This window comes from Tachypleus tridentatus, chromosome 8, assembly GCF_004210375.1.
Source record: "Tachypleus tridentatus isolate NWPU-2018 chromosome 8, ASM421037v1, whole genome shotgun sequence".
In the NCBI taxonomy this organism is placed as follows: domain Eukaryota; kingdom Metazoa; phylum Arthropoda; class Merostomata; order Xiphosura; family Limulidae; genus Tachypleus; species Tachypleus tridentatus.
The window spans coordinates 5,810,396-5,882,484 of record NC_134832.1 but is presented as its reverse complement, the minus strand read 5'-3'; the positions used below and the strand labels follow the sequence as shown (position 1 = coordinate 5,882,484).

Here is a 72,089-nt window from a genome sequence, read left to right as displayed (position 1 = left end):
AAACGCAAAAGGCAAAATATGAGACAAATTGTTAACAAGTTTATTCCGGATAGTTCTGTATGACATGTGTGAAACTTTGCACATTCACTACTGAACATCCAAAGTCTGCAAAGGCGAAGAACACGCTCACCAGGTGAAGTTTAACGTCACTCAACGTCAATAACGAGTATGCACCCCGTGAGCATCAATAACTGCTTGGCATCTCCTGCCCATGGAAGCGATGAGATGACGAATCACATCCTGTGGAATGGCTGTCCACTCAGCCTGCAAAGCTGCTGCAAGCTGAGGTAGAGTCTGCGGTTGAGGTTGTCGCAGACGTCGGTCCAACTCGTCCCAAAGGTGTTCGATGGGGTTTAAATCTGGTGATCTGGAGGGTCAGGGAAGAACGTTGATGTTGTGGTTTCTCAAGAAGACAGTGGTGAGTTGGGCTGTGTGAGGACGGGCGTTGTCATGTTGAAAAACGTCGTTGACGTTCACCATGATGGGTTGCACAGGGGGGCCTAAGAATCTCGTAGACGGTTGCGTACGGTCTGATCGGAAATCCTACGCAGCCCTGGTATGGTTGAGGCAGTAGACGTCGCAGTGGTGGTCCTATCTCGAAGGTGACGTAACCGGATGTTGCGATCTTGTGCGGGCGTGGTCACACGAGGTCTGCCAGATCGTGGACGGTCACGAGTTGATCCATGTTGTTGGTGACGATTCCATTGCCTTGTGATGGTGCTTGGGTGGACATTCACAGCTCTGGCAACATCTGATCGAGATTCGCCTGCTTCTAAGCGACCAATGACGTTGTTGCGTTGTGTTTCAGTCAGTCTTGGCGTAACTGTATTGCGTGTCGGTGGCTTAACACTGAGCTATGGAAACCGAGAACCCGTCACTTTTATAGGGATTTTGCACATGTTGCACTTGCAGATCTCTCAAACAAATTTATTGAACACGCATGCGTTTTGGCGAAAAATCCGATGTTTTCCTCCGTTTTCAAAGTGCACAACTTTTATTGTCATTTTGGTCTGACAATCAGTGCTTTAACGCGTGTAACATCACATACTCTGAGCTTGTAACGTTATTACATATATTTCTCTTTAAAATAACAAAAATATTGAAAATAGTGAAACTCCATTAAGAAGGACTGTGTCCATTTCGTTAGAGGGGGAGACAGTTAATCTTGTTGAGAATAGTGAGCTTGATTTAAATATGGGGGGAGGCAGATATGAAGTGGCTTAAGACAAAAGTTACTGAAATTTTGTCAAGACTTGATGACTTTCACTTAATTAAAGTAAAGGTCGAAGAATTAGTGACTTCCTTTCAATATTATTCAGAGAAGGTAGAAACTATGAGTGAGGATATCACAACTTTGAGAGCTGAAGTTAAGGAGTGTAAACAGGAAAATAAAACATTAAAGCATGAAAATGAAGAATTGTGGAAGGAGATGGCAAGTTTTCGGAGGAAGATGTGTGAAGCGGAACAATATTCTTATAACTATAATGTTTTGATTGGAGGTATTCCAGAGAAGCCTGATGAGAATTTGCAAGAAGTTGTTGAGAAGATTACAACTACTTTTGGGGTTGACTGTGCTCCTACAGATATTGACATTGTTCATCGTATAGGAAAGAAAACAACTGAAAATAAGAGTCCGAGACAGATTGTTGTTAAGTTTTGTCGTAAGCAAATTAAATTTGATCTGCTTAAACTTAAGAAAACTAAATTTCGCTCTCTTAATACTAATGATATTAAGGTCTGTAATGAATCTTATCCAGTTTATGTTAACGAACATCTCTCCCCATATTATCGTGATATTTTCATGCAAGCAAAACGAAAACAGAAAGATCTTGGCTATAAATTTCTTTGGGTATCGAATGGTAATATTCTTATTAGGAAATCAGAAACTACTCAGCCCATTGTTTTACGTTGCTTGATTGATCTTAATAATTTATAAATACTGCAATGGCTGATGATTTTGATGATATTGTTGGTGTTACACCAACTTTGTATTCTCTTTCTGATTTACCAAATGTTTTTCTGTTGGTCATTTAAATTTAATACATGTTAATATTCGAAGTCTTACTCAAAATTTTGACCAATTTCTTGTTTTTTTACAATCAAGCATTGTTAAATTTCATATAATAGCTTTTCTGAAACTTGGTTTGTTGAGGATGGATTTGTTTCCTTTTCGATTCCAGGTTACTCCTTTTATTCTTCATCTTCTGGTCTAAATAAGGCTAGTGGAGTGGCAGTTTTGTTAAATTTGAGATACTGACTATGATAAAAGAAGTGCAGTACATTAAGTCTGATGCTTTAATTTTATTTTGTATGATTCAAAATAAGAAATTTAATCTCTTTGTTGTTTATCGATCTCCTAGATTGCCTGTATTGAAATTTATTGATGAGCTTTCATTAGAATTGAATTTATACAAATATGATATTAATATACTTGTTGGTGATTTTAATATAGATGTTTTGGCATTTGATGATGTTTGTTATAAAATGCATATTTTAAGTTTTTGTCTGAGAACAATCTTCGTATTATTATTTCTTCTCCTACACGGATAACCAATGTTACTAATTCTTGTATTGATCATTTTTTAATTAGTGGAAATACTATTAAAATTGTTATTCTTATATTGTTGAGAGTTTTTTGACCGATCATTTTCCAATTGTTTTATGTATAGACATTTTATCGGATCTAGAACATGTCTCAAATGTTCAAAAGATTAAGTTTAATGAATTGAGTTCTTGTTTGAATTTTTCAGATTGGTCCTGTGTTATGAATTGTTCTGATGTTAATGTTGCTTATGATAATTTTGCTGAAGTGTTAACTGATTGTATTCAAAGTTGTACTACTACTGTTTCTGTGTCACGAAAGTTTAGAAAAATTAAGCCATGGATTACCAGTGAATTGGTTTTGTTAATGATTAAAAGAGATAAGTTAAAAAGAAAGTACATCAATTTCCTGATGATATTTATCTAAAGATTAGATTTAAGTGTTTAAGGAATTATGTTGTTAGCTTGACCCGTAAGACTAAATGGACTTATTATCATAACCTGTTTAAGAATGCTAAAACTATTAAACAGAATTGGAATATTGTTAACTCTATTATTGATGTTAAAAAAAAAAAAAGAAATTTTGTAATTTTGGTACTACTGATTTATCTGATTTGAATTATTTTTTTGTTAATGTTGCTAAATCTACTTGCTCCAATCCTAAATTTTGTTCTCAGGGCATGCCTCCTGCTCCTTCTTCTTCTTGTTACCTATATCCTGTTACTGTATCTGAAACTATGAATAATATTTTCTCCTTATCAAATTCAGCTTCTAATGGTGTAGATGGTGTTTCGGTTAAGATTTTGAAAGCTAATGCTAATCTTTTTTGCACCAATTTTGACTTTTTTAATTAATTTATCTTTTACTCAAGGGAAGTTTCCTAATGCTTTAAAGTTATCATTGGTCATTCCTATTTATAAATCTGGTAATATTTCTGATTTTACGAATTATAGACCTATTTCCTTATTAATACATTTCTCTAAACTATTTGAAAAATCTATGAAGATTAGAATTTTATCATTTCTTGATAGACATTCAGTTTTGTCTCCTTCTCAATTTGGCTTTCGGCCTGGGCTTGGAACGGAGGTTGCTGTTGCTAAACTTGTGGGAAGTATTACAGAAGCTTTAGATTCTGATCTTCATCAATTGCTGTTTTTCTTGACTTAGCCAAAGCTTTTGATTCTGTTAATCATAAAATATTGTTAAATAAATTATCTTATTATGGTTTTAGAGGCATTGTTTTGATTGGTTTTTTTCTTACTTTCACAATAGAAAGCAATCAGTTTGTATCCATAATAATTATAGTGATTGGCTTACAATTAATGTTGGAGTACCACAAGGTTCTGTTCTGGGTCCTTTATTATTTCTCATTTATATAAATGATATTCTTTACCAACAGTTTTTGGAGATATCCAAGCCTATGCCGATGATATTGCTGTTGTTTATAGTAAGCCAAATCTAATTAATGAAGCCATTATTTCTAGTGATCTTATTAAAATTAAAATTGGCTTTTCTGTAATGACTTATCCTTAAATATATCTAAATCTTTTCTTCTTCAGTTTAACCTTTATGGTGTCATTCCAGCTTTTCCTTCTATTTTTTATCATTCTAGTGATTGTTATACTTACCCTAATTGTAAGTGTCCCAAATTGACTCAAGTTTCCTCTGTTAAATATTTAGGAATTATTTTAGATCGAAAATTAAATTGGCAATTTCATATTAATTCTTTAGTTAATAAATTAAAATATAGTTCTATGCTAATTTTTGAACTTAGTCATTGTGCTCCTTATCATATTTTGTTAAGTGTATATTATGCTCTCTTTCAATCTTTCTTACAATATTGTATTTCAATTTGGGGTGGCACATATAAGACTTTTTAATTCCTATTCACAAGTTGCAAAAAAGTGTTTTCTCTCTTATTTTTACTCATAGGCTTGATACTGATTTCAGTAAATTTAACTCCCTCTTTCATATGATAAACTTTATTTATATTTTTAGCTTTATCTACATTGCATGTTTCTTTTAATAGGCCTTTTAAAGTCACTTCATATTTTACACGACTTCAATCTTTTTCCAATTAATGTACCCACACCACGTAAAACAGTTACACTTCATCAATATCTTTATTTGGCACCTCGTATTCATAATTTTATTCCTTATAGTATAAGATCTTCTATTAATCGTGTTAATCAAAAGAAATACTTAAAACAATGGATCTTAAATACTGATGATAATATTCTGGGAACTTTATATTGATTTTGTAAGTTTTGATTTTACATTATTATGTGTTTAACCATCACAGGACGAGTTAACTCTTTGTTGATGGTTTTATATTGATATTTGATTTTTTGTGTCTAATTTATTGCTTAATAAATTTATTATTATTATTATTATTATTGCGTTTCTTGTTTTGAAGAGTATATTAAAAAATGTTCATAGTGTGTGGTATTTGTTTGAGCTATCACTGTTATGCCTACCGCGGATATTGAAATTTTACCTTTAGCTTTATAAAACCCCTCAGACTTACTTTTGAGCCAACGACGGTCAGATGGGCTTGTGTAGTGTCACTAGTTTTCCACTCTTATTTCGAATAAACAATAATACATTTAAGTAATACCTTACATTATCAGATTCGTTAAAAGTCGCTCTCTACCACAAGGAAGTTCCTACGCTATTGAAAGCATCTACCGACGGCTCTTTAGGTACTTTTGTCTCACTGAATAGTGTGATTTGAGTGACACCTTTATAATACCCCCATTGCTCTAACATTCCCATCATAATTAACACTGCTGTTTATGTATAATATTTAGGTAAATAAACTGGTTCTCATCTTCTTTAAACTTTCTACATGTGTTAATTATCATACTTCATAACGTTACTATTTCCTTTCACCATTTTGTTTATTCTTTAGGGTTCCATTTGTGTATCTCTCGCCTTCTTACTATTAATATTCTCACCTGATATTTCACTCATTTATCTTATAACTCACTATATCCATACACGCTCGTGATCTTCATTTATACGTGTCTTTCTTTCACGTGTTGTTATTAACGTTCTATCACCCCTACCCAACAAAAACCTAATATGTGAAAGTTCTTGAGTTTCAGCTAGCTGTATTTTCACATGATTGTCTAGTTATATGTACATTAATCATCCACAGAAGAAAAGCACCAGCAATAACTTTTAATGTTTATGGTGGTAAAAAGAGAAATATTACGTGTTTGTGTGAATCATAAACTGAATAATATCGAATAAGTTCAAGCCAACACTTGTGCTTCGTATGACGAAAAGGTATAATAATATAATATAATAATATATTAATAATATTTTGAATATTCTTGGTCAGTTTCAGTTACCGGTAATTTTTACATCTTATACTAAATATTTCTGGTCAGTTCCTAGTGTTTCACTTATACAGATTACCTGATAATTTTAAGGAAGATAGGACAAATATACATAAATATTTAAAATTAAGGTGTGTTTTTTATTTAGAAAGAAGTCATGTTATAAAGCAGAATTTGATCTTTGCATTAACTTGAATGGGTTAATAACAAACAAATTATCAAAAAAATTGATATATTATTTAACACTAACTGTTTTAAACTGATAAAAAACTCATTTTATTTTCTTAAAAGAAAGTATTTTTGGTTTCTTAAACTTACAAAATGACTTTATAATTTAAGTAGCCTGCTGACGTTTTATATTTGAGTTAGAAGTGAACATATTTATTCTGAAAATATTAAGATGTGACTAATAAATATTTCTAACGGCTAGTTACAGTTTCACAAGGATATGCCAGAACTGGACATATAATTTCAGCTTAAGACTAAATTATGTTTAGAAAATATTTTTGATGAAAATTATTTTAGCTTGCAGAAAACATTGATGGAAATTAGTCAATTTTAAGATGAATATTTTTCTGTTTTATGTCTGATCTACCAGACCCAGCATGTTTTATGTCTGATCGACCAGACCCAGCATGTAAAGGTGGTTACAGCTCGACTTGCAATCTGAGGGTCGCGAGCTCGAATCTCCGTCACACCAAACATATCTGCCCTTTCAGCTGTGTGGGCGTTATAAAGTTATGGGAAATCTCACTATTTTTTGGTAAAAGAGTAGCTCAAGAGTTTGTGGTGGGTGGTGATGACTAGCTGCCTTGCCTATAGTTCCTACAAGCTTAAATTAGGGACGGCAAGTACAGATAGCCCTCATGTAACTACGCACGAAACTGATCGAATATTGAGATTTGTCCTTCGTTGTTATATTGCGCCTAGTGCCTATAAATCTAAATGCATAGTGCATTTTTATGGCAACGGGTTACGAACCTGGAACACTTATATTCATATTGTTGCCACACTATCAGTAAACTATGGAACACGAATGTGTAATGTAAGTCAAATCACTTTCGAAACACAACTATTAGCACTGAGTAATTGATATAAATCAGTACCATTTTCCAAATGCAAGATTGTTTTGTTTTTTGAATTTCGCACAAAGCTATTCGAGGACTATCTGTACTAGCCGTCCCTAATTTAGCAGTGTAAGGCTAGAGGGAAGGAAGCTAGTCATCACCACCCACCGCCAACTCATGGGCTACTCTTTTACCAACGAATAGTGGGATTGACCGTCACATTATAACGCCCCCACGGCTGAAATGGCGAGCATGTTTGGTGCGACGGGGATGCGAACCCGCGACCCTCGGATAACGAGTCGCACGCCTTAATGCGCTTGGCCATGCCGGGCCAGTTCAAATGCAAGAACCTATGCTAGCTCAGTCAGTTTCAAACACAGTGATCAAATCAAAACCTGTGGTTAGTTAAGAAATATAGCAAAATAAAATAGACTAGTTTCAGAGTGTTTTCTTCAACATTAAACCCGTTTCAAAAATCTATCGTGATTATGACATCTGTCACGTGGTAACGCTTATTGATTCATTTTTCTCTTTTTTGATATTTGAAACTATTTTTATTTCAAAGCCTTAAAATGGAATAAAAATGGTGTTTTTCTGCAAGTAAACCTATCAAACTTTGTAAGAGTGAAGTCCAAACATTTTCAAACTCTTGGTAAAGTATGAAAACAATTGATAACATCTAACAAAAAAATTGATGGTTTACATTGTAGTATGAACTGTGGTTATTTTCAAAACTGCTGCAAAAAATATAGTCGAAAAACAGTGGCATACGTGTAAATAAAACAAATTTCTGTTTTATTTTGTCATTTACGTTGTGATTCTGATCGTAAATTTTCTATTCCAACGAACATCAAATATCGCAAAGAAAAATGATCACAACTAAATGAAATAATAATTTAATTATCTTTAGATCTAATAGAATTATAGACACAAAGTTTCGCGTTGTTTCAGACATTTGCTTGATACGTAGCTTCATCTCAGTCCATGTTTATTATTATGAAATTGTTTATTAAATCATAATCAAGCTGCTACATGACTAAACAACTAAAACCAGCAGTGATTTGCTTTTATAGAATAAAGAATGGTTCTTTCGTCTACATCTAACAATGCCTCCCAGCCCACGGACGTAATCCATCGGCTGGTACTCCCAAGACAGTTATTATTAATTGGAACTGTTTATTAGACCAGATTAACAGATAATTAACAGATTAATGTTAATATTAAATAATAATTACGTTACACTGTGGGCTTGTAGCGGTTCGGAATATCCAAGGTTCGCGCTACACAGTCTACACCTTTAGTTGTATACGAGTTATAAGAGGGACATTCAATATCGTTATTATTCGGTTAAAAATAAAATGAAGATATTGTAGCAGCTACTGATTGGCTGTCTGGTCATTATTCCAAAATTAGGAACTGTTGTTAAGAGCTCTTGAACATTTATCCCACGTGTGCATAAATTGCCGATCAGGTTGAAAATACCAGTGCTTTCAAACTAGAGTCTTAAGACTTTGCTGTACATTTTCTTCATAGAGTAGTATAAAAGATTTTAGCTTTTTCTTTAACATTAAATGTCTGTATATATTTCCTGTGTTCGCCTAGAGGAATTAAATTCCTGATTTTAGCGTTGTAAATCCAAAGACTTAACACTCTCACACGAGGAAATGAACCTTACCCAATTGGCGTGTTCAGTAGTATCCTTGTTACTTTTCATCCCCCACAGGAAGATGGATATTTTTATTTACTTTACAAATTCATCAGATTTTTTCATCTTTTATTTCTTTACTTTTGTTTCTGAATATGAACACAGAAAAATTTGGGAAAGAAAATTTATCTAAAAGAAGAAAAAGAAATAAATCTATCCTGATAATAAAAGTTGTGTGGTATAGCTTTTGTCTGCAAAACATTTTTGTCGACCTTTGAATTTTGGTTTAGACTTAACCACCGTATGTAACAATTTTGCTCCGAAGATAACAGAGACCCAGCATGGCGAGGTGATTAAGGCACTCGCATCCTAATCCAAGCGTGCCGAGTTCGAATCCCCGTCGCACCAAACATACTCGCTCTTTCTGCTCTGGGGATGCTATAATGTAACAATCAATTCCACTATTCGTTGGTAAAAGAGTCGCCCAAGAGTTGGAGGTGGGTAGTGATGACTAGCTGCCTTTCCTCTAGTATTACATTTCTAAATTAGGGACGGCTAGCGCAGATAGTCCTCGTGCAGCTTTTCTCCAAATTCAAAAGGAAACAAACCTTGATCTCAGACTAACGAGGATTGATTTTTGACAAAATAAATGATAAGTTAGCACAAATTGTGAGAGTGCTATTTTTTATCAACATTAGAGTTTAAATCTTACCGAACTTTTCAGTGCATTCTTGTAATATTTGAAACTTAATATAACAAGATTTGAATCTTGCTTTTTTAATATATGTATATATATTTACATTAAAACGTAGTTAGTCTCTTAATATATTTCTATCCACAGGAATGCCATATACAATGTAAAGATTATCGGGACTTTGACTTAAGTTAGTAAATTTGCAGAATTTTTTTTCCGACATTACCTGCTATAGGAAAATGCTGGTAATAAAAACATAAGTTTTTGTATGTGATCCGTTTACGGAGAAATCCGATAGTGAAGACTTACAAACATACAAGCCTAGAACAAAGTATTTAAAAATTATTTTTAGCCGTTTTAATTACCATGTTTCTAAGCGTATTTTCTAAACAACACGTGATATTAAAAAATGAAAACAACAATTTTATCAAATGATTATGCATAACCTTTTCATGTTGTACTTTACTTAAGTTTATGTAATGGAATTCATTTATTTTGTTCCTAGTGAATGCATATGGAAATGTTACATCAATATATGTCTATGAGGGTTCATTGCTTTCAGATTATTCTTCAACTGACTGACTTCAATTGACTTCAGCTAGAGCTGAAGAGGTCCATGTGTGTAAGCTGTTTTGGAGAAATATTATTTTAATCTACGACATCTTTTTGTTTGAGCTCTGCTACTTTTTATGGAATCTGGAATAACAGGTTTAGTGTGCAGTTTATCTCTATGTAATTATCGACTCATTTATATAAAGAAAGACAACATTAATTTAGAAGCTTTTTTCTCACCAAATATTTCAGTTTTCTTAGGTTGTGAAACATTTTCTACTTCACTAGTTTTTACAATGTCTTTCGGTAAGCTCTAGGTTTGGAGAAACCTTTTTTCATCTACAAATTTGAGAAACGAGCGATCATATGACCTGGATTTAGTTTTTGTAGTGATACATATGAAGTCCAACGTTCTTTTCAGGTCACTATTCTCCAAGCTTACAGTAAACCAAATAAAGAACATAAGATGAACAAGGGATCAAAATTTAATTTCTACAAATTCCTTTCTGTTCTAAGAAGAATCATCTTAAGGAATAATTCTGAAGCACCTCGTGTCTTAAGGAATCATTCTGAAGTACTTCGTGTCTTAAGGAATCATTCTGAAGTACCTCGTGTCCGAATTCCTTATGATTGTTCAATATCTGAATCCCACACCAACGTCACCTATAAAATTTAACCGTATTGCAATGCGAACGTTCTTGAAAATATGAACTGAATGTATTTAAAGTAAGGAGTTATTATTTAAGCATTGTTTGTCATACCCTGGCTTATTACATGTTCTTCAATGGCTAATTACATTAAATATTTTAATTAATTTGCCAGATTAAATTTAAAAACTATAAAGAATATTTTGCATTATTAGCAGAATATCTGAATTTAGGACTAAACTAAATTTTCTAACTTGTCCGAACTTCGTGAAATATTAATGAGTTCATGGCCGAAAATATCGTTTGTAATTTAGTAATTATAGGCTTTACTTTTTGTTCAGTGATTTCTGAGATTATGTGGCCTGAAATAGCCAGGTGCTAAAGGTGTCCGACTCACACTCAAATCTCCATCCTGTCAAACATGCTCAGCCTATGTTCAGGCGTTATAATGTTACGATCAGTCCTACTATTCATTGCTAAAAGAGTAGCCCAAGAGTTGGAGGTGGGTGTTGGTGTTGACCAGCTGCCTTTCCTCTAGTCTTTCACTACTAAATTAGGGACGGCTAGTGCAAATAGTTTAACTTTCAGCAACATTAAAAAAAAACTGAGATTATACGATTCTATACAAATGATAATTCAACGTTATGCTACTCGAGGGCTGTTTGCGTTAGCACTCCCTAATTTGTTTGTTTTTTTTTTAATTTCGCGCAAAGCTATACGAGGACTTAATTTTGCAGTGTAAGTCTAGTGGGAAGGCAGCTAGTCATTACCATCCACGGCTGATAGGGCGAGCATGTATGGTGTGTCAGGGATTCGAACTTGCGACCCTCAGATTACGAGTCGATTGCCTTAACCACCTGGCCATGCCGGGTTCTCCACAATTTAAAATTCATAAATTTGAGGGAAGGCAGCTCGTTAACACTATCTACCACCAAATCTTGGGCTATTCATTTACCAATCATCACAATATAAACACTCTCACGGTTAACAGAGTCAACATATTCGATGACGGGATTCATACTCGTGACCCGCAGATTGCGAGTCGAGTAACCCTAACAACGAGGCCATAACAGTCCATTTTATGTTTCTATTCCATAATATTTAGATGTATGATTTTGAACAAATTAAAATAATTTAAAGTCGGTTAATAATGTTCATTTATTGGCCTATGTAACCGCTTTGTGGAATAACTCTAAAACATATGCATTAATTAAGATGACTTCGTAAAGTTAACAGAGCTATACTGATATTTCGTGTATGAATTGGAAGTGGCAAATGAACTACGTCGTGTTATATTTCACACCGCGTTTCTTAGCGGAGTATTTATACCAATGTAAGAGGAACTATTTTTACGATGAAGAACTTCTAACTCAGCTTGTGTCGACGATGTGAAAGTAAGCTAATATATAAATATCACAAAAAAGATCGCAGTATAAATGATATTGTGCACCAGTTCCTTTTATAAACAAATCATGCAGGCTCGAAATGGCCAGGTGATTAAGGCGCTCGACTCGTAATCCGAGAGACGTGGGTTCGAATCGCCATCACACTAAACATGTTCCCCCTTTATAATGTGGTGGCAAATCCCATTAGTCGTTGGTAAAAAAGTAGCCCAAGAGTTGGCGGTGGATTGTGATGACTAGCTGCCTTCCCTCTAGTCTTACACTGCATAATTAGAGACGGCTAGCACAGATAGCCCTCGAGTAGCTTTGCGCGAAATTCAAAACAAACCAAGAGTTTGTTACAGAGTTTGACAATCCTGTCTGTAACTTGTTATCTATATTACTAACAATACCTCATTTACAATGTTATTTCAGATTCTTAGGTTTGATAAACTAAACGGCAGCTGGCAAGAGAAGCAAGATAAAAAACGTTAATATCTATTTATTTTGTTATTGTTATGTTACATTACATATAATGTTTTTGATAAAATAAATGAAGACATCATGTAGTACTCAATACTCATATTCTTTATAAAATCAATGTATTTTAGTATAAAAAAAATCAGATTATTTCCGTACAAGACTTATAATGTTTAGTGAAAGCTTACTAAGTTTTGTGAAGAAACAGAAATCGTATCGGACGATGTATTAATTCCATCCTTTCATGGTTTCACAATAAGGTACTTGTATTGTATTGCTGTATCGCCACACATCTAATAACTGTGTAGATTAAATGAAAAAGAGATATCGATGCTAAATTTGTAACAGTTCTAGAATAAATAGATTTGTAACGTAAGATTAATAATGTAAATACTGTCGTATCTGTTTTGATATTTCTGTTGTATCTACCGTTGGGTATCGGACCCTGGATTTTAGCATTGTAAGTCCGGAAACTTACTGCTGTCCTACCGGAAGATGGGCCAAAGTGGAAAAGATCGTTACCAAGACTATAATGATTGTAGAAACAATAGAATACTTGATGCCAAGTACAAAGTCATGATTGTAGTAATCCTAAAATCAACAAATTTCACGCATTTAAACATGTATTTATATTTGGAAAAAACACACGGATATCAAGGCTGCGATAATTCCGGTCTCCTGAGATATGGATATAGAAACTACAACATTTCTAGAATGAATAGAGATCTCGTAGATATTAAGATTGTTACTGTACAGCATGATGTAAGAGGCAAAATAACAACAGATAAAAGGCATTCAATGACATCCCTGTTCGTCAGAATACTATTATCATCTTCCACTAGAAATACGAATTATATGTTAAGGGATCTGGAATAACAAAAACGCACGTGTAATAATTGTAAAATGAATTATTTTTGAGTTTATTATAACACAATTCAAATAACATTGAATATTTAAACCTATAAAGGAATAAATCAAGAATTAAGAGCGATTAAAGTTTTTACTGCACATTGGAAAGCTGTTACTTATTACGTTGGTTTAAGTAAAAGAAAACTTCTACTGCTCTACACATTAATTTATATTTCTTTTGTCATTTAAGCTGTTTCTATGATGGTTATATAAACGAAAGAAGAGCTTCAGTAGGAAAGACATAAGATGTTTACTATTTCGACTCATCTTCTGTTATGCTCTTTGTTAAAGCAATATAAAAACTATTAAGTGTTGTAAGAGAGACACCACGCAGATGTTTTCAAACATAGCTTCTTCTGATGTATATAAGAAAACATAAAAACAATAAGCAGCACTTTTATCAACTTAAAGATCTACTCGATGGATGTTTTTCCAAAAGAAAGCGCCAGTGTTAAAGGTACCAAAAGTCATTCTAAAGCCTTTTTTGGTACGTTGGAATTAGGTACGTCTATCTTACTAGTCAGTACTTGGAATTAGGTACGTCTATCTTACTAGTCAGTACTTGGAATTAGGTAAGTTTATCTTACTAGTCAGTACTTGGAATTAGGTACGTCTATCTTACTAGTCAGTACTTGGAATTAGGTATGTCTATCTTACTAGTCAGTACTTGGAATTAGGTACGTCTATCTTACTATTCAGTACTTGGAATTAGGTACGTCTAACTTACTAGTCAGTACTTCGAATTAGGCACGTCTATCTTACTAGTCAGTACGTGGAATTAGGTACGTCTATCATAATATTCAGTACTTGGAATTAGGTACGTCTATCTTACTATTCAGTACTTGGAATTAGGTACGGATATATTACTCTTCAGTACTTGGAATTAGGTACGTTTATCTTATTAGTCAGTACTTGGAATTAGGTAGGTCTATCTTACTAGTCAGTACTTGGAATTAGGTAAGTTTATCTAACTAGTCAGTACTTGGAATTAGGTACGTCTATCTTACTAGTCAGTCCGTGGAATTAGGCACGTCTATCATACTAGTCAGTACTTGGAATTAGGTACGTCTATCTTACTAGTCAGTACTTGGAATTAGGTACGTCTATCTTACTATTCAGTACTTGAAATTAGGTACGTCTATCTTACTATTCAGTCCTTGTAATTAGGTACGTCTATCTTAGTATTCAGTACTTGGAATTAGGTACGTTTATCTTATTAGTCAGTACTTGGAATTAGGTATGTCTATCTTACTAGTCAGTACTTGGATTAGGTACGTCAATCTTACTAGTCAGTACTTGGAATTAAGTGCGTCTATGTTACTATTCAGTACTTTGAATTAGGTACGTCTATCTTACTGGTCAGTACTTGGAATTAGGTACGTCTATCTTACGATTCAGTACTTGGAATTAGGTACGTCTATCTTATTAGTCAGTACTTGGAATTAGGTATGTCTATCTTACTAGTCAGAACTTGGAATTAGGTACGTCTATCTTACTACTCAGATAATTTAATGGAAAGTGTAGTACTGTAATCTTTTTATCAAACAACGGTAAACATATATATAATGCTACAGAATTGATTATTTTGTTGAATGAACCATTAAACAGTGGAAAGTGTAGAGCTGTAATATATTTTATTAAACGAAAACACTAATAAATGATAGTGAAATACAGAGAAATATTAAATATTAGTTCAGTCAAAACTTGCCATTGTATCATATAAACCCTTATTTGTCATTCACGTGAACATCTATCCTGTCAGCTTTCTCAAATATCATTCCTTAACTGACAGTTGCCACTTAATATTTTGAAATAATTTGTTGCACCGACAATTATATATTTTTTTTCAAAATGTAATTTCGTTAAAATTGTGTCTCGGCATTATTTAGGGTAAACAATAAGCTATATTTAAGATCCAAGTCGGTTAGGAATGACGTTATCTACAGTAGCATGTATCAGGATATTTGGTGATAATAATATATCTATTAATATCTTAATGCATATTATTATCATAAATATATTTCGTTATTTGAGACTTTTCACTTAAAATAATTCACGAAAATAATTGTTTTTTTAATTTCGCATAAAGCTACTGGAGGGCTATCTGTGCTAGCCGTCCCTAATTTAGCAGTGTAAGACTAGAGGGAAGGCAGCTAGTCATTACCATCCACTGCCAACTCTTCTTTTACCAACGAATAGTGGGATTGACCATCACATTATAACACCCCCATGGATGAAAGGGCGAGCATGTTTGGCACGACGGGGATGCGAACTCGCGACCCTCAGATTACGAGTCGCACGCCTTAACACGCTTGGTCATGCCGGGCCATTACGAAAATAATTTATTTGCCGTATTAGTTTGTATCACCTCGAAATGATCAAAGCCAATGGTGGGAGAACTTTCTAATTATTTCTAGTTAAAAGAAACAAATACTTATTAATCAGAATGTGAAAGAATTGTGGAAGTGGAAATAAGAAACGTTTTCGTAACTTTTGTAAAAAGTCCAACACTGTTTTCTCACTATTTATGTTTCGTGTGTAGTTTAGAGGTTTTATTTAATAAAAGAAGTTTTCCGAAGTTCCAGGTAATTGGGATTTAAAATGTGCTGAAAGTATGAAGTTATAAGGTTTGCTTCTTTAAAATAATAATATAATATGAATAAATCTTAAAAACTAACAAAAAATCAGAGAAGAGAAATATTAACTACAACAAACTATATTTTGGTTAGTTTCAAGAAAGGGTTTGAGTTGTTAGAATGGCTTTGTTTTTCGTAGTAAGACAGGTTAACTTTCTGACTTAGGTCACAGGTTGGCTGACGACCATATTTCAAATTGTGCGAGACAACAACTATTACCTGCACGTCAACTTGTGAGTGCATTCTATAAGAGTGACAGTGAGTCCTCTAGCGTGGATTTTGGGTGGTAGGATGCTAGTCAGGAAACGCGGCATGTAACCGTGATGGCTTTGCCATCAATGTAAACAAAAATATTTTACGCTTGATAGGTTACCTGGTTTGTACTCAATAAGAATAATAGGTTCAAATTCCGTTAGGCTTCGAGTTTCTTTTCTTTGGATTTTGTAGGTGATTTTTTCTATCAAAGCATTATGAACTTCACGCTGATCATGCAGTGAACTGCGTCTGTACACTTAGTATAAGGCTACCAAATATGGAAAGAAAAAAATAAAGGAGTGGTAAAATAACATATATATATATATATTTGCATTGTAACATTGTTTGCGGGGAAATTTTTTACAAAATTGAAGAAAATAAACCAGTCGACAGGGAAAAACTTCATGTATTTGTTTTTGAATTTCGCACAAAACTACTCGAGGGCTATGTGTCCCTAATTTAGCAGTGTAAGACTAGAGGGAAGGCAGCAAGTCATCACCACCCACCGCCAACTCTTGTGCAACTCTTTTACCAACGAATAGTAAGATTGACCGTCACATTATAATGCCTTCACGGCTAAAAGGACGAGCATGTTTGGTGTGACCGGGATTCGAACCCACGACCTTCAGATTACGAGTCGAACGCCTTAACCCACCTGGCCATGCTGGGCCAACTTCATGTGTTTTTTGTAAATTCTACGAGAAATGCAGTTAGTGGTTTCTATGTATAGAATAGTCGGTTGTTTAATTTGTATACAAAGAAATTAAAAAAGCTCTTACTGTTATGTTTATTGTGTTATAATTTCGAATTTTAACTTGATGGATTTACTATTATACGTTTATTTTAATATCGATTTTTGTTTCAATTAAACATTTTTAGAAATGCATGTTACTTATACTAATAAATGTGTATTGCGAAATTCCCGCCTATTTACTAAAGTTCTAGAAAATTGTCGAGTGTAAAAATCATCAGTATACTATATGTGTGTGTAAATACTAGTAGTTACCAGTATTGTTGTCTTAGTTAAAATTTCTAAAAAAAAATTTCTCAGGCTTATAAAATATAACCAACGCAACGCAGAGAGACAGTGTGTATTGTTGGTTTGCTATAATTGGTATTCTATAAACCTCGAAAGCTATAACTGTGATTAACGCTTATTAATCGGGAAACTACATACATTTGACCTAGAATATTTGTAGATCACGAACGTTACAAAACATTCAATTTCAGTGAATTCGCATTGGACATCAGTATTTTAACGAATACGTTACATAACTCCAGTAGTGAAAAATCTGCTTGTAAATGGCGTGAGTCCAATGAAGAATACAAGCTAGCTCCCTATTAAGTGAATTGTATTTACGTTACCTCGGAATTCATTTACTCATCGTGAACCCTCGATAAGATATAAAGGATGTTCCATACCGGAAAGAAGACTCAATATTATTTGTAAGTTTGTATACCCTTTGTATATAAATCGTTATTTGTATTAATTACTTATAATAACCATCATTATAAATTGTGTTATTGTTTGAATATTAAAATATTGAGAAAGACAACTGTACGTATCAATCTTATTGGGAAATATCGTACATTTGGTACATCTCTACATTTAATTAACCTCTAAATTCTAATTTTAATTTAACTCAATTTTAGGCTATTTGAAATGGTTATACGTAACCTAATAAATTGGAAGCTGAAGTGACATAAATCATAATACGTAACAAAACACTAACAATATAGTTGAGGTCTACTTTACGTGGATAGACTACATATTGGATAAGTGTAACAAAACTTAACTAACATTTTTCACTTTGTCTGGGAAGTGCTGTTAAGCTTACATTGTTCTTTGGCCAACTTAATAATTAGTTTTATTTACTCAATCGTAAGAAGCTGTCATATTTTCAAAATGTAGTATTCATAAAAACGATAATGACACCATAATTTACCGAATTAAGTCTTGCTAATTAATACTTCACGTAAGCTGCGTACAGCATTTGGTAACTGGGTGAAATATAAAAATGTTTGATTTTTTTAAAAAGAAGACAGAAATGTTGCTTTTGTTTCAGGTAACCAATTAAAAAACTATTTTTTTGGTTTGATCTGTTCTTAGTATTAGATAAAATTAATATGAAATACTTCGTTCTTTCATGATACCCTTGCAATAATTTTCTTGAGTGTTATAAATTTACCCACAGCTTAAATCTAATGCATTTACTAGAGTAATTCATGAAACAATGATGGCCAAAGGTTTGATTTGTTTCGAATTTCATTTAATGTTCCACGAGGGCTATTTACCCTAGTCCTCATTTCTTTAATTTGTCTGTTCTGAATTTCGTGCAAAGCTATACAAAAGCTATCTGCGCTAGCTGTGCTTAATTTTACATCACCACCCACCGGCAACTCTTGAGCTACTCTCTTACTAACGAATAGTTGGATTGAGCGTTACATCATAGCTCCCCCACGGCTAAAAAGACGAGTATGTTTGGTGTGACAGGGATTCGAACCTGCGGCTTTCAGATTCCGAGTCGAGTGCTCTAATCAAATGCAAATTTTTGGAAGTTAGACTAAAGGAAAGATAGTTAACATAACTGACAGTCAACTCTTGCAATACTCTTTAACAAACAAACTGTGAGATGAATACCTCCAAGGCTGGAAAAACGAGTGTGTTCGGGGACGGGATTCGGGCCCGTAATCTTCAGATAGCGGGTCAAGTCCTCTAACTACCAAAGAATATCAGGCCTGTTGCATTAATAAATCATACGTTGTTAATAAACGTTTTTTTTGGTTCCTTGTAACTGCTAATTCTAATTTGAAGTGTTAAAAGACTATAGTTACCTACATCCCCCAGTGATACAGTAGTATATATGCGGACTCACACAGCTAGAAACCGGGTTTTGATACCCGTTGTAGGCAGAGCAGAGATAGCCCATTATGTTGTTTTATGTTAAATTCCAAACCATTATCCATAGTTACAGAACGCAAGTTTTCAAAAGTATAAACGCAACATTTTGATTAATTGAAAAATTATAAACGCATTTTCTTAATTAAAATGTGAGTAACAATTTTTTTATCATTTTCCATCAAATAACTATTTAAAGAAACTGCGTAGAGACATCCTCGTTATGTATACAGAATATGAGATAAACCCGCCTTATCATTTTGGAGATACCTTGTGCTAATAACAGTATCAAGAAAGAGTAAGGAAAATATGTTTAATTTTTTTCATATTAACTTCTTATTACGTATGAGCATGACAACAATTTTAGGTTGGTTATTTTTCAGCGTAAAGTTACACGATAGACAATTTATGCTCTGAACACCACGGATATCGAAACCCAATTTATAGCGTTATAAGCCTGTAGACTTACCATTGAACCACCGATGGAAGAGGACTCCTGAATATATAGCACATTACTTTATTTACAGTTTCAGTGTCATTGCTAACGATCTTAATAGCTTGTTAGTGAAATACATCTTATGCGACATAAGGCCTAAACGACTTCAAAATTCTGGCATAGTCGTCCCTTATTTTGAGCTATAGGGATAGCAACTAGTCAGAAGCACCCATGACCGCTGTCAACCAAATATCAGTAATAACAGGCACTTTTATAACACCTTCAGAACAGATGAAAACACATATAATGGACTCGAATCTTGGGCCTTTCGTTCTGCTACCTGACAACATAACCACGACCAGTTTGTGTGTTTTTGAAATCTATCTCCCTGACAGCTCATTACCTTTTAAATCAGCAATTGCTATGAAACAATGTACCGTTTGAACAGTTAGGGGGTGGAATAACAAGTATAAACTGGCAATCATATCTTTAAATAATACTTTGATGAAACCTAGTTAAGTTTCGAATAAACTCTCTCTCTTCATTTTGAAGCGAAAAATTAATATTGATTCAACGCTTTCCAATTTATATTTTAATCGTTGCTAACTAAACACCCAAATTTGAAATGACACTGTAAATTGTTTTCCTTGTTTTTTTTCTGCATTTAAAATATAAAACAAAACTGGTACACATTTCATTATCACGTCCACGAACACCATTAATGGAACGTTTATTTCGTGATGTTCTACAGAGCTTCCGTTGCAAGACGTGTCTAAAGATGTAATTAGAAGTGCAGCGTCTGGTAGTTTGTTACTCTGCATACCCAAGTGATTTTCTCTGATATAGTAGTAAACATTTATTCTCGAGCATATAGGTTTTTTGTAGTAGACACCAAAGACAGCGTGATGCCTCTAATTGCAATATAGTGTCCCAGGTTACGTGCTTATGGTAAGAATATCAACAATGGTAGTGAAATATGGCGTGAACTGATGAAATGAACAATAAAGAAATAGTGGTACACCTATTTATAATAAAGCTTAAATATTCATAAAAATAGTAATCCTTCGCAAATTTAGAAGTAAACATAACTGGTTTAATGTATGATGTTTGTTTGTTTATTGAATTTCGCGCAAAGCTACTCGAGGGCTATCTGCGCTAGCCGTCCCTAATTTAGCAGTGTAAGACTATAGGGAAGGCAGTCATCCCCACCCACCGCTAACTCTTGGGCTACTCTTTTACGAACGAATAGTGGGATTGATCGTAACATTATAACGCCCTCACGGCTGAAATGGCAAACATATTTAGTGCGACGGGGATTCCAACCCGCGACCCTCAGATTACAAGTCGAATGCCTTAACCCACTTGGCCATGCCGGGCCGTTAATGTATGATAGGTGTGTACAGTTGAAAGAAGTAGAACACTAAAATAATTACACGGTAAAGTATTTATTAAAACAGGCACAGGATGGCGATGACCAGCTGCCTTGCCTCTAGTCCCTACACTGATAAATTAGGGACGGGTAGCGCAGATAGCCCTCGTGTAGCTTTGCGCAAAATTAAAACAAACAATTTTTTGTAAAGCAAACTAACAGGATGAACATACTAAACGAATTTATTGTAATTAATAAATATGATAACATCATTGGCTACATTAATTAACTAATATGCCCTCGTCCAAGTGAATCAGCGGTACATTTGCACGGCTACAATGCTGAATATCGGGTTTCGATACCCACGGTGGACAGAGCACAGATAGCTCGTTGTGTACCTTTTGGCTTAAAACAACAAAACCGCTAAGATACTTTAAAGAAGTTTGCTATTTTCGTCATCATTGTCATGGCAATAATAAACCACTTGAGAACGCCAGTGAAATTAACCAGATTCAGAAGTTGTACAAGTTTTTCACTACTGAGTTGTTATGGAAATTTTATTTCTAAGTCAGTAACAAACTCTACACGGTCTTGTATTTTTAGCTTCTTTAAATTTATTCCAAAGTAAGTTATTTGTTTTAGTTTTAGTGGAAAACTGTGCAATTGCCCATCTGAGCTGCACACGGAATTACTGTGTCATAAATCCCCAATGTTTACTTCTGAACCACCATAGGGCAAAAAAGGTGTTAATTTTTCAAACGAATTGAGGGGAAATTATCAAAGATCAATTTCACTTGTAGAAATAGTAAATAATTCAATTGCTGATTGAACCATTTATTTTTGGAATAAAGCTATTTGCCTGTTAAAATGCATCCAAGCAAAATCGTCTCTATCTCAAGTGACGAGGCTAAATGTAATTTTGTAGTTTCTATTGCTTGAAGTACAATATAAATTGCTATAAGTACATAGAATCATGCGCATTGTGTTGATTATTTCATAATGAAAATTATTTAATGAAAAAGTTAGAACAAAGATAAAGAAATCCCTAATGTTGCCAAAGCCCACTGTGACGGTAGACTGCCTTCAGGTAGCGTGAGCCCCCAAAGTTCAGATACTGTTATGATATGTCTCATTGCCCAAGAATGTGTATTTTGTTAATAAATAATGATTCAAACTAAGTGGTATTTCCCGTTTTGTTAATAAATTATGATTCAGATCAAAGTGCTTCCATATGTTAATAACCCTTTAATATAAAATATTATTCGAAAAATTGAATTTAATCACAACCAGATTTGAAAGCTATAAAACATAATCTATCCCTCCTTCTCATAGTAACGCGTTTCCTACCTTTTAAAAGATACGTTCAACAATCAAAAACGAGATAATGAAGAAAAGATAAAACCTAATTATATTTGTTTCAGTTATATGCATCATTGTAATTATATAAACTGTTTTTCTGTGTTCTTCTATATTGCATATTTAATAGATTACTTTTCTTATGCCGAAAAATATATTCTTATTTTTTAAAAGATACGTCTAATAATCGAAAACGAGATAATGCAAAAAGGAGAAAAGTTAATTATATATTTTTTTTTCATATTATATGCATCATTATATAAACTGACTTTTTGGATTATTCTGTATTGCGTATTTAATATCTTACTTTTTCTTACGCCAATAAGAAGTATTATGGTGCATAATCTTACCGCTGACCTACTAGAAGACTGTCTATTACCTAGATTATAGTGAATCATGTAATCTAGATGTAATTATGCTCTTAAAATGGAATTATTTCAGGTAAGAAGCGATGATAGAGCTTGACACTCGTTCAGTTTCTGTACCCCATCTAGCAGCGTTGAACAAGTAAAGTGCTTCACCAATTCAAAAATATCTCTTAATAATAAGGTACGTGGTTAATACGTTTCGAAACTGTGTAAGATCCATCCAATGAATATGTCAAGTTGTGTCATCTGCCGGCACCAATTTAATCAATACACCAAACCTGAGAAAATAATTGGGAATATATAGAAAATGCAAAAATGTAAAGCTCAAATACTTGGATCGTATCTTAGGCAGCATTTTTTCATTTGCTTTACCCTCTCACTACTGTAGGGCTGCTTTCCCTTTCTCTGTTGGTTCCAAATTATTGACAGTCACGCTTGAATTCTAGTATTCTCTAACCTGGCTGATTAGTCCAAGCGCATATAACATAATGATTAGGGATAACAATAAACCTACAGGTCCACCTAGGCTGCCCCATTCTCAAAACTAAACTAAAACTATTTATAAAATGCGTCAATGCCAGTCCTCCTTCTTATTAATATACTTATCAAGCTTTCTCTTAAGCTCACTTAAATTTATTGCCTCCATAACATCCGAAGGCAACCACTTTCAAAAGATAACCATCATGTTAAAACAAACACGTTTTAGCTGGAGGTCATCTTTATTCAGCCAGATTTATATTTTTGTCTTGAAAATATTGAAGAAGATATGAGAAAAGATGATGCATCAATATTCTAAATTCCCTTAACAATCTTAAACGCCTCAATCAGATCCCTTCTAACACTTCTTTTCTCAAGAGAAAAGAATTTTAGCCCGGCATGGCCAGGTGGTTAAGATCGCAAGTTCGAGTCCCCGTCACACCAAACATGCTCGCCATTTCAGCCGTGGGAGCGTTATAATGTTATAGTCAATCCAGCTATTCTTAGATAAAAGAATAGCCCAAGAGTTGGCGGTGGGTGGTGATGACTAGTTGCTTTCCATCTAGTCTCACACTGTTAAATTAGGGACGGCTAGCACATATGGCACTCGTGTATATTTGCGCGAAATAAAAAAAACAAAACAGAACCAGGCACCACTTCAGTAACCATTCTCTAAACCAGTTCCAACAATTTAGTGCCCTCTCTAAGGTAAGAAGCCCAAGGCTAAATAGAATATTCCAAATGTAGCCTAATTAATAACTTATACTATGAAATTATAACCTCTTTATAATTCTGTTCAATATTTCTGTAGATACAACCTAAAATCCTATTTGTCCTACCACACGTGCAGTAGCACGCTGCTCGGATGACTTAAGAGAGTGATCAACCGCTTCACCAAGATCCCTTTCTCTCATAATATTGTTAAGGTTATTTCCATTCAACTTACAATTCAAATTGTGATAACCTACATGCATTGTCCTGCATTTATTATAATTGAAACCCATCTGTTATCTTATTAAATGATCGAAATTCTTTTGTAAACCAGCATCATCGTGCTCTTAGCGAACAACACCCAAGGTCTCAGTATAATTAGAAAAGTTACGTAATTTAAATGCCATTCTTTACGTATACTAAATACGTATACGCAATTCGTTCAAAACCATAGGCTTATCAGTTTGTTAATATGCATTCTGACGTTTCTGCATAATTACCTAGTCTGCCTTCCTTACAACGTTATTTTTACTTTACTTTTCAATAATTTAGCTTCCGTTCGTTTCATAGACAGCTATAAACACATTTTAGCTACTTTTTACTTTACTATGAGTTTTATTCTTTGTTTTTGGCCGTTTTTTGCCTTAACGTATAAAACTATGTCATGTACTTAACGCTCAAAAATGTTTAGCACTCTGTACACTATTATGAAAACCATTACTGTACTTTAGTGCTTACTTAGCGAGAAGTTTTATTAAATGAAGTTACGTCTACATGGGTTTGTCTGTCTGACCGCGCAAAACTGTTGTAAATGGACCAAGAAATCTTGACCTGATATATAATGCCTGCAAGAAAGCTTAGCTTAAATATCCCGCGTGAAAATGATAGAATAAGGAACGTTCAAGCGAAGGGCATGGAAAATACTGCATATGACTTGCGGTACATGGCTAATATTTCTTTATTTTGGTAAAAAATGATGCAGCGTCACATAAGATTTATTCTTTTAAGTTAAAGCTAGGTTATTTTGATGACGTTTATATTTCAGTTCCTGCTACATTTTTTTTCTGTAAAAAATCGGCCCTTTAAACTACAATATAATGATAAATAGTATTTGGTGGCATATATTTTTATTACAACTTAATGGGTTAAATACCAACAAACTAAAAGAAGCACAAAGTATTTGGCTGTGAATATTTGCCCCCCAGCCGCTCAGCGGTATGTCTGCGAACTTCCACCGCTAAAAACCGGGTTTCGATACCCGTGGTGGGCAGATCACAGATAGCCCATTGTGTAGCTTTGTGCCTAATTCTAAGTAAATGTGAATATTTACATAATTTTGTCGCAGAAACTTCGAAGCATGAATTTTCAAAACATACATAGCTCACTACATTTGTCATGATTAGAACAAAAAAATTAAGTTCTGAAAACTGTTTATTCTTATCAATGCAATTATAATTTGAGCTAAAAGAAACTAACAGTTCTCATAAAACTTTTAAATAACAAGAAGCAAAATAGTTTATATTCGATTTCATATAATTGTAAAGTGAAAACAAGAGCAATATGTTCGTAAAGTATTCGCGAAATATATAATAAAGAAGCTGAAAGTGTCTCATGCACTATGATACATAATAAACGTTTAAGAGTATCGCCACAAAGTACATAAATCAAATATCGCTCTGCCTTTAAGTTTCTGTATCAGTCCTATGGGAGAATTTTGTGACAAGAGAACTTCCCGCGGCCCGTCTGCTATAGAGAAAATCTACTTCTCGATGTAAACATGACTGTCTCCAAACAACAATAAAAAAGAAAAACAACAACAACAAAACAAGTTACTGAAGATAAAATGTCGACTTCGCAAGAACTGTAAAGATATTTGTAACAACAGAAAACCCTGGAATGGCTTAATATATTTTATCTAATATTAATTTGTTCTACATTATTCTTCTTTATTTGTTTCAACTATTTTCTGTCAACAAGAGAAAAATTATGGCTTTGAAAGTGCTTTTGGGAAATGTAAAACATACGAAAAAAAGTTTATTGGTTATTTCTTTGAAGCCTCAAGGTACCAAACTAACAAACAAATAAGTGATGTTGACAACTGCATTTAATTTAATATTTCTTCTATATAAACTTGTTGGTTCTTGTTTATCAATTTTTGCTACGGAGAAAACCTAAATAAGTATTGAATGTGACATTTTCTGTAGATGTTTTTTACCATCAAACAATAAAGGTATCTATCTTTCATTGTGTTAGTAGAAACTATTTTTTTCATCGATAAAAGCTCTTATTGATTCAATAAACTGTGTTCTTTAATATACAGGCAGAGACCAAGGATAAACTATCTCCTATCAAAATGCTTCAGTCAAAGATTTGAAACGACAGAATAAATAGTAAATTTTAAGAGCCAAACTATAAGACAGATATGTTACAAGGAGCTTTATAATCATTTATATTTCTGATCGCAGAATAAATGAATATATGGTGCAAGTTCAATGTTGGAACCTTTAAAATATAAATTATATATATTTAAATGAGCATAATTTTCGTTGTTCTTTAGAACAAGCTTTGTGAGTTGTGATGAACTTTGAACATTTTCTCTGGCAATTATTCATGAGCTACGTTAAGAGAAACCAATTCCAAAATATAAGAATGATCTTAGAACAACAAGAAGAATGATCAATATAAGCCTGAACAATCATTCACATGAGAAAAAAAACCCACCAAGAACCATCCAAATGTACTTCCAGTCCAGTATGTCATATAATATTAATTGTGATAAAATGTTTGTTTTAAAGCAAAGCCACAATGGTAGGTGGTGTTGACTGGCTGTTTCATCTTTGGTATGTCACTTCTGAGTTAAGGATAACTAAAGCAGATAGCAATCAAATAGCTTTGCGCGAAATCCTCCCCTTCCAAATAAACTCTTGCAGAAACCCAGTTCATGCAGCACAACAATCCCACTATTCGTTGATGAAAGAGTAGCCCAAGAGTTGGCGGTGGGTGGTGATGACTAGCTGCCTTCCCTCTAGTCTTACATGCTAAATTAGGGACGGCTCGCACAGATAGCCCTCGAGTAGCTTTGTGCAAAATGCAAAAACAAACAAACAAACAGTATCCTTTAAAATATGGCTGGACATTGTCAGGTAGATAAGGTGCTCAACTTGTAATCTGAGGGTCGCGAGTTCGGGATTCGACCCCGTTACACCAAACATCCTCGTCTTTTTAGCCGTGGGGACGTCATAATGTTACGCTTGATCCCACTATTCGTTGGTTAAAGAGTTGGCGGTGAGTGATGAATAGATGCCTTCCCTCTAGTCTTACACTGCTAACTTAGGGACAGCTCGAGTAGCTTTGCGCGAAATTCAAAACAAGTCAAGCCTTTAAAATACGCTCTAAAAACTGGGTTTCTATGCTATTGGTGGGCTCTCATAAGACCAGTAAAGAAATATTATTAAAAATTTCTGTATTAAGAGAGATCAACTAGTAAGTGTTTAAAAATTGTTTTCTTCTAAATACAAATAAATATGTTGATAATGATAGGAGATACAGTTTAGAACAAGGTAGTACATTATGTATTTGTCAGCTATAATAAAGTATTGAGCGGTTACGCACGTTAACTTATACAAAACCAGCATGCGGTTAAAGATTTTCGCATTATTTTTCGTTGCAAATACCATAACAAGTACAGGAAAACGTGCAATATGTCAATATTTAACTGCTATGCTTTTGCTAGTTTTGGCAGACTCGAAACGTTTCACTAACGTCGGTAAATCAACTTTCCCATACGCCTTAGAGCAATACTCGTTATACGTGTGGTCTTTATCAATAAATATTTGGCTTGCTGAAGAATTTGATAAAATGACTTTGATGACATCGATATGTTTAAATCTAAATGGAAATTCTTCGCACACTTTGTGTTCTGTTACGAGCTGCGAGTTTTTTAAAATATACCTGAAATGTGCTTGGAACCAGCGTTCTGTACAATTAACATAAGTAAGTATTTTTGTCTATGTTAAATAAAATATCAAATATCTTAGATAGCTATGGTAAGCTGGCTGCTCTGACGTCTAAACGAAAAGTACTGATAATTTTTAAACCATTATTGGTAAACGGCTTTGGTATTTTTGGTAAAAAATAAACATGGTAAATTTACTCAAAATTATTTTTCACACAAACCACTGTAGTATCAATCTCAATTTAATTAGTCACACAAACCACTGTAGTATCAGTCTCAATTTAATTAATTGGTTTTGCATAATTATTTCACAGTTAATTTTTATCCCTCAATATTGGAGTTTTAACTTACATTCCATTGTCATCAACTCGGAATATCAAGTGAAGTAAGAAACAAAACAAACAAGACAAAAATGCATATTTTACGTTCAATATCACATGTTGGAAAATAATAAAATAAATTGTGTTCATAAATATTACTAGAAACATACACGGTCAAAACTTAATTGTCGAAAATATTTAGTACTTCAGTTTGAAGGGCACCTTAGGTGACACATGGGTTAAGCGGGTAATTTGGACCTTTAAGGTTCAGCTATCGTTAATTTAGATTGTTGACCATAGTGACGGCAACCAATTAATAACACACTCTGGCTAATGCACGATATCTTCATGAAATAGCAATATTATTTGTCAGAGTTGTAACTATTTCTATAGCTAAAAAAAGATACATATTACATTTCGAACCGTGACCCTTCATATTCGCATCTCAGTCTACTAAACCCTGGGCAAAAGTAATCGATTTGAGTAAAATCGACGATTTTAACTGGGCATCACAGACAGACATTGGGATTGCATCCCCTACTCACCCTGCAGTCTCCATATATTTGGTATCCAAAGTAGCAGCCTATGTTGTATAACTTTATTGCCTACAAACAGGCTTAGGTGTTATGTGCAAAATAATAATACATCGTACTTTTTAAGATTTCATAGCTTTACGCATGGATTCAGAGGTAAAAAAGAGAAAAAAAAGAATTCAGTTGGAACTTTGTCTACGCGCACACATAGTATCTTAACAAACTGATGTATTTGTTGTTATAGTATCTTAACAAACTGATGTATTTGTTGTTATAGTATCTTAACAAACTGTTGTATTTGTTGTTATAGTATCTTAACAAACTGATGTATTTGTTGTTATAGTATCCTAACAAACTGAAGTATTTGTTGTTATAGTATCTTAACAAACTGATGTATTTGTTGTTATAGTATCCTAACAAACTGTTGTATTTGTTGTTATAGTATCTTAACAAACTGTTGTATTTGTTGTTATAGTATCTTAACAAACTGATGTATTTGTTGTTATAGTATCTTAACAAACTGTTGTATTTGTTGTTATAGTATCTTAACAAACTGATGTATTTGTTGTTATAGTATCCTAACAAACTGAAGTATTTGTTGTTATAGTATCTTAACAAACTGATGTATTTGTTGTTATAGTATCCTAACAAACTGTTGTATTTGTTGTTATAGTATCTTAACAAACTGTTGTATTTGTTGTTATAGTATCTTAACAAACTGATGTATTTGTTGTTATAGTATCTTAACAAACTGATGTATTTGTTGTTATAGTATCTTAACAAACTGATGTATTTGTTGTTATAGTATCTTAACAAACTGATGTATTTGTTGTTATAGTATCCTAACAAACTGTTGTATTTGTTGTTATAATATCCTAACAAACTGTTGTATTTGTTGTTATAGTATCCTAACAAACTGATGTATTTGTTGTTATATTATCCTAACAAACTGATGTATTTGTTGTTATATTATCCTAACAAACTGATGTATTTGTTGTTATAGTATCCTAACAAACTGATGTATTTGTTGTTATAGTATCCTAACAAACTGATGTATTTGTTGTTATAGTATCCTAACAAACTGTTGTATTTGTTGTTATAGTATCTTAACAAACTGATGCATTTGTTGTTATAGTATCTTAACAAACTGTTGTATTTGTTGTTATAATATCCTAACAAACTGTTGTATTTGTTGTTATAGTATCCTAACAAACTGTTGTATTTGTTGTTATAGTATCCTAACAAACTGATGTATTTGTTGTTATATTATCCTAGCAAACTGATGTATTTGTTGTTATAGTATCTTAACAAACTGATGTATTTGTTGTTATAGTATCTTAACAAACTGTTGTATTTGTTGTTATAGTATATTAACAAACTGATATATTTGTTGTTATAGTATCCTAACAAACTGTTGTATTTGTTGTTATAGTATCTTAACAAACTGATGTATTTGTTGTTATAGTATCTTAACAAACTGATGTATTTGTTGTTATAGTATCTTAACAAACTGATGTATTTGTTGTTATAGTATCTTAACAAACTGTTGTATTTGTTATTATAGTATCTTAACAAACTGATGTATTTGTTGTTATAGTATCTTAACAAACTGTTGTATTTGTTGTTATAGTATCCTAACAAACTGATGTATTTGTTGTTATAATATCCTAACAAACTGTTGTATTTGTTGTTATAGTATCCTAACAAACTGTTGTATTTGTTGTTATAATATCCTAACAAACTGTTGTATTTGTTGTTATAGTATCCTAACAAACTGATGTATTTGTTGTTATATTATCCTAACAAACTGATGTATTTGTTGTTATATTATCCTAACAAACTGATGTATTTGTTGTTATAGTATCCTAACAAACTGATGTATTTGTTGTTATAGTATCCTAACAAACTGTTGTATTTGTTGTTATAGTATCTTAACAAACTGATGCATTTGTTGTTATAGTATCTTAACAAACTGTTGTATTTGTTGTTATAATATCCTAACAAACTGTTGTATTTGTTGTTATAGTATCCTAACAAACTGTTGTATTTGTTGTTATAGTATCCTAACAAACTGATGTATTTGTTGTTATATTATCCTAGCAAACTGATGTATTTGTTGTTATAGTATCTTAACAAACTGATGTATTTGTTGTTATAGTATCTTAACAAACTGTTGTATTTGTTGTTATAGTATATTAACAAACTGATATATTTGTTGTTATAGTATCCTAACAAACTGTTGTATTTGTTGTTATAGTATCTTAACAAACTGATGTATTTGTTGTTATAGTATCTTAACAAACTGATGTATTTGTTGTTATAGTATCTTAACAAACTGATGTATTTGTTGTTATAGTATCTTAACAAACTGTTGTATTTGTTATTATAGTATCTTAACAAACTGATGTATTTGTTGTTATAGTATCTTAACAAACTGTTGTATTTGTTGTTATAGTATCCTAACAAACTGATGTATTTGTTGTTATAATATCCTAACAAACTGTTGTATTTGTTGTTATAGTATCCTAACAAACTGTTGTATTTGTTGTTATAATATCCTAACAAACTGTTGTATTTGTTGTTATAGTATCCTAACAAACTGTTGTATTTGTTGTTATAGTATCCTAACAAACTGATGTATTTGTTGTTATATTATCCTAACAAACTGTTGTATTTGTTGTTATAGTATCCTAACAAACTGTTGTATTTGTTGTTATAGTATCTTAACAAACTGATGTATTTGTTGTTATAGTATCCTAACAAACTGATGTATTTGTTGTTATGGTATCTTAACAAACTGATGCATTTGTTGTTATAGTATCTTAACAAAGTGTTGTATTTGTTGTTATAATATCTTAACAAACTGTTGTATTTGTTGTTATGGTATCTTAACAAACTGATGCATTTGTTGTTATAATATCTTAACAAACTGTTGTATTTGTTGTTATAGTATCCTAACAAACTGATGTATTTGTTGTTATATTATCCTAACAAACTGTTGTATTTGTTGTTATAGTATCTTAACAAACTGTTGTATTTGTTGTTATAGTATCCTAACAAACTGATGTATTTGTTGTTATAGTTTCTTAACAAACTGATGTATTTGTTGTTATAGTATCTTAACAAACTGATGTATTTGTTGTTATAATATCCTAACAAACTGATGTATTTGTTGTTATGGTATCTTAACAAACTGATGCATTTGTTGTTATAGTATCTTAACAAACTGTTGTATTTGTTGTTATAATATCCTAACAAAGTGATGTATTTGTTGTTATAATATCCTAACAAACTGATGCATTTGTTGTTATAGTATCTTAACAAACTGTTGTATTTGTTGTTATAATATCCTAACAAACTGTTGTATTTGTTGTTATAGTATCCTAACAAACTGTTGTATTTGTTGTTATAGTATCCTAACAAACTGATGTATTTGTTGTTATATTATCCTAGCAAACTGTTGTATTTGTTGTTATAGTATCCTAACAAACTGTTGTATTTGTTGTTATAGTATCTTAACAAACTGATGTATTTGTTGTTATAGTATCCTAACAAACTGATGTATTTGTTGTTATAATATCCTAACAAACTGATGTATTTGTTGTTATGGTATCTTAACAAACTGATGCATTTGTTGTTATAGTATCTTAACAAAGTGTTGTATTTGTTGTTATAATATCTTAACAAACTGTTGTATTTGTTGTTATGGTATCTTAACAAACTGATGCATTTGTTGTTATAATATCTTAACAAACTGTTGTATTTGTTGTTATAGTATCCTAACAAACTGATGTATTTGTTGTTATATTATTCTAACAAACTGTTGTATTTGTTGTTATAGTATCTTAACAAACTGTTGTATTTGTTGTTATAGTATCCTAACAAACTGATGTATTTGTTGTTATAGTATCTTAACAAACTGATGTATTTGTTGTTATAGTATCCTAACAAACTGATGTATTTGTTGTTATAATATCCTAACAAACTGATGTATATGTTGTTATGGTATTTTAACAAACTGATGCATTTGTTGTTATAGTATCTTAACAAACTGTTGTATTTGTTGTTATAATATCTTAACAAACTGTTGTATTTGTTGTTATGGTATCTTAACAAACTGATGCATTTGTTGTTATAATATCTTAACAAACTGTTGTATTTGTTGTCATAGTATCCTAACAAACTGATGTATTTGTTGTTATAGTATCCTAACAAACTGTTGTATTTGTTGTTATAGTATCCTAACAAACTGATGTATTTGTTGTTATATTATCCTAACAAACTGTTGTATTTGTTGTTATAGTATCTTAACAAACTGATGTATTTGTTGTTATAGTATCTTAACAAACTGATGTATTTGTTGTTATAGTATTCTAACAAACTGATGTATTTGTTGTTATAGTATTCTAACAAACTGTTGTATTTGTTGTTATAGTATTCTAACAAACTGATGTATTTGTTGTTATAGTATCTTAACAAACTGATGTATTTGTTGTTATAATATCCTAACAAACTGTTGTATTTGTTGTCATAGTATCCTAACAAACTGATGTATTTGTTGTTATAGTATTCTAACAAACTGATGTATTTGTTGTTATAGTATCTTAACAAACTGATGTATTTGTTGTTATAGTATCTTAACAAACTGATGTATTTGTTGTTATAGTATCTTAACAAACTGATGTATTTGTTGTTATAGTATCTTAACAAACTGATGTATTTGTTGTTATAGTATCTTAACAAACTGATGAATTAGTTGTTTAGTGCCCGAGCTGTCCGAGCTCTTCATGCTGTGGGTATGAAAATTCTATTTTGTTGCTTTTAGTTCCCTAGCTTGCCGTTGAATCATCATAAGGGGAGAGGGGACAATTTGTGATACTGCCTCATTATTTTTGATATTGCAGATATTGATTTTACAATACCTGAGACTGTTATACGTCACTGAATGTATTGTTGAGATAGTTACGACTTCGTATTCTGAAAAAATGTGTTCATATCACTGGACGTACTGTAAAAAGAAATTCATTCAAAGTAAGCATGTGTTTGTGTGTTTTATTTTTATCATAATTGTTCTTAAATACTTACGAAAGTTGTGTTCATGAAGAACGAAAATAATAAAAATTTGAGCCAATATTTCTCTTTTTATTCAAAACTTAAAGCAACGCTTCAGTGTATTTCTATGAAGGAAAATATAGTGCAAGTTTTGCGTTATCTCTTGTGGTGTTATCAAAGGCAGGGAATATCATAACTGCCGAAATTCTGAATTAGTTAATAGTTAGTTGGTATTTATGAAGCAGATAATAAAAAACACATTTTTTTATCGATAGAAACTTAATTGCGTTATAAATTTAGAAACATGAAGATGGATTTTTTTCTTTTATATACGGAATATATTTTAAATGATTTATTACGCTTATAGGATGAAACATCTTAACTCTTTCAAAATAGCCCATTCATACCAGAAAACGCCTAAAGAACGCCTGTAGACGCGCCACGTGATGTGTGTATAATATATATCTGTTCCATTCATTGTTTTAATACATAAACAATTCAACTGTTCAGTACTTAGAAGACAAAAACCAGAAGTTCACGTCCTTGTGATGAAATGAGTACAGGTAGCCCACTGTGTAGTTTTTGCAAAAAAAAGGAACAACATTCGACAGCATAAATAAAGCGTACCTTGGTAACCTTACCAAGGATTTGTGTGATGAAATATATTAAACAAAAATATAAATAGTTTGTTATATGATTTCAGGTTATATATTGTGTATATATGTCTTCACAATTATGTGAGGAAAGAAAACTCTTAATGAAACTTCAGAAATATTAGTACGGGGCAATATGCTATTACTAATGGAACCTAAATGTTGAAATATTAATGCTGAGTGACCAAATGAAATAAGTGGAATACATATATATTTAAAAGGCAATATTACGTAGGAAACAAAAATACAACTAGAAAACAAATATCTACCACCTGCGCACTCACCATAAGATATGTAGTTACGCAGTGTGTCCTGGTTTTTGAGGTACTCGCGGTTAAAACCTAAACTGCGTTGGGGATACACCATCTATCTAGTTTAATCTCAGTTTCGCAAGCCTCATATTCTTAAAAAAAATAAATAAAAGAGCAGATATGGGTGTTTTTATTTAGTTTAAACGAACACAATGGGCTATCTGTGCTCTGTCTACCACGGAAAAACAAGCTTCATATTCTATTGTTCAAACTTGGTAAACTTACCGTTTAACTAACAAATAAATCTTTTTAACTAGAAGTGAAAAATTAATCTATATGAAAAAATATGTGTTAAAATAAGCATTTTCTTGCTTTAATGAATGAAGGTCAATGCGATGCACGAATGGACATGCGTCTGTTTAATAAACATTCGAGGCAATGGTTTGTTGATTCTTGGGGAGAGACACAAATTTCAAAGAGACATCTTTCTCATGTAACAAATTGCCTGTAAGACTTGGTGTTACTAAATTCTGCTAAGCAATCATATTAACGTAGCTGTTTATAAGTCACGAAATGATCTTTTAATAAAATTATTGTCAATATTTCTCACTGAGTGGTTTTATATCAATATGTTCACAATGTTTTAAACGAAGAGGTACTTTAAAAATTATTTTTCATATTTAATCTGAAGTAAATATATAAAAAATATATCTGCCCAACAACTGGCTTTCTTCCTTCGTCATTGAAGCAGAAAAATGGTATGTATTTACTTCGTGAGTAAAGTGTGTGTTTATTATAGCAAAGCCGCATCGGGCTATCTACAGAGTCCACCAAGAGAAATCAAACACCTGATTTTGGCGTTGTAAGTACGTAGATTTACCCGTGTACCAGTAGGGGACGTTGTAGATAAAGGAAAATGATAAATGTGTAAATTATATAGAATTGTCATTAAGTTCTTAAATCAGTCCAATATCTAAGCTATCTTTTTACCTTTCTTGCACGATCAAAACAGCTTTACTTAAATGTTAATGAGTAAGATAATAAACACAAATATGGGCCAAACAACAGTCAAAATATGAATACATAATAAACAAAATACGTTTCTTCAAAACTCTGTATATATATAAAGAGAGAAGAAAGAATGATCTACTGTTCATAAATGTATGGTAATTAATCTTAGTTCAAATGTTAGAACACAACAATCTTATCATAACTTATCACTAGTAATGCCTTACGTGATTAAAAAAAACAACTTTATTGTTTGTATATACTATTTATATAATTCGACACAAATAATGTGTCTTAGCATGTATGACTTATCTTCCAGTTACACAGCTATATATAAAAATAAAGAAACCCGATAAATCAAGGGATTTTGTAACATCGTATATCGATTCAGATGTAGGTAAATCTATTTCCTGTAGGCGTTCGGATTATCAAGTTTTTTTGCTTATGATATACTTACTTTGATAATAGGTATTTATACGTGTTTATCAAGTTTACGGATAAAAAGTTATGCAAGAATATACAAAACAATTGTTCATCCTATGCTACTTAAATATTCCTAAACATATTATTGATCACTAGATTGTGCAACAAAGTACTACATAAAAATGCCTTTGTCTTAACTGGTATTCAGTGAAAAGCAATGTAGAGGCTCAAGTTGCAACGTTAATGAAGGTTAGAAAGCAATAGCGACTGATATTTATTTATATATCTCAATACATATAATTAGAAACATAAAAGAATTAAGCAAGTTAAGTAAGTGAGCTGATTATTGGTTTATTTATAAGTTAAAAATCAAGATTACATCAAGAAGAAGTAAAAGATAGCCTGAAGCTAGAGTGCATAGATACATCTTTTTTCAAAAGGTTTATTGCATTTGATAGTCCTTACACTTTACAAAACCAATAGTACTACAGTTCTTAAAAGGTTGAAAGTTTGTTTAAAAACAAACAAGAAAGGCCTAACATTACTGTATTTTCGTGTTTTACAATTAGACTCTGAAGTTTTGATTTCCAGATGTAAGAACTTGCGACACTCCTTATTTTCATAATCTTAAACCTCCCTTCTGAGTATCCATTACTAAATACGAGCTGGGGAAAGAATACATTCTTCAACCTGGCATCTAAGCATCCATTACTATTAAACATGAGCTGGTAGAAGTATAATAAGAAATGTAGTAACCGTAATTACAAATTTGATTGTTCAGTAAGAAAGTAAGAAAGAACCCCGGCCCGGCATGGCCAAGCGTGTTAAGGCGTTCGACTCGTAATCTGAGGGTCGCGGGTTCGCATCCCCGTCGCGCCAAACATGCTCGCTCTCCCAGCCGTAGGGGCGTTATAATGTTACGATCAATCCCACTATTCGTTGGTGAAAGAGTAGCCCAAGAGTTGGCGGTGGGTGGTGATGACTAGCTGCCTTCCCTCTAGTATTACACTGCTAAATTAGGGACGGCTAGCACAGATAGCCCTAGAGTAGCTTTGTGCGAAATTCAAAAACAAACAAACAAACAAACAAAATAAAGAACCACAAACTTGGTGACAAGGTGATCTCTGTTCCGTTTATCAAGTACAGAATGTTCAGAAATAATTCATTAGTAGGTAATGTTATTTATTTAATAAGAATGCCATTCTGACAAAAAAGAAATTGTTATATTAAATTTTTCTCAAATATGCAATACTATTATTCTTTATTATTTATTGAAGCAATCTAAGATATACGTTTACCATCACAGCAATGTAAATTGAACAGTATCAGGAAGAGTCGAAATGTTTATACTTCAGAGCACACAGGTCCAAAACAGGCATCATGTTATAATATGAATTGATATTTTTATAGATAATGTTTACACACTCAGACATTTTTTTAATGAAGTTGTTCCAATAACACGTGATGTTTCAGCCCTCGAAGGCGCAGATGTGATCTTACCATCTTCTGCTCATTCATCTAAGAAACAGTTTTCCTTATCATACACCAAAACTGTGGAACGTAGGTGGTCTAGACTCTTGAGAGTTATATTTCACAACGTTTCTGATTATAAACAGGAAAGAAATTAGGGTTCATTTGAACCCATTCATCTAGACCGATAGCTAACGCTTTCAATAGTTAATTAAAAAACAAAGTTTGTGACATTCATACTCTAAAGATGCGTAAAAAAAACAAAAACAACCTTAAACACTATTCTATTCGATTTTTAACGTCTTCAGTAATTATGCTGTTGAAATCCCGATGCTTTCAAACCTTACGTTTGTTAACTCCTTCTTTCAGTTTATAAATGCTTGTTTGTTTGTTTGTTTTGGAATTTCGCACAAAGCTACTCGAGGGCTATCTGTGCTAGCCGTCCCTAATTTAGCAGTGTAAGACTAGAGGGAAGGCAGCTAGTCATCACCACCCACCGCCAATTCTTGGGCTACTCTTTTACCAACGAATAGTGGGATTGACCGTCACATTATACGCCCCCCACGGCTGGGAGGGCGAGCATGTTTAGCGCGACGCGGGCGCGAACCCGCAACCCTCGGATTATGAATCGCACGCCTTACGCGCTTGGTCATGTCGGGCCCATTTATAAATGCTTCTTTAGTTTTGAAATTGGATATAACTTTTGTTTGTCAACAATAAATGGATTAGTTATACTTTATTTGAACGACAATCGTCTTTGAAGTAGTAATTTGTATATGATAAAGCTTTCGCAAATTCCAGAAGAATATTTTGGCTCATTTAGTTTCCTAACCATTCGACAATGCAATGCCTCAGTGGCTAAATAAAAAAAAAAAAACTTTGACAAAAAGGAAATCAATAACCACATAGCCACATTATTAAACAATACAGAGCCAAATAATAAAATATTTTAAAAACAGAGGAGCCTCAATATTGAGAGGTGTTAGGAAACCAGTGATAAATAAATAAGGAATAACCTCCTTATCTGAAAAGTGAAAACTATGATACAAAAGAGAAATCTGATCTAAACTTCATTTGATTAAACTAAACTAAACTGTCTAAATTTCTTCAATTACGAACTTCAAGTGAGAAGGTAATGAACAAGGATTTGAGGTTGACGAAAGGTAATAAGCAAAACGTTCACAAGCTTCCACACATCTATAAATATCAGCGGCTATTTTTATGACAAAGATGATAGTCAAAGAATGCAAAATCTCAGCTACACATTTATACCTGTTATGTTTCCTAGAGAAAGATGATAGTAAAAGAAAATTGAATCTTTACTACATATTTGACCATAAAACAACAAGAGTAATATTCCATTAGTGAACGGTATAAAAAACAAGAGGAATATATTAGTAATGGACGGTATACAACAACAAGAGGAATATACCAACTACTGTTGGTATATAACATTGACAGTATAAAAACAACAAGAAGAATATATCAGTAGTAAACGGTGTAAAACAAGAGAAAGATAGTCAAAGAAAGCAGAATCTCAGCTAAAAAATATATATATATATAACTTTGTCCTATTTTTCTGGTAAGTTTTCAAATATTGCAACAGTTAAAAAAAGGAAAATTGCACCATACGATGCAATAAGTGGAATCGACCAGTAATGGACAGTATAAAACGACAAGAGGAATATACCAGTAGTGAACGGTATAAAACAACAACAGGAATATAACAGTAGTTGATGATATAAAAAACAAGAAGAATATACTAGTAGTGGACGATATAAAACAACAAGAGGAATATACCAACAGTAGACGGTATAAAAACAAGTGAAATCTACCACTAGTGGACTATATAAAAACAACAATTGGAAAATAACAGTAGCAGCTGTTATGAAAACAACAACTAGAATCTTGCAATAGTAGACGATATGAAAACAAGTGGAATCTACCAGTAGTGGCCTGTATAAAAACAACTAGAATCTTGCAATAGTAGATGGTATGAAAACAAGTAGACTGTAGCAGTAGTGGACTGTATAAAATATAAAAACAAGTGGAATCTAGTAGTAGTGGACGATATAAAAAACAAGTGGAATCTAGTAGTAGTGGATGGTATAAAAACAAGTAGAATCTTACAATAGTAGACTGTATGAAAACAAGTAGACTGTAGCAGTAGTGAACAGTATGAAAACAAATGGAATCTAGCAGTAGTAGATGGTATAAAAACAAGTAGAATTTTGCAATAGTAGACGATATGAAAACAAGTGGAATCTACTAGTAGTGGCCTGTATAAAAACATCTAGAATCTTGCAATAGTAGACGGTATGAAAACAAGTAGACTGTAGCAGTAGTGGACGGTATAAAAAACAAGTGGAATCTATTAGTAGTTGATGGTATGAAAACAAGTGGAATCTATTAGTAGTTGATGGTATGAAAACAAGTGGAATCTAGTAGTAGTGGCAAGTATAAAAACAAGTGGAATCTTGCAATAGTAGACGGTATGAAAACAAGTAGACTGTAGCAGTAGTGGACGGTATAAAAAAACAAGTGGAATCTATTAGTAGTTGATGGTATGAAAACAAGTGGAATCTAGTAGTAGTGGCAAGTATAAAAACAAGTGGATTCTTGCAATAGTAGACGGTATGAAAACAAGTAGAATTTACCAGTAGTAACCTGTATAAAGACAACAAGAATCTTGCAATAATAGACGGTATGAAACAAGTAGACTGTAGCAGTAGTGAACGGTATGAAAACAAATGGAATCTAGTAGTAGTGGGCGGTATAAAAACAAGTGAAATTTAGTTGTAGTGGATGGTATAAAAAAATTGAATGTTTGAGAGGTCAAGCTTAATTCGTGAAGTTCACTGATATGTATATATATATACATGTATACTGTTTTGTATTATAAAGATTTTTACGTTGCATAATGTTACTGAGCATTTATTAATTACTATAAGCACAATTGTGTTGGTGTTTATTATATTTCAAATGAAATGAGAAACAGGAGTTAATGAAACTTGGACTAGATTAGGAAAGTAAAAAGGTTTGGAGTTTAATAAACAGTCTTCGAAGAATGTGTAATAAACTTCAGTACTACCTCCAACTTTCATAGTATAATTTCATAAACAATGAACATATTTGAGTGTGATATATATAAGGAAACATAAATAGCTGTAATAATGTTAAAAGCTGTTGGTGTTCAGTATATGGTTTATCGACATAAGCCTAACTGAGGTATATCACTGGTTAGAAGGTATAATAAACTTGGGAAGTAAAAGTCGAAGTTTCAAGACTGTTTAGTTTTCTAGTCTAAAAGCAATGGTTAGATGGATGGTAAAAATCACAAATGGGCCATAATTTCCACTGTAAATTAAAAATCTAATAAGGTTGAAAGAAACTGTAACTGGGAATGACCGTAAACAATGAATGTGCGTTTCTATTATGATAAACCTTAATCTGCCGTAACTCCATAACAGTTCAGAGTGAAAAGCTACTTGCGCGGTTAGCATGATGTAGGCCTTCTTTTTTTGCTTAGACACAATTTACAGAACGGGTAAATTAGCTCGAATGCAAACAAACAGTCAAATAATGTAATACAGGTAATTTGACAATGTGAACGCACGTTTCGATTAACTTAACAATGTGAATGCGCTTATCGTGTAACTTGACAACGTGTGCAGACTTTCCGTGTATCTTGATGAAGTGAAGGATTTTTTCTTGTATCTTTATAACGCCAGCGTAGTTTTTTTCGTATATCTTGACAACGTAACGTAAGCACAACGTACGTTTTATGTTTAACAACGACACTGCATTTTCTCAGTAACAGTACAAATTGATCTCGCATTTCTGGCGCCCCCCGATAGTACAGCAGTAAGTCTACGGATTTACAACGCTAAAATCAGGGGTTGGATTCCCCTCGGTGGGCTCAGCAGATGTCCCGATGAGGCTTTGCTGTACGAAAACACACACACATACGCATTTCGGGCGACATGAAAATAACACCATGTTTCCGAGTAACTTGAGCCTTGTTTTCATGCAGTCATATCATGCTTTCTGGTTAATTTGACTACAAAACACCCTCTTCTTTTCATACTCTTTTGAAATGGAAAAAAAATTACAAAGCTCCGAGGATTATCATTAGCACAGTAAGTAATTTTAGAATTTCAGTGGAAAATAAAGTAACAGTAAAGTGTTTGTTTGTTTTTTGAATTTAGCGCAAAGCTAGCCGTCCCTAATTTAGCAGTATAAGACTAGAGGCAGCTCGTCATTATCACCCATCGCCAACTCTTTGACCACTCTTTTATCATTGAATAACTGGATTGACCGTAACATTATAATGCCTCCACGTATGAAAGGGCGAATATGTTTGGTATGACGGGGATTCGAACCCGCGACCCTCGATTACGAGTCGAGCGTCAATGACTTGTACGATAAGAAACACTACGGAAATAAAAATGTTATACTTATATTCTATGAAATATTTGAAATATTGCTAATAGTACGACATCAACAACTTTGTTTTCTGCTGGAAAGAAATAATTTGTCAGTTTAAGGCAGATTATCCCAGAAATATGCAGGACATTTTTAACACAAAAGGAAAAATAAAAACATCTGTTTTTTTACAGTACTTTCTAGCTTACTTTAATTGAGTTTAAAGTTCATACCGACCAAATAATTCCTACAAAAATATTCTAATCCTGTGAACTTACCCAAGTTTTAAAAGATTGGTAATAACGCTTAACACTAAAGCTCTTATATATCGCTACCCAATCTTTTTAAAAAGAAATCTTGCCGGGTTTGCATAAATTACAAAACTAAATTCTGATGCGGGTTAATGTCCCGGGTAGTCATAGTATAGCTACACTAAAGTAAGTTACACTTGGTTATTCGGTTTTTCAAATAACTCCTCGATATAAGGTTTTGTAAAAGCCAGATAATAGCTTCAAGTGATTAATATTTCAATACTTTTCATCCTGCGAAGAGAAAGTTTGACAAAGATAACTAGAAAACAAATATATCACCATAATAAAATAATCTTAATTAACAAATAACAATGCAACGAACTTTACCCACCTGCGGTAGCCGGGAGCTGCTAAAAATGGCGCTAGACTTGGCATGCCCTGGTGGTGAGGGCATCGACTCGCCATCTGTGGTTCGCGGGGTCAAATTTCCGTTACCAAAAATGCTTGCTCTTTCAGCCGTGTGAGCATTATCATGTGACGGTCAATCCCAATATTCCTTGGCAAAAGAGTAGCCCAAGAGTTACTGATGGGTGGTGTCAACTAGCTGATTTCTCTGTAACTGGTAAGTTAGGGACAACTAGAACAAATAGTCCTCAAGTGGCTTTGCGCAAAATTCAAAACAAACAAACTTAGACCCCCAGCTTATTTTTGTAACATCTTTCGTGCGCATTTTAGCCACCATTGTTAGAAGGAATATACCATACAGATAAAGACACTCTTCTTGCAACCCAAGTTCTCTTGCCGAGTGTGGTTTTGATAGCTCCAAACTGGTAAGAAACGATTACAGACAAACAAACGAAAATTCACAATCACGCTATTTGAATTATTATTATGAAGTATCTTGTAATTTTTATGGTTGATAAGTATGAACGAAGATTTAACATTCCTACCAGCACAACACTAAATACTTTCCACCAATTATGACTGAATAATAGAAATAACTTTATGTTATCGTCTAATCAACAACAAACATCCGATACTAATTTTGGTTAATAGGTAGAAATTAAAACCTTATTTTCTTATACGCCTCCCCTTGGCAGAATGGTATGTTTGCGGACTTACAATACTAGAAACTGGGTTTTCGGTACACTTGTTGGGCAGAGCACAGAAAGCCCATTATGGGGCTTTGTATTTAATTCACAAACAAGAACTTATAATCCTCTCAGCTTAACACAAAGTAGTATTTATTTTTCTATATTTGAAAAACTGCGTGACCTTATTCTCTTTGTTACATTAGAATTAGACTGGTTATATTAATATAAGACAGCTTAGTATACGTTGACAATGTCACAGACACTGAAACTGTTTAAGCCATTCGTATTGACCATATATATCTAAAAGCTCAGTATGAGTTGACACTGTCGCTGATATAAACCATTAAAACAATTATCTTTGTTCTAGTTAAGGCGATCAAGTGGATACATACAGCATACACGGACAAATGAAAACGACGTGACAAGTATTCTATGTTGTCATAAATATAAGACTAATTTTATTGTAAATTATTTAGTGTTAATTTTAATTGGGAAATAAACCCCCCTTGTTTTTGAAGTATTATTAAAGTTCCAAATCCTTATAAATTTGTTTATATTTGAAGCCTCAAATATATCTGAGTTTGATGATGAATTAAAATAACTTTCTGTTTGATTCTTCCGTTGGCTACATTAGACCTCAAATACATAAGTAATTATTACTTTGTTTGTGTGTGTCTGCGAAATCATTTTCGTACTCGTTGAAACTATTATTGTATTTTCTTGGAAATGAACTTTTTGTGTTGTAAGTTATTCTAAAGTGTATTTGTTAATAAATATTTTACATTTATTAATTTTACTGGAAAAACTATGTTTGTTTAATTGGTGAGGCCCGGCATGGCCGAGCGCGTTAAGGCATGCGCTAGTAATCCGAGGGTCGCGGGTTCGCATCCCCGTCGCGCCAAACATGCTCGCCCTTTCAGCCGTGGGGGCGTTATAATGGGACGGTCAATCCCACTATTCGTTGGTAAAATAGTAGCCCAAGAGTTGGCGGTGGGTGGTGATGACTAGCTGCCTTCCCTCTAGTCTTACACTGCAAAATTAGGGACGGCTAGCACAGATAGCCCTCGAGTAGCTTTGTGCGAAAATTCAAAACAAACAAAAACAAATGTTCAATTGGTCTTTGAGTAAGACGTATTTATGTTATTGTAGGTGAATAAGATTTTTCACATATCAAATTTTAATTAAAATTAACTGTACCTAGTCATTCGTTTATTGAATTTAACGCAGAACTACTTTAGTAATTTCTAATTTTGAAGCGACAGAGTAAGCTGACGGCAGCTTGTTAACATCAACCATCCCCAACTTTCGGGTTTCATTTTACCAACGAAAAGTGGGATTGACCATAAAATTTTTACACCCTCACGTCACTGATTGGATGACCGTGTTCGGTGACGTAAATCAAACTAAAATCCACGAATGCCCTAACTACCAGGTCATGCCAACCCCTTTCTGTCTGTTTATCTTTCTTTGTATCAAACAATATGCTATAGAACTGACATACTTATGTTACATTACCTTATTGACGAATTGAGTTACCAAAAATATTTTCTTGAGTGGTTCAATAAGAAACTTGAGAGCTTATGACGCTTAAATTCAATCAGTCGTGGTGGAGATAGGGCAGCTAGTCCATTAGGTATCTTTGCGCTTGAGAAACAAAACCAAAACTGTAACATGCAAGAGCACGCAAAACGTAAACACGCTTATACTGCGGAGTAGTAATGACTATATCTTACTTTACGAAATTATTAGACTCCCTAAAATATGATACTTATTTATGTACAGTGTTTATAAGTCAGACAGATCAAAACTGTAGTTACACGCAGGAAATTAAGCATTTAAATTATAGTTATTATCATTGCTGAATTATATAATCAATTATATGATAACTTACTAGCGTTTATTAGCATAAGGATCACCTTTTAAGTCTATTTTTGATTAAAGCTCAAGGACACTTAACTTCATAAGATGTGGAGGTACAGTTAAAACAATCTTTGGAATCGTTGAACGTTACTTGCAAAATAATTAGATTAGTTTGACCTGGAAATATAAATGTATTTACAGTTATGTAAAGTTTAAAGATATTGTGAGATTGAGAAGTTATATTTATTAATATTCAATTTGATTATACTATAATTTCAAATGAGCCCCTTATTTTCATCTTGCTCTCAAAACACTTCTCACACTTAAAGAAACGGAAAGCATGTCGGTAGAAACTGCTTAGTCCCAGCTATGTCATCTCACATGTAGGCGTTTGAGAATGATATGAGTTGATCTAGTCAGCTTCTAAAGTTCTGGCGGGGGCGAGGTCTTAAGAAATTGTCACGGGAGAGTTCACTATATTATTGGTTGGGAAAAGATTACGCCCTCTTGTGGAATTTGTGCTTATAAAGTTGGAATTCAGAGCCATATACCGCTAGAGGAAGATAAACATCGCAAACTACCAAGAGAAAGTCAGCGAGTTCTAAAAGCGAAATCTGTAGCAACAGAATAGAAGGGTGACCGACCGCCTCCGAATCACATAAACTGGCAGCTTTTCTCGTTCTGCGAAGGCAGAACAAATCAAAGTTTACTTCCAAGTAAGTAACTGTATCAATAATTTTTACTTATTTATTTACAATAATAAAAAGAAAATCACCGTTTTTCATGGTTAGCAATAGACTGACCTTCTTATTCAATCTATTCTGATATTAACTAATTTGCAAGTGTATTTGAAAATATAAAAGAGTTTAGCTCGAACTGCCTTTCAACGTATGAACATCTAAGATCTTTAAGTTGAAGGTTAATACATAAATTCCTTCAGATTTTAGTTTTTACTTCCAGGAGGTTTTATACAACTAAAAACTTAGTTTTATGTTTTATTACCAAAATGGCATAGATTTAATACGTTTGTGTTAAAAAGAGAAACAGGCTAATGAGTAGTGAAAAACATTCCTTTACGTTGATTTTAAAATAGGAATAATTAATTCCACGACGACTTCTGCCCATAGTTACATAATATACAATGTGTAATTGCAATGCAATTACCCAAGCCTATCTTGCCTTAAAATAAAGTTTGTTTTCAATTTACTAGCCCATTTTAGTTTACTCGCTTTCTCCTGGTAGCTTAACGGTAAGCTTAAAGACTTATAACTCTAAATTCGGGGTGTAATTCTTGAAATGTATGCAACACAGATAGTTCACTGTGTAGTTTGAAGTAATAAATAGTTCCACTTATCTAGGTAAAGTAATTTCTATCGGTATTAACTATTAATCTATCGACTTGTTTTTCCCCTCTCCCCGTTGATTCAACGGTAATACACACATCTTGGCAAAGCTCAAATGTTCCATTGTGCAGCTTTTTTCTTATTAACTAATAAGTGAACAAAACCGGCTTACTTTTACGTCATTCGGTATCCGTGAGCTCCACATGTTACATCGTCTTGCGTTTTTTTCCCTGTTTTTTGCCCATTACAATACTCTGTACAAAAAAATGACAAAAACAAAATAAATTAACCACGGTTGTGATTATATCTCAAAGCGTTCTAAAGATGAAGTTATGAGCTAAAAGTCTGTAGTTTAAAGAAAAGACAACTCAGAGCTATTCTACGAACCACTATGCCGCGGCTAAAAAATAGGGTTAAGTAACTTACTTTTTATGTAAAATACAGATGAAAATATAGCAGTAATTAACGAGCTTAATTGAATATCAGTGGAAGTTTCATTTAACTTTTTTTGTGGAGCTTGTATGTTAATAGGATAATAACAAAGTTTCGAAAACTTTGTTGCAAAACTTAAAGAGGGTATAGGCCTTACCAAAAATTCTAGGATTAAGCCTCTAACTGATATCATGTATAGTGATATTTCTTATTAAATGTGAAGATATTAGTGACTAAATCTTGTAATTATTAAAGAAACGTTACTTTTGCTAATGAAATGAAATTTGAACTTTAAGGTTACAAATACAATATATTTTACCAGAATGTGATTGAATGACAAATTAAGATAACTGTAGAGCTTCGGAGTACAAAAACATATACGCTGTAAAATAGAAACAAACGTTTCTCGTGGAACATTCTTTTCCGGGACATCAAAAACTAGAATCAAAAAACTAGATTCCTTTGTACTATGTAATAATATAATATATATATATTAGTATACAGGATCTGGAGAAAATATAGTAAAGATTGTTTAGAACAATGAAGAAGAGAATAGTTTAAAATGATTCATTAGAAACTCATAAACATAGAATTTTATTCATGATAGAATTCAGTTATGACTGATTAGCCTTAATATAACAATGTATGGGGCAACGTGTTCTACTGGTTCGTGACTGGCTTCTTTGAAACTGAATATACCCTATGGAGCCATGTGTATGCTATAATATTGACGTTTAAGACTCACTATTTGATTATTATGAGTAGTCCAAGTGTTAGCGGTGGGTGCTGTTGATTATATTTTTTACCTCTAGTTTATTACTTCAAAATTAGGAACGGCCCTTCTGTATCGTTGCATGAAATTCTGAAATAAGCAAGCAATACAAGTTACAATATCAATAACATATTTACAGTTGCCTTCAGACAACCTTTGATGGTGTGCTAGGAACTTAAGAAAAATAAACTATAGTAAACGGCATAAAATAATATGACAAGCTATGACAATGGACAGGTATTGTTAATATGACGTGTCGTACATTATGTTATTTTATACCGAGCTTTATCTCAAGCTGTATGAATAATATTAATGTTCCATTTTAAATAAAATAGTATGAAAAGTTATTGGGGAGGGGGCGAGATATTGTCAATAGGAAATGTCATGTATATTATGTTATTTTATAATACAGTCTTGTTTTAAGTTGTATTATTCCGTACTAAATAAAATAATATGACAAATTATTAGAGCATGGCCAGGTAGTTAAAACCATCGACTTGTAATCTGAGGGTCACGGGTTCAAATCCCGTCGTACTATACATGTTTGCTCTTTTAGCCGAATGGGCGTTATAGTTATAATATGATGGGCAATCCCACTATTCGGCTAACTGCCTTGCACTGCTAAATTAGGGACGGCTAGCGCAGATAGTCCTCTTAAAGCTTTGCGAGAAATTCAAAAACAAACAAGTTATTAGGGGAAAAAACGTATTGATAATACGACGTCCCATATATACTATATTATTTTATAGCATAGCCTTTGTTAAAGTTGTAGGAATGAAATTATTGTTCTGTGTTAAATTTTTAAAGTCAGTTTTATTTCGTTTCACTACATTCATTTTGTTTTCAAATGTGAAGATAAAAGGGAACATCGGTGTTTTTTCCATGCTTTCTGCATGGAAAGACTAAGTCTAGAGAGTTATAAAATTGAATATTATCTTATAGGTTCAGTATACTTGAATTCAATGTTTATTTTGTACCTAAATAATTACAACGAAGTATCATATTGTTTTATTTCACTACAAAACAAATCAGTTGCAGTATTCCATAATCAGTATCTTGGTCTGTCAGTTAAAGGTTGTGTTTGTATTTTAGCACGGTATTAAGTTAACTAACGTAAGGGTTCGAAATATTTTTTTCGGGACTACAGTAAGAATAATTGTTATCATATTATATTAATATCTTTTTTTCACTGGACACAGTTTGAATGTTTAATTTCTTCAAACAGTCACTGGAGTTACTTCATTGGCATCAATTTCTACAACCTGACTTGTATTTTTTGATCTAATATAACGACTGACGAAAAATATGTTAAAGTTATAAAATTAGTCTGTAGGTTGTAGATATAGTTGACAATGTAAAGAAAACAAAATATTAAAGTATACAAATGAGATGGTCATGCAAACGCTTACTTTCAAATTAATTATCTTCGTGAACAATTTTTCATGATTTCGAATCATGCCTTAGCTTCAGTGCGTCGTAATAGGTCAGTATTGCCATTTTATTTATTAAAGCTTCCAGGGAAGCACGTCCCCGAACTACTCTGTTTCATACACTTTCTTCTTTATTGTGCTATTCTTAACAATATGTGGGGACTTCATCCAGCACTGCAGTGAGACGAAACAACTCACTTATCACGATTTTCGCAACAAAACCCCAGGTTCAATCTTGCTTTTTTATATTATTCATATTTCACACTCATTGACGTACTTTACTTTTCTTGTTTCTTTGCTTCAAGAAGAATACATTAATATAATTTGCATAGTTTTCTAGTACCATTAAGGCTAGCCCTGTATCATTTTGTGTACTTAATAAAACAGGTTAAAAGTGTACAGGGTTTATTGAAATAGCTAATTTTAAATCTGAATTTAGTTTCCTTTTGTACCTCTGTGCACAAAAGTATATTTTCCTCATGGGGTCAGTTGTTAACACGAACAAAAGAAGACTAGGTTCGGGCAGTGTAGGCGATGAAAAGCTATAGAATACTTTCCGTTTTGTATTTGTGAACAAATATATTCACATCATCTTAGGTAAACATTGTCGTCATATTAGCTACTTACAATAGACGCATATTAATTATATCCACAAGAAGTTTAGAAAACCTGATCCACTGACGTATCTGCGTCTGTCGACTTTCAGTATGCGAATCATTTTTTGTGTGTTATATAGACTTGATCCATAATAATTACTACTGGGTGTAATCAAACATGTTTTATACTTTTAAAACGGCTGGTATGGGTAGAGATGAGCCGTTTTTAAATATATAATTTTTTCTACAGGTGGATTTTCTCGTCATCACGAAACATATTTCATAATATTATATAAACATGTATATTTTAACAGGTTTCATGGTGTATCTGAATATTTATATACTGCATTAATTTTCACTCACGCCTGAAAATGAGTCCACCGCGTGGTTGGAGTGTCGAAGTGTAAATCCAAGAGTTTGGGGTTCAAGACTTTTACACCCACGCTAAAAATTGCGTTCTGTATTTAGGAACCGTTATTATGTTTTCAGAGTGATGGTCAATACGACTATTCGGCAGTGACTGGCTGCTTTTCTTTTATGTTTAGGATAGGCTAGAGCAGATAGCAGATAGAGCAGTAAGATGTTTTAAAACTATAGCAGTATTAAAAATAAGAAAAAACATGCAATATTGATTATTAAAATATAACTATCTTCTCATATAACTTTCTGGTGGATTTCTTTTCTTAGTATTCCCATTTTATTACTATGGCCGAACGAAAAGTTTTTTTCAATAATAATTACATAAAAATTATGAACTATTAAGCTTATCACCCCGAAATGAAAACTTCAAATCGTCAAACTTAGATATTTTGGGAAGTATTCGTTTCATATTGGTCTTTTAATTTCACTTTCATGTTAACAAACTCAATGTAAAAAGTAATTTAACAGTATAGAAGTTTATTTCCCTTTAATTAATGTAATTAGAAAATAAACAGTGAAATAATATACAAGTTCAATGGTTCTCCTACGTCTTAATCAAATTATGAAATCTCATCTGTTCATAAGCAGCCTAGAACAATAAGGAATGTACAACAGCAGTAAGTAGAACAATATGTTCTAGTTTTCTTTGATTTTTTTATTGTCACAGCTTTACGATTGTAGCAGTTGGAAAGAAAGCACGATCCCTCTGTATTTTTTAAAACATTATTTTAATGCTACGACTTTTTACATTAATATAATGTTAGTTTTGTTTCGTGGCTGTCTGACATCAAAACGTCAATTGTAATGCTACGACTTTGAACATTAACATAATATTAGTCTTGTCTCGTGGCTGTTTGATATTAAGATGCATTTCAGTTGTTTCAAATTACGCTAGATAATCTCTTTTTACCAATTTGTAACGGAATGTGGAAACTTTCGAAGGAAGACTCTTCCTGGGTTCTAAGGAGAGGGGGTGGACACCACTATTTTAAGTCCGATCTGTAGCCTGGAAGGTGAGGGTTGTGCAAACGAACCTCCCACCAAAGTTCTGCTTGCCAATTAAAATTTAGTTTTTCATACTTTGATTATGGTATCTTATTATATCATTGCCTTTGTGATGCTAAGAATAATGTGGAAATAACATTTGCACACTTATCATAGGAAATTTACTGGAAATATTTATTTGCAGAAATAATAAATAAACTACAAAATATTTCGTAATATTTTTTCGTTTCATGCCACCAAAATTACACGGAAAACGAGTTTCACTTTAGATAAAAAAAAGAACGACCACTTCCAAACCTGGCTATAGGCTTGTTTAGGTTGATCAATACAGTAACATAATATTTTTGTTTTCAGATCAACTTATACTAGCAAGTTTGAAAGTATCGCTTAATATTTCTTTAGATTAGCCCATTAAATCTATTAGACTTTTTTACAAAAGTTGTCTCCAACCAGACGCTGATACGACCTGTAAAACTAAACTAAGCTTTTTAGTTTTAAATTTAGGTCACAACTGGTTCACGTTCATTTGAGGCTGCGATAAGTCAATTTAAACTTGTAAATTTAGAATGGTAGCGGATCTATGGAAATATAACCAATACATCTTGCTCAAAATAGCTTACATTAGCTAGATAATCAGTGAGGTAAAGAGTTTCTAATTTCCGGTTAAATACACATCTTGCAGTAAATATATATTTTATTTTTGAAGTAAATTAGGGGTAATCATTTTGGCATATTTAGGTGAAACACGTTACAATTGTAAATGTTTGTTCGAAAGTTGCTAACATTAAGGCATGTTAAGCTACGGCTAAGACTTTTTTGAATTCCGAACTTTTTTTTTTAATTTTTAAATTTATGAAAATAATTACCTTCGGTTTCAGACTATAATACTTAAAATAAAAACTTCTGCAAAACTTATGATTACTTTTGGAAATTATTATAGGGGAGTCTATAGTAGTCTGTAGTAAAGAACAAAGTCACACAATGGGTTTTCTGTTTTGCCCACCGCAAGTATCGAAACTTGGTTTATAGAAGTAGACATACCGCTAGGGGGCTATATAGAACAGTCACCAGATGAACTGCTTGTTTATTTGAAATTAAGCACAAAGCTACACAATGGACTATTTGTGTTCTGCCCACCACGGGTATCGAAATCTGATTTATAGCATTGTAAGTCCACAAACATACAGCTATACCAGATGGAGAGTGAAAAGCACATAACTTTCAACCAGTTTATGAATATATACATATGTTGAAAAGCAAATGTGAAATCAAATTCACTCATATCTAAATATCCTCACATGTTTTAATTTATAACATATTTGTAAAAGAAATTAGTTCAATTTTGATCTGATCGTTGATTTGTTCGAAAACTGAAAAAATGCGAGTTCACGGGATCGTCCCTTTAACTTCAACAAATTCTTTCCACATCTGAAAAAAAAATTGCAGTTTTGGTTCTTCACTGATCACGAATTCCGAATTCGCCGATTATTAACATGTTTTAATGAAACATTCTACTTAAATAAGATTAACATCCTATTTAAATTTAAATTTAAAAAATGGGATTTAAATTTCTTAAAAATTGTATAAGTAAAAGTGTTTACCTGCCCAGTTTTATTCTATGATCAGCAGATTTTAGTCAGAGCAAAAAGTTGATTTTATTCAAGTTTGTGAACAACTAAACTTCCAAAAAATGATATCAGTAAATTTTCTGTGCCAATCGTAATGTTTTCTCTTTCGATTCACTAGTTTTTATTTGGATTCAAAATTTCGTAAGTACTTGTTTTGTTAATACTACAAACTACTTCGTTCATAGAATGTAAGTTTATGGACTGAAACTAAGTTAACTAAAACGTAACATCGGTGCACAACGAGAACAAAATAATGCATAAGTTTGTGTGCGTTAGGAAATCTTTGAAGTTACCACGGAGATTGCAGTAACAGAACAATGTAATGAATAAAAGAAAAACAATATCGAATAGATTACTTTTCATCGTAGTGCGACTGACTGTCACGAAATTTGATAAACGCTCCAGTTTATCCAGTGTTCTCTGAGCAAACAAAAAATCAAAGCGAGTAAGATTAAAAAGAAACACACACTAAAATACATCTGTCGTCATTAACCGTAAAGACGAACCTATGAAAAATTAACTACTGATACCCTATTATAGTCAGTTCTGACTCTAATGTACAATGTTTTACAGTAACTAAAAATATAAATTGTGACAAAAGAAATTTTGGATATATTTGGTAACAAGTTTCACGGCCTTGCTCAAGAAGATGAAAAGAGTTTTATAGTTTTGTTTTTGACATCAGTTTACATTAAATAAACATGAAATTCTACACTGACGTCTGTTTATAATTAATTACTTTTAAAAACTAAGGAGTTTTTCAGAATTTAAAATTTATGTTTAATAGCGTTGTTTGTAAACACAGGAAGGCTCTCGTAATGATTGAAGACCTAAACGTTACTATCACAGAAATATATCAGACCATTTCAGTTCTGAAATACTTTCAGTGTTTAAATGTTTTAAAGATAATTTATTCAGTGCTTGAGCAGAACAAATGCAAAAGAGACCAAAATACCCTTTCAAAAATCAGGACACCCTTGATGTATTTTCACTGCCTTAATAATTTCTAAAACATTACACTAGGTAGTGAGGTATTTTACACAAGGCCCAGCATGGCCAGGTGGTTAAGGCACTCGACTCATAATCCTAGGGTCGCGGGTTCGAATCCTAGTCACACCAAATATGCTTGCCCTTTCAGCCGTGGGGGCGTTATAATGTGACGGTCAATCCCACTATTTGTTGGTAAAAAAGTATCCCAAGAATGCTGCCATCCCTCTAGTCTTACACTGCTAAATTAGGGACGGCTAGTACAGATATCCCTCGAGTAGCTTTGGGTCAACTTCAAACCAATTTTACACTAAACTTAGGAGTCTTTAGCAATGCAGAGAAAAACGTAAATGAAGAACCGTCCAGGAAAGAAATATAATCAAAAACATTTCTATGAACACATCAACTGACACACAAATGCTGTCATCATGGAAATCCCTAAAGTCGTTACAGTTCATGATTATTAAAACTATGTATTTGGTACAAACGAGAAATACCACAAAATTCTGTGTTTTGCAGGATTAAACAAATTAAATCCATATAATATAAAATAAATATTCTGTACAACGTTTCTTTGGGTAATGAAGAAAGAGAAAGGTGTTCTAATTATTGAATTTTTATCATTTGTTGTTGTTTTTTTACCTTGTAAAGAAACACAAGTATATTAATAAAAATATTATAGAGATATCATGACTTGAAAATAAGTTTGGAGTCGTAATTGTTTATTGCTTTAGTATAAAAATAATGACCATGGAATTAGTAAATACTATACATTTAAAGTAAATGCAAAGGTTTCGAAAAGTTTTGATACACGTCACAATAAGAAAATATTTTCTTAAAACTAGGGTTAATAAGGAGTTCTCTACCTTTAACATTCTGTGTTTAAAGCAAATGTAGTGGAAACACTTAACATGGATTTCACTGTCCTTTTTGTAAACCCGGTGAGCCAGCGATGAGCTTAAAGATTTACAATGTTAAAATCTGGAATCCGTTTCCCCATGGCGGACAAAGTACAAATAGCCAATTATTAGCTTTGTGCTGAAAGTACGATAACAAGAAAATTCTGTATTTCAGTGGCTCAGCGGTAAGCTTGAGGGCTTTTAAGGATAAAAATCCTTGGTGGGTACAGAACTCATAGCCCATTACGTAGCTTTGTGATTAAGGACAAACACTAAACTTTGTTAGTTGTGTGTGTCTGTGTCTGTAAGGACGAAATCTGATTTACATTTACCTGAGCAACACAAGTCGTATCAACGATTAGTGTATGAAACATAAAACACGAGCAATTAAATATTTTCGCGCAGAATGCCACTTATTAACAGAAAAAAACTAGTGGAAGAAGGTAAAATGACGTTTTAGGATTTGGAGGAAATATTCGTTTCAAAAATACATTAAGTCTGTAGCACTTAAAACAAATATTGTACTGCAAATCTGCCGCATGAATTTATTTTTATTACACTGTTTGGCTTTGATACTGGTGGCACATTCCTCCTTTTAAATAAAATTTGAAGCTTCAAGATGAAAACACCCCAAACGTTAAGAAAAGTAAAAGTTATATAAACTGCAAGTATGATATTAACTATATCTTCAGAATTAGATACGTTATTATTATATTTCTGCTAAATATTTATGAAAACATATTTAATATATATGTAAAAACGGCTGGTATGGATAGAGAAAACTCTATGTACAAGAGCGAGCAACGTTTGGACTTCTTCGGTCATCGTCGTTAGGCCCGGCATGGCCAAGCGTGTTAAGGCGTGCGATTCGTAATCTGAGGGACGCGGGTTCGCATCTCCGTCGTGCCAAACATGCTCGCCCTTTCATCCGTGGGGGCGTTATAATGTGCAGTCAATCCCAAGAGTTGGCGGTGGGTTGTGATGGCTAGCTGTCTTCCCTCTAGTCTTACACTGCTAAATTAGGGACGGCTAGCACAGATAGCCCTCGAGTAGCTTTGTGCGAAATTCAAAAACAAACAAACAAACAAATCGGTCATCGTCAGGTTCACAAAGAAAGAAAGAGGTAACTGACCGATAGCTGACTACATGTTTGTAGGGGGTTGAATAATTGAGTGTAGGAATGTAGAGAGCGTGATTAGGTGTTTGATTATATTTATTAATATGGGTATAAAGATGTTCCTTTATATTGGTTTATTTTGGCCTTGAGTTGTTGTATAAGTAAGGCTTCTTTAATTTTGCGTTTGTTTACGTTTGTTTCATTATTTATTATTTGGGTGTTTTCTATGGTTATGTTGTGTTTATTTGACTTGCAGTGTTCGAAAACGTGTGAAGGTGACTTTTTTATGTTCTTTGAATCTGGTTTCCATTTTTCTACTTGTTTCTCCAGTATAGAAGTCGTGGCAGTTATCACATTGTATTTTATAAATAATGTTGGTGTGGTGTTTGTCAGTGTAGTTTTTACATAGCATAGACCTCAGTTTTGTGCCTGGTTTTTGAATAAATTTGGTATTAACTGGAATGTCATATTTTGTTACTAGTTTTTTACCAAACGTTGGTTATTTTTCTGCTGATGTCGGGAATATATGGTATGCAGCAGTATATAGTTTCGTGATGTTTTGATTCCTGAGATATATTTACTGTTGTTGGTTGATTTTGCTTTCTGTCTAGGTGTGTGTGTATAATGTTTTCTACGGTTTGTGGAGGAAATTTATTGATGTTGATGAAGTATTGTTTTATTTTGTCTAATTCATCGTTAATTTTATCTGGTGAGCATAGTTTTATGGCTGTGTTTATTTGGTTTCTTAGTATGTTGAGTTTTTGTTTTGTTTCATGTGCTGAGTCCCAAGATATGTATAGTCCAGTATGGGTGATTTTTCGGTGGATTTCTGTTTTAAATTGTGTATCATTTCTTGTAATTTTGAGGTTAATAAATAATATTTGATTGCTTTCTTCCAGTTCACATGTGAAGTTAATGTTGGGATGTATAGAGCTAATGTGATTGAAAAAAATAAGTGTGTGTTCTGTAGATGTGAACCCCGCAATCGTGCCATCTACATATTTAAATTTATATGTCTAAATAGTTTCATTGACTTAAAAGTGTGATGGTTAGTACTTGTGGCTCTAAACAATTCTTACAACAATTGCTTTTGGTTAAAATAAAACTATCTTTGTTCTAAGAACTCTCTGAAAACTTTGATTTAAACTTTAGGTTGATTTTGTTTTGAGTTAAGCTTGTCTAGGGAAAGATTTGTGACTCAAAGCAAACTCTTTTATACTAAATTTATAATCAAAAGAAGCTAATGACACGTTTGATTCAACGTAAGCCATTTAGGGCGTTAGTTCCTGTGATTTACTCCAGTCATTTTAACACAATATAATGAGATCAAAACAAAACTGCTTTCTTTCAGATTTTAAGTTGTTTGAATGCACACAGTAGAGTGGTACATATTCATACTTCACTCTGAAGAGTTTGTGTAACCGGTGTAACGCTTTTTAAAAATCTTTACTTCAATTATTCATACTGAGAAATATAGCCTGTTATAGATTTCTTGTATCGATTAAGCCACACCCGTGTCTTATTAAAATAGTGTGGTACTACTTTATGAAATAAGTAGAAAATTGTCTACGCTTCTAAAGATGTCTTTTCTTTTTTCGATTATTCAGCATCATCTGTCATTTTATTCTGTTATGTTTGTTCTTAAACATGAAGCTACACAATTGGTTATCTGTGGTATATTCACCACGGGTATCAAAACCTGGTTTTGAGCTGTATAAGTTTTCAAACCTGCCGCTCTGTCAATGAGAACATTATTTTATTATTCTTTTTAATACGATATGATATTTGTTAAAAATGAATACTTAAAACTGATGCATTTAAAGCACTTAGAAAAAAAGGTTCGAATAAGCATTTTGAAAGCTAAAACTTTAAAATGAAATATGTTTTTATAGTACATGGAACAAAAAATTGTAAATATTATTTTTATTAAAATGTTAAACATTTTTCCACAAAGCAACACAAGGTATATCTGATGGATTAGAGGGAAGGAAGCAGGTTAATAGCTCTCAGTGAGCTTCACTTGTATGACCGAAAACTTAATAAATAAATGCAATAGTATTCATTCAAGTGTTTCATATTTGTTCTTGAATTAAAATAACTTACAAAATCGATGTATAAAATAATACTTTTTTGCGTTATTTATAATCCTCAAAGATCAAGATTTTAAATCTGCTATATACAAACCTTTTTATATCATAGGGTTAACATAGGTGTTATGTTCGACCGGCTTAGGAGAACTATCTTCTCAATATTGTTCAGTATATCCGAAACTGTAGTCTCAAGAGCTTTTTAGTTTCGAAATATATCACATCTAACAAACTGTAGTCTCAAGAGCTTTTTAGTTCCGAAATATATCACATCTAATAAACTGGTTACCTTTAAGACAGATCCAGAATCATCAAGAGTGACAATCGATTTAAAGTTACAGTAAACGTTATCGTTTTTAAGTTGGGTTTGATCTGCACGGTGAATATAAGGCCCAATGTGTATTTTTGCGTTCATAAAACAAACGCACTTTTTGTGAAACATTTTCCAACTCAGAACTATGTAGTTATGAAAACAGTCTTTGAAAAAATGTTCAACAGATCGTGATTACCTGACTTCTTGAATATTACTAAAAATCTTAACTTCAAAGCCGATAAAATTTTAAGATGTTAACAATATTCTCTAACCTTTCTTAGTGTTGCATATGAAAGCTGTCGAATAGATTTCCAATAATTTATTATTTTGTTCATACATTTAGCATCTTGGGTTTAATAAACGCCTGGAAAAGAAAAATAAAGATAAAAAGAATATTTTTAATTCTATCATTGAAGATTGCATAGTTTATATAACTATCAGTTCAGTTCATGTATAGAACCTTGTATGACGTGGAAGACATTCGTCACTTTTTTGTAAACTCGTTAGAAACCTAAAGAACGAATGCTGACCGGTGTTATTTTTCTATTATAATCGACTGTGCAAATCTAAACGCTTTTGAAGTGATATTTTTTATGAATACATTCGGTTGGTTCTCTTCACAGAGAAAATTGATTTCATAAATAGAAAAACGTTCTTCTGTATCAACCGTTTGCTTTCACACAAATTTTCAAAGCTTTCAAAAAATAAACTCAGATAACAGAAGGAAAGACAATCAAAGCTAGATTTTATCAAAGTTAAAGTGTACAAAATAGTTCCATGGTACAAGAATCTCAGTTCCTATTGTTCATATTGTTCCTTTAAGAACTGGAAAGGTGTGTGAAGATGAGTTTACAGATCCTTTAAGATTTCACTAACTGATAATTTAGACAATGATTTGTAAATTTTTTCTTGTTGCGACATTAAAACTGTGAGATATAGTAATGAAGACTGCTCCTAGTGTTAAAAAATCTAACAACCCAAAACTACTGATTGGATAGCGTTAGTTGATGGATAATATATCATTTTGTGATATTTGATCTTCAAAGTGGTAGGCACAATTTTTTAAATACGATATAAGAAAGTTTTTTTTTTTAAATGAGCTTTCTTGTACACTGATGTATTATTGTTGCTTGTTACATGCGAAATCGGTTTCATTTCTAGGGTTGGTAAAAACGCACGAAATTCGCATTCATCTGTACACGGCTTTAGTTATATGCCCAATGTTATGAGCAGGAAACAATAAAATATACCTCGCGTGTAGCAATGTTCAAGATAATGCTCATAGAATATCATACTGCTACTCGAGTTTTATCGCTCTGTTCTTGTGTGTATAGCATAACGAGACATTGTAAATGAAACTTACAAATTCGTTGTTTCCAAATAACTGAATTCAGGATCCACTTTCATCTTCTAAGAATCTGATAGAAACAAACACCATCCCATCTCTGTAATCTCTCGGCTCCGTACTTTTCTGTACACTCTGTAACGTACTGACTCCATACTTTTCTGCACACTGTAACATGTTAGCTTCATATTTTTCTGCACGCTGTAAAATTTTGTTTCTACTTTTCTGAACATTGTAGCATATTGCACACTGCGTGTACAGTTTCAACTATTATGCTACTAAGTAAGAAAAATGGTACATTCGTATTCCTGACCAGGTCATTAGCCTTCTAGAGGGAAAGATATTCAGAATAAGTGTAAAGTTGACAACATATTTAGTATGGATATACGTGGCAACAAATAGATGATTGCGACAGATAATTGCAAAATATTTATATAATAATAATTATCATTGAAAAACGTGACATTAAAGGATTATATTTGTTCTCTTGCACCAGTCATAATATCAAGAAGAACAATCTGATCGATCCTCTTGTGAGAAAAACTATTCATTTTGCGTAGGAAAACTAAAACAATAACATTAAAAGTGGCTCATTTCCAGCCACTTGTTGGGTAATGTAGAGAAACGAAAATATATTTTAAAAATTAGTAACATCAAAACAGATATAGCTTAAAATTACATTACTTTGAACTTAATGTTCGATCAACTTATTGTCATTACCATTACATTACAATAAACTTAATTAGGCTGAAAGACAACACAAATGATGACACTATTGGTTAATATAAAATATTAGACTTTTTGTTTGTTTTAAATGTATATGAATAAACATACAATATACGTTACATGAATTTACGATCTTATCTCTTATTTTTGCGCCCTCTAGTTACAACTATATGAGTAAAGTGTTATTTTTTTCCACGTGTTCTGTCAAATGTTTCAAACAATATAGATTTGATAATTTCAGGTTTTACATTTTATTAGATGGCTTAATAAAAGTTTTACCAGCAAATATTCAATTATTTATGTATTTCTAACTGCCATAATTAATTGGATAACTGAATCTTAAGGTTCATAATTCGCAGATTCTTACCGCAAAGATCATTCCGAACCTCATGGTTGTGGATGCATTGTGAAAGCGATTGTCAGCCAAGAATAGCCTATACGTTGACGGTGGGAGCTATTGACTAACTGCTTTCCTTCTACTCTATCAGCTCAAAAACAAGGTTCGTGTCGCTTTACGCGAAATTCAAAACAAACTAACAATCAAAAACAAGGAAGGTTAAGCACATAGCTTTTATTTTTATTTTTTTTAATTTCGCGCAAAGCTACTCGAGGGTATCTGCGCTAATTTATTAGTGTAAGACTAGAGGAAAAGCAGCTAGTTATCACCACCCACCGCCAACTCTTGGGCTACTCTTTTACCAACGAATAGTAACATTATAACGCCCCGACGGCTGAAAGGGCGAGCATGTTTGGTGTGACGAGGATACGAACCCGCGACCCTCGGATTAAGAATCGCACGCCTTAACCCACCTGGCCATGCCGGGTCAGTATTTATGTAATTATGAAAAAAACAAACTAAGGTTGTAAGAATTGAAATAACTATGAACAGAACTAAGGTTTTAACGCATGATATAAATATGACAAAAAAATGGTTAGATTTGTTTATAGTTAAGCACATAGCTACACAAGGGGCTATCTGTGCTCTGCTCACTACAGGTACTGAAACCAGCTTTTGAGTGTTGAAAGTCCAAATGTCTGCTGTGCCACTAGAGGAATTTTGCTTTATCTAAGAAGGGAATCAAATCTTTAATTGTAGCGTGTAAATTCGTCAACTTCTGCTGTCCTAGAGGTTAATGTATGAAAAGAATCAAAACTGTAGCACTTAGTATATTACAAGGTGTTCTTACATTGGGTCCCCGAAGGTGTTCTGTTTCAAGATTAACAAATATTTTTATTTCTTGCTTTTGAAGCTCATATGTCATGCGTGTTTTAGCTTATAGAGTGCATAATTCTTCTTCTAATTAATGGATGCACACGTTTTACTGACGTCACGACAGTAAAAATTGCAAAGGTAAGAGTCCCTTATTTGAAGTATTTTACTGTCTATTGAATGACTGATAGACAACACATTACTGTGCGAGTGGTTAAAACAGGTTTAGTGCCCTTTTGAGGAAAATTACCTATAAAATTACCATAGTTCATGGTAATAGTTTGGATGCTTACTGTTTCAGATGTCTCTAAACTCGTACCGAAACCATCTTTCAGTAGAAGAAACATGTGATTTCACATAGTTCATGGTAATAGTTTGGATGCTATAAGGTAATTTTCAAATATTTAGAAATTGAATCAAATGCTTCTTTATAGCCGATCAGAATCTGTAAATGAGTACAAGGTTTATTTCAACATCCTGTTCACATGATATAGGCAATACGAGAACATCCTCTGTTGTAAAATGTTAATTGTCAAAGCCTGTAACGTTTTAAAAGTAAATAGTTTCGTACCCATAACCTTCAAGGAAAGCTATCTTTTTATCATCTAATTTCACTTCTCATCACCAGAATAAGCTCTGCTATTATGTACTCTTTTAAGATGTTACAGAATATTTATTAATCTGTCAATATTTTCTTGTTTGCAACACTGATGTTTGGCTGTAAAGATAACGTGTTGTTAGCGATGTTGTTTAGTGCATTCTACATTTTTTTCTTTTTGGACAGTGGAGACATTTTTAATGAGTGACAAATAAAAATGACAATCTGAAACGTTTCAGGCGTTATCGAGTATTAAACAGAGAATATTTCGTGTTGTTACCATGGAGATATTTTCTTCCTCACCAGTGGTTACAGTTTTAGTAGACTACCAAAAGTTTAATCCCGTGTTCATGTTGTCAAGTCAACGTCATGCATGATGAACCATGAATGATTTGATCTATGACTGATGAGAGAATAAAGTCCGATCTCGGTGAACTTCAGTTAAAGTTTTCTAATCCGTCACGGCAAAATAATTGTTTTCAATAATTACGTTTTCAGTAGAAGAAACATGTGATTTCACATAGTTCATGGTAATAGTTTGGATGCTTACTGTTTCAGATGTCTCTAAACTCGTACCGAAACCATCTTTCAGTAGAAGAAACATGTGATTTCACATAGTTCATGGTAATAGTTTGGATGCTTACTGTTTCAGATGTCTCTAAACTCGTACCGAAACCATCTTTCATTAGATAAAACAGGAACTGCTTTAATTAATCAAATATGATTGATTTAATTTCGAAAAACTGCACGAGAGATACCTGCATTAGCCGACCCTAATCCTGACCTGCTAAATTAGAGGGAAGACAGCTAGCCAATGACACCCATTTTAAACTCTTGAGATGCCCTTATTACATGGTGAGTGGTGTTTGAATGCTTTTCTTTTAATTCAGCTTTAATGTGCGAAGCACATTTTTTGTTTCTTGGCGGAACGGGTCTCTAATAATGGATTCTCGAATTCAATATCTGGCATGTTAATTCCTACGCTACACCAGACACAAAGATTTTCAAATAAACTGTGATGCAATTCACATAAGGACTAAACTATTTGTTTACTTGGTTATGAATTTCGCGCAAAGCTACACGAGGGCTATATGGGCTATCCGCCCCTGATTTAACAGTATAAGATTAGACGAAAGGCATCTAGTTATCATCACTACTCACCGTCAACGCTTGGGCTACTCTTTTACCAACGAATAGTAGGATTTACCGTAAAATTATAACGCCCTCTCGGATGGTAGGGCAAGCATGTTTGGTGCAACGGGATTTGAACCCTCGACCCTTAGATTGTGAGTCGAGCGCCTCAACCACCTGGCCATGCCGGTCCAGCGGTGAAACATTAAGGGGTTCAGAAATGAGTATATCTTTTTGTGATACGTTAAGTTATACTTGTACTAAGAATGGTTTTTGTATTTTAATTAAGTTCACTGAATGGGCAAATATCTTATAAAGCTAGCATATCTTAGCAAACTTTTTTTCTCTTTTGTAAGTTATATGTTTTGATTACTAGTGGCACAATAGCTTTGCTGCGCCAGTTAGAATCACGTATCATCTTGTGCTGATTGAAAATCAAATAATGAAATATCCTCTGTCATAAGTGACGCTTATTGTCTAGAGATACAGTGCTAGAACAAACTAAAAATGTCAGAACGTGATCTGGATATTGTGGGATTAAATCACAATTATAAAGATGGTGTATTTATTTAGAGAAAATATAATTAAACAGTGGTATATTAAAACAAAAATAATTTTAAAATTGTGAAAATGAAAATAATATTTTAAAAACAGAGGTACAGAACTTTGTTTGTTTGTTAAATTTCTCGCACAGCTACTGGAGGTCTATTTGCACTAGCCTATTCTAATCCAGTAACTATAATAAATTAAGAAAAAGGTAGCTAGAGAACACTATCCGCCACCAACTATGAGGCTATGCTAATTAAATAGTAAGATTGATCATACCTTTATAATACGCACATGGATAAAGGGGTAAACATGTTTGATGATGAAAGCCAAACGCTTAAGTGGCAGATTGGGAGTCCAGTACCTTAACTAACAGGACATGTCAGGCCTAACTCATTCTTCAGATTCTGATAAACCCTGAGATACACAGAGTACATTAACAGGTTTATTCACTTACTGCCAGGCCACAAGACTTGTTATTTAAGGACTTTAGTATATATTTACATACATCTGTCCAGAATTGGTAAAAATATTATATCATCATTTACCTTTTGGTATTTTAGTTTTATCCACGGTTACTAATTATTAACATATCTCCAAAGATAAGGCAAGAAATGTTTTTTTTTATTTTCTTTTATGTAACTTTAGCTCATTTAGACGTTCATTATTTCGGTAAGATAATAGATAAAAACTTTGCTTTTGTTATTTAATAATTTTTCTCTCTGTTGGTATTTAATTTCATTTAAAACGCCCGTGTGGTAATATATGCTGTACGTATCGTTAAGCCCAGGCGACACATAAAACACTACAAAGGTTAAGAATACCAGGTACTACAAGAATACCAGGTACTACAAGTTTTACCAAGCACCTTTTTTAAAAAAAAACAAGTACAATATATTTTACTAAGTACAGCACGTTTTTTCATACATTCACAACTAACATACATTAAGTATTCACTACAATAAAACACACATTTAATGTTTATTATACTATGTATCTATACATAAAGACAACCTTTACCACAGTTAAAAAACGAACTATTTTTAGAAGGCTGTATTTTGATACATGAAAGTATTACTCTTTCACTTCGTCAAAGCAAATGTTCCAAATGGTATAGCATATGGGCATGAACTGATCATAATCGTCAATAATCCAATCTCAGATATTAATAGCAGAAGCATTCTTTACCATACATCTCTATTTATCATAAGTTCTTTGGAAGTCACAAAGACAAGTTTTTGTGTGTTTTTTTTTTTTGGCCTTATTACAGTGATATCAAATTCGGGTTAATCTTCTAATGGCTAAAACGTTCCCAGTTTCATATGTATGAATCTCATTGGTATTACATTTATATTCAATTCTGGTTAATCTTCTTCTATTGGTTAGAACGTTCTCAGTTTCATTTGTATGGATCCCACTTGTCTAATAAAGTTGCCCTTTTTTTCACGTCTCAAAACTGTTGATTGAGAACATTTCGCGTTATAATGTGGAAAGAAAACCAGTTTAAAATAAAACCCATAAGTTAAATGTTTAAAACACTGCTAGCAAAGCAAGATTGTAAAATATTACGATACATGGACATTTGTCACAAACTTAAACAACCTGCCACTACACATAAAACTATTCCAGTTAGTTTTATATTTATGTTTAAAATAGCAAAGAAATAAGTAAGCATTGACTGCCGTAGAGTTATTTCTGTAAATACTTTATTTTGAAATTCATAAAAATATTGGAACACATTTACAGCTTGATATGTTACACTCTGATAGTTTTCACTGACGTCTCTTCTCTGTTTGCTTATAAAACTAATGTCACAAAGGAATAAATTTTCTTCGAAAACTAAATTTATTTTGCTCTGAAGCTAATTGTTTAATCGTATTTAGTCTCCCCCTTTAAAAGAACGGTATTGTTGTTTAATCTCTACATCAGAACCATCTTATACAGCCCGTAAAGTTAGTTTAAGTTAGTTTGAAAACAATCGTATTGATTTGAATTCATCAGTCGCAAAATACAAAGGCAAAACTTATTTCTTTATTCCTGATATTCGCGCTGAGCTACTCAAGGGATATTTGCACCAATTTGTTACTAATTTTGAACTGATATTTTGAAATTTGTTAGAAAAAACATCCCTCGCCTATTCTTGGGCTGCTGAAATTATATACTTGGATTTGACTTTCACTCTTATAACACGTCCATGGTTCCAAATGTTGCGGTAACAGAACTCGAACCATTATTAATGTAGTTGTAAACGGCTGACAGATACTTATAGAATGATTAGTTCGAGCTATAGACGAACAGTTAATGATATAGATATATATAGAGTATAACAAGAATTTTCTCATTTATATATATTACCTGAAAAAATTTAGAACTCTGTTTACAGGATACAAAAGAGCTGTTTTACACGTTTCATAATTAAAATTAAACATGAAATAAACAGTAATATAACAGAAAGATAAATATAAAATATAAATTTAAGTTATAAAAGATACAATTTTACATGAAAATACTACACAGCTGAATTATAATATGACAATATGGAAAAAATAAACCTTTCATAAACAAGCTACGTCTTGTACAACTAAGTAAGGGCTATATGAACAATTAGTTTCTGTAAACTGTACGTCAAGAATAAAAACAAACAAAGCTATATGTAAGGTTAAATTCTATTGTCACTTGAATATAGTGTAAAATATACGCACAAAAACAGAATAATTATATAGATCTAGCTGAAGTACAAGATAAGTAATGAGTTTAAGAAATTTGCATATACAAGAACAAATTACTTCTGAATTACAAGAACTCTGAAAATATCGTTAGAGCTTTGAGAAAAAGAGAAGAAACAGAAACATGCCAATATGTATAGTTTTTACTGTGACATTAATAAAATCGAGAAATACCAGAACTACATCAGCATGAAACTTTCTATTAAACTGTTTTACAAGCTTATCAAGAAAAATAAATCACATGCGCAGACTAGTAATAGAATATGTTCGTTTCATAATTTCGTGTAAAGCTAAATAAAGGCTATCTGTACATATCCGTTTTTAATGGTGAATTACTCTACTAGAAGGAAGGCAGTGAGCCAATAGCAACCCTAGCCAACTCTTTAGTTTCTCTTGTTTAATCAACAGATTGAATTTAATGTTTCTTTCATGGCGCAAACATGACTCAAACCATGAATCTATGAATTAAAGACCCATTTATCCATTGTGCCAAGTTCAATTAAATTGGAGTTTAATGTGTACTGCACTCAAATTTTAAAGTGAAGAACGTGTTCCGTGGTATGAGAACTTGAACCTTGGACCCTTCTATCAGAAGTTTGGCACTCCAACATTAATCTGTAGCAGACTTGAGTGAGTTCAATGGGTTCAGAAATTAAATCTATACTATCGTACAAATTTATCGTTTTGTGTTTCCAACTCTTTTGTTCGTTTCATTGACTCTACATGTTGACTACTGGGGTATTTGGTTCTCTCTCAGCGGGTTTAAATTTTCAGAAGGATGAAAATATTTCCACCATTCCCCCACTGCAACAAAATGGTGCTTATCATAGGATTTCGATTCCGTCTATATCATAAATAAAGCCACAATGTAAGCCTTTTCTTTCTTTGGACTTAATATTACTTGACTATCTTGTATTGCCAACGACTTGTCGGCGTTTTTCTTTCCTTACATTATACGCTCTTAATTCTCCAAATTCCGTGCCAAATTCGTATTGTAACGAATTTCATTCCGTAAAAAAAGTAGTATTATTCAAGCCAGGTTCAGAAACTTTTCATTCATCGTGTGAAAGAAAAAAATCAGTTTCAGATTCGTTCTATTAACCACTTTCGTTTTTCTAAACTTGGTACTTGTTTAGAACTCTGTACTTTATTTTAATTAAAGTTTTAAAATCCATTCCAGCCGTTTTTAGAATATATTTTTACTTCAAGTGATTATACTAAGCACATAATATAAATTAACGAAAGCCTAACTTAGAACAAACTTTATTAAAAGTAAACTCTACGCTTCACTGTTGGCCTTTTTCTTTCTTTCATGTACTTCAATTAATTTCAAGTTAATTTACCAATTTAAACTATTGGTTTTGATGTATGTAAATATACTTACTAATCAGTGATGACGAGAAAACCCACTTGTAGAGAAAAATATATATGTAAAAACGGCTGGTTTGGTTTGAGAACATTTTTATGTAGAGAACCGAACAACATTTCGACCTTCTTCGGTCATCGTCAGGTTCACAAAGAAAGAAAGAGGTAACTGACCGATAGCTGACCAGATGTTTAAAGGAGGTTGTGTAAATGAGTGTAGAAATGTAGAGGGCGGGCTTAGATGTTTGATTATATTTATTAATACAGGTATAAAGGTGTTTGTTTGTATTGGTTTATTTTGGGCTTGAGTTGTTGTATAAGTAAGGCTTTAATTTTGCGTTTATTTATGTTTGTTTCTTTATTTAGTATTTGGGTGTTTATTTGATTTGCAGTGTTCAGAAACGTGTGAAGGTGACTTTTTATGTTCTTTGAATCTGGTTTCCATTTTCCTACTCGTTTCTCCAATATAGAAGTCGTGGCAGTTATCACATTGTATTTTATAAATAATGTTGGTGTGGTGTTTGTCAGTGTAGTTTTTACATAGTATAGACCTCAGTTTTGTGCCTGGTTTTTGAATAAATTTGGTATTAACTGGAATGTCATATTTTGTTATTAGTTTTGCCAAATGTTGGTTATTTGTCTGCTGATGTCGGGAATATATGGTATGCAGCAGTATATGGTTTCGTGATTTTTTAATTCCTGGGATATATTTACTTTTGTTAGTTGATTTTGCTTTTTGTCTAGGTGTGTGTGTATAATGTTTTCTACGGTTTGTGGAGGAAATTTATTGATGTTGAAGAAGTATTGTTTTATTTTGTCTAAATCGTCATTAATTTTATCTGGTGAGCATAGTGTTATGGCTGTGTTTATTTGGTTTCTTAGTATGTTGAGTTTTTGTTTTGTTTTACAAAAAATTTCTCAACCCAAACCAGCCGTTTTTACATATAAATATATTTACTATGACTACAACGCTTATTATGCTTTCATCTAGTATTTATTTAGATGTTCAACTTGGGTTGAGAAAGAAAAAAGAACTTAATACTGTAATTTCTAATTTTTTCTCCCTAAAATCTAGAAAACAAATCCACAGAATGATGACCCGAAATCTGACTCTCGTTCTCATTGCGTGCATTTTGATGACTTCTGTTGACTGTCTGTCTACTGCTGCCATCTCTCGACAAGAAAGGGGATTTCGCAATGCTGCTCTCTCGACCGCTAGGGGATTTGGAAAACGAATATTCAAAGATTTTGAGAACATGGGCGTTGTTAGCAGGTTAGCTCTAGATTTGTTTAAATTTGAAAACAAAAAATCTCTGACCTAAGTTAGGAGCTATATAAACTTTTAAATAAACTTGAGCGTCGTATTATCTGGGCAGAGGCCTCGCTCATAATCGCACTAAATTTGATTCTTAAAATTGTATATTAGATAAATTTTATTCTATATTACCAGGAATAGTGGCATCATGCGTGTGCAACATATGTATATATCTGCGTATCCATCTGTTATAGGACTAACAGAAGTTGAAAAATTTATAAAATGATTTACATTTATTGTTCAAAATTAGATGCTTATTTTAAATATATATATACTCGTACTTTAACATTTGAACACCCAAAACGATAATGCTTAAAATAATGTCTTTGTTTGATCAGAAGATCTAACGTTCTTCAGTAGCGATGAAAGGTTTTAACGAATAAAATACAAGTGTTACCTCCCTATTAGTGGTTTGATATGGTTGTTTATGAAATGCATTTTTGATAATTTACTACTGTTGTGGGTTTGTTTTCTTTTCAGAGCAATGTCCCGCTAAGCTAACTGCTATGTCTACAACACGGAAACAAACGCCGAATTTTAAATTACAGTTGTTCCACCGATAGACATTCTTATGGGATACATATATGTACAGGGTGTTCGGAAAGTTACTGTACACTTATATATTTATTAACAGACATGTTTCAATATAGAATACAGGAGATAAATATGAATGACAATTAGAAACAATGTTGAAAGTAATCCCCGTTAGCATCAATACAGGTCTGGATCCTTCTTATTTTGTTTCTAAGCACCGCTATCAGTTGCTAGCTTGAAATAGACTGAATAAAATATGATTACAAAACTGCACAATGACTTTTCGAACACCCTGTATAATGTTTATGTTTGCTTATTATTTTCCCTAATTCTATAAATGACATTTTATGGCAGTCTTTTACCTTCTTCTCTCTCTAACTTTATCTTTTTAGACTGGACCCCCTTCCCCCAAGTGGTGTAACGATAAATTTGCCTTTTAACTTTACAATTCGGGGTTCGATCTTTGCGCGGATAGTCCAATTTTCTAGTTTTTTTACTTGCAGAGACAAAATAAATAAACGTTCTGGTTACAAAATACGTGGCACGTTACACACCATTTTTGTAGTTTTTACATGCAAACATTGGGATATTTCGATTAATTAGAACAATATATTGTAACTCGAATATCAAACCAACACGAGTATCTCTGGCTTACTTAATTAAACTGTGCTTGCGTAACTTTCTAAGCCAATTTTCAAGTTTGTGAGTGTTTAAAGTATTATTTGAATGACTAAGTTTTAACGTGGCTTCAAATACTTTCAAATTTGGTGCTGTTGATTTTCATAGTTCTCCAATTTGACGTATTTCATAAGATACTGAGTTTAATTACAGGTCGATTCCTTTGGAATGGTTTGCTGATCAGTTGACTAAAAACCCAACTCTGGCTAAACTGGTGGCAGAAAAAACTATGGATCTAAACGGTAGATATTTTCATCATGTTGTGAATTTCCACTGATCATTAAGTTACTAGTGTCTTATGCAAGTGTTTCTAACTTACTAATTAAGTTTTTAACTTGCCAGTTTCTAATATCATTAACCCTTTACGTGCTAATTTCCTAAAGTGAGCGTCCTTAAAGCAATTAAGATTCCAAATTGAATGTTCTTTAAGTTACCTTTTTACATTAGAAGTACTCTTAAAGATACTAATTTATGAGAAAATGAAACTGTTTATCAGAATTATTTAGTTTTAGATACAAAATGACAAAAGTTAAATCTAGCATAATGGAAACTAATAAATATAACAAAAATATTAAAAATTCTCAACATATTCAATAGATGAAGAGCATTAAAATGAAACCTAAGCTTTAAAAACAACAATATATTGTATAAAGCATTATAACATGTCTGTAAATACATTTATAGCAATGGATTATATATTTGTATATTTGAATCATTTTACTTTATAAGCTCGGCCAGTAAGATGTCTAACTCGACTCGACTTAATGATAGATCAGTATTAAATCCATGATCTAATGATTAACATATTTTGACTACGAATTTAAAAGTTCACAGTTCGAAGACTATTGTTGTAATAACGCCTTCCACAGCTTAAAGCATTCAATGCGCTCACTATAAGAGCGAAAGTCAAATCGGTCAGGCAAGAGTAGCCCATGAGATAATGGTGTGCATTTTTGACTAATAGCCTTTATTCTAGTTTTCCGTTGCACATTAGCGACGGTTACGTGCAGATAGATAATTTATAGCTATGAATGAAATGTTTGAGAAAATAAACAGTAAATTGACAACTACTACTTTAACATAGTCGAAACAAGTTAGAACTTTGGTTGAACAAACTTACAACTTTCAAATATGTTAAGCAAAACGGGTCAAATATGTTAAGCAAAACGGGTATATCAATTTCTTGTTAATATTATATGTTCATATTACTGTCGAATTTAATAATAATGTGTCCGGTGTATGGCAAGTGTAGGAAAAGGGTTGTATTTTCCTTGCTTTACCTTTGTTAAACGTTTTTGTTTAACTACATTGCTTATTCTTTTTAGGTGATGGATTTATCTCCCAAGACGAGCTCTATCAAGTACTCTGATGAAGTCTCGCCGAATCGTGGCTGATGCTTACGTGTTCTATTACACGGGTAATTACAGCCAATTAAATGACTCACCTGTGTTCGTTTATTAACTTAAATAACAATTTCGCTCATCTCTATGAGGAAATTAACAAAAAAATCTATGTACATAAGTATAACAACACACCTTACTTTGATATCCCTCTAGAACCTCACTTGACTTGATAAGTTGCGTTATGTTCATATTAAAGATTATGTTAATTTAGAGCCATACGCTTCTTGTGTGTTTCATTGATTTGAAAAGAAGATTTATTGTATACAAACATCTTCTGTTACTTTGCAACTGTTACAAACAACAGTAAAACTTGGGAACAACAATTCAACACTCCTTAATTGTTGCAAAGTACAATAAAACTCGGGAACAACTACATCCTCCTTTCGTTCACATTGTTACTTTATAATTGTTACAAGTGCA

The 72,089-nt window shown here is 32.7% G+C and overlaps 1 protein-coding gene across 1 annotated transcript; it reads left to right on the top strand.

Annotated features, from left to right (window-relative positions):
• The first annotated feature begins 45,595 nt into the window (after window positions 1–45,595).
• Window positions 45,596–71,869, top strand: LOC143224090 (allatotropins-like). Its single transcript, XM_076452551.1, has 4 exons — window positions 45,596–45,779; window positions 68,815–69,012; window positions 70,420–70,508; window positions 71,592–71,869. The coding sequence occupies exons 2-4, from the start codon at window positions 68,831–68,833 to the stop codon at window positions 71,633–71,635; spliced, it is 315 nt and encodes a 104-aa protein (XP_076308666.1). The 5' UTR covers window positions 45,596–45,779; window positions 68,815–68,830; the 3' UTR covers window positions 71,636–71,869.
• The last annotated feature ends 220 nt before the right edge of the window (window positions 71,870–72,089 follow it).

Coding starts and splice junctions, on each gene's coding strand:
- LOC143224090 (XM_076452551.1), top strand. CDS start 68,831: ATGATGACCCGAAATCTGACTCTCGTTCTCATTGCGTGCATTTTGATG. Junction 69,013..70,419: donor AACATGGGCGTTGTTAGCAG/GTTAGCTCTAGA, acceptor GTTTAATTACAG/GTCGATTCCTTTGGAATGGT. Junction 70,509..71,591: donor AAAAACTATGGATCTAAACG/GTAGATATTTTC, acceptor TATTCTTTTTAG/GTGATGGATTTATCTCCCAA.